This window comes from Leucopleurus acutus (genome assembly GCF_964270905.1).
Source record: "Leucopleurus acutus genome assembly, chromosome: 15".
NCBI lineage: Eukaryota > Metazoa > Chordata > Mammalia > Artiodactyla > Delphinidae > Leucopleurus > Leucopleurus acutus.
Genome location: NC_139157.1, coordinates 26,483,672 through 26,555,760, shown reverse-complemented (window position 1 = coordinate 26,555,760; position 72,089 = coordinate 26,483,672). Strand labels below are relative to the sequence as shown.

At 40.7% G+C, this 72,089-nt stretch overlaps 1 protein-coding gene across 1 annotated transcript; it reads right to left on the bottom strand.

Annotated features, from left to right (window-relative positions):
* Window positions 1-15,999: 15,999 nt before the first annotated feature.
* IL20RA (interleukin 20 receptor subunit alpha) lies at window positions 16,000-51,586 on the bottom strand. Its single transcript, XM_082855272.1, has 7 exons — window positions 51,357-51,586; window positions 32,047-32,182; window positions 26,373-26,551; window positions 24,552-24,727; window positions 23,843-23,987; window positions 20,324-20,463; window positions 16,000-17,434 (listed from the first exon to the last, which is right to left on the bottom strand). The coding sequence occupies exons 1-7, from the start codon at window positions 51,466-51,468 to the stop codon at window positions 16,643-16,645; spliced, it is 1,680 nt and encodes a 559-aa protein (XP_082711398.1). The 5' UTR covers window positions 51,469-51,586; the 3' UTR covers window positions 16,000-16,642.
* Between the last annotated feature and the right edge of the window lie 20,503 nt (window positions 51,587-72,089).

Sequence of the window (72,089 nt, the reverse complement as noted above, 5' to 3'; positions counted from 1 at the left end):
TGGAAGGCGATTCCAAAGGCTGAGGACTGGGCTTGTGCTCTTAAGTGAGGCAATTAAAATGCATACGTGGGGACTTCCTTGGTGGTCCAGTGGGTAAGACTCTGTGCTCCCAATGCAGGGCGCCCGGGTTCAATCCCTGGTCGAGGAACTAGATCCCACATACATGCCACAACTAAGACCTGGTGCGGGCAAAATAAATAAGTAAATAAATAATTAAAAAGAAACAATAAAATGCACATGGGGAGGATAACTGGCTTCAATTCCAAGCTCAACTTCTTTTCTAAGGGTGTGCGCTATCTTCACTCCTAAATGTAACCAACCTCAGTTTAAAAAGGAAAAGCAGAAACCACTGCTCTGTGCTAACAAGTATTTCAGGGCTGTGTTGCTCAGTTCTCCATCTACAAAGAACCCATTAAGAATAGGATTAGGTGGAAATTTTCAACAGAATAATGCAATGTCCGTGAATTTTTAGTTGAGGATCCTCAATTCATTCCAACATGGATTTTTGACATACTGTCTCACTTAACATTAAACTGTATTTGAAAAAGTTAAACAGCAAAGATATAAACAAAAATAGCAACATAAATATTTTCCAATGAGGTAAATTTTAATAACATTTTTGGGTTAGATTCATACCTATAATTTTTTAAATGTACTAAAATCAAGAGTCTTGCTATACATTTCCAGAAGCAAACTTGGAAGAGTCCTGTTGAACTAAAAGTACAAATTAAAATCATTGATTACTGACAACTACCATATGCTATCACTTATATGTGGAATCTAAAATATGACACAAATGAACTTATTTACAAAACAGAAACAGGCTCACAGACAAAGAAAACAAAATTATGGTTACCAAAGGGGAAAGGAGATGCGGGAGGGATAGACTAGGAGTTTGGAATTAGCAGATACAAATTACTGTATATAAAATAGATAAACAACAAGGTCCTACTGTATAGCACAGGGAACTATATTCAATATCCTATAATAAACCATAATGGAAAAGAATATGAAAAAGAATATATATATATATAACTGAATCACTTTGCTATACACCAAAAACTAACACAGCATTATAAATCCACTCTGCTTCAATAAAATAATCACCAATTACCAAAAAGTTTAATATAGTCACACCTTAGTTACCTAGAATTCAGGCTTATTGACAACTCCTGCAATCTGGAACCCAGCAATGGAATAAAGTTCCCTGAGGTACTGAGACATCTCTCACAGAATCAGTGCACTGAAGCTCATTTGCGTTAATTGTAGATGCGGGACCCAGTCAGAGCCTGCTCACCCTTACTTTATACTCTCTCTAAATAATTTTGATTTTCTGGTTTGCCAGCCTACAGCAGATTAAAACCAAAAATCTATTAGGATAGTGGAAATAAGTGAATGGAAAGCAGAAATGCTGCTAAAACATATAAAGTGATTATTGACATTGGAGAGGAAACTGAAAGAAGGAACTGTAAAACCACAGTAGTTTGGAGACATTTAATGCACACATGCACCCATTTTGCATTCTCACATACATTTACTGAACATAAGCCGAGTGCCTCCTATTAGCCGATCACTGTGCTTGGTGTCCAGGAAACTCAGTGCCTACCCACAAGGGCTTATAATCCAGCATAAAGATTGACAAACAAAAATGCCATTATGATATAGTATGGCGAATGGTTAAGTGCTGGATGAGACTGAGCCCAGGTCCATGAGCCAGAATACATTTAAAGTGTTCCGGGTGAGACGTGAAGAAGCCCTAATTAAGACAGTGGAAATGAAGAAATGTGTGAGATATGAAAGATCAAGGAGGTAGAATTTCCACTTCAGGATGACTGATGAGTTGGGAGAGGTGAGGGAGAAGGAAAAGTCAAGGATGGCTCTGAGATTTCCGGCTGGCATGAAGAAACAGTGAGAGGCTCCAATGTCTCCAATAAGGGCATCACCTTATTACAGCTGACATTTTAAATGAAGACTTGGGAATCATGACATAAGGTCAGGGAAGTATGAAATCCATTTAGTAGTGATTTTCTGTATTGGGGAATAAAACACCTCATTGTAAATGAGTGGTATACAGAGAAGTCCTTGTAAGTTCCTTGAGGGCAGGACATACATGATTTATCCTGGTGTCCCCAGTGCCCAAATCTGGTAGGTGCTTAATAATAATTTATTTATTTGACTTATAGAAACCAATTAGAATCACTCTGACCTTTTCTAGTCATCTCCCTTTAGGGAGTAAGATAAAACGGAGGAAATTTGTAAATGTCTTTCGTGCTTGAGCAGATAGCTATTGGCTCCAGACATAGTCTTTCAAACAGAATTTTTCTTAAGGCAACTGAAAAGTCTGTGTTGTCATATTGGATCAGATCTTCTGAAGACCCTGGCAAGTAGCCTTTCCATCTCCTTAGATTTCCAGTGGCTTTTACAAAAGTAGCAGACACCAATTCGCTCTCTGATGCTGTAGGATCTGGAGGGACACTGGCAGTGCCACCTCAGGGCAGCGGGAGTGGCCCTGTGTACTCATAGGCACTCTGCGTGCTCACAGGTCCAGGGATACGTGTGCAGTAGGAGCCTGTCATTCCCTAAAGGCAAGGAGGCCTCATTCAGCCTTCCTGACCAAGTCCTCATGGGAATCTATTCAGAAAAGAAGCTTATCTCCAAGTGGCAACTTGTAAACAATTAATTAAGTCAAGATGCACTTAAAAGAAAAGCTCAGAATTAGGTCAGGGTTGGATGAAGGGAAAACACAGTCTAGATGCATTATGGAGCTTCTCTGAAAAGAACTGTTTTCGTGATTTTAATCACTGACATCTACTGGAGCAATGTAATTTTTCTTTTTTTTGAATGTTTAATTTTGGAAGTTAAGCCTGAGAAACAGAGGCATTTTATCATTTATCAGATAGCTATGAGTCATGATTGATACGTGTGAAAAAATGAGTTATAAAATCTCAGTTGGCTTTGAAGCAGGAACAGAAACAAGAGAAAATAAGAATCACAGTGCGTAAGGAAAACCAACTTCCAAAAACACTCCTGAGGATGTTCATCCTTGCCCATGAAATATAGCTTCTCTATCAGATTGCTAAATTTGTGAGATCAAATAGCAGATTTTGTCACTACAAAATCTCTAGTTGGATAAACACTATACTGCAAGGATACGGGTGTGTGAATTCAAACGACACTGGGCAGTGGGCCTTCTTGGTCTTTATGTCTTATTCTTTATGTCTCTCTGTTGGAGGAGCCATGCTTTTATTTCTTTTGAAACCCTCCCTCCCCGTCCCCCGCGAGCAGCTGGGATTTTCTGTAAACCTGAAAGTTGTTCAGTAAGTGTGGCTGGCTAGTTGCCAGGTAGAGGTGAACCGTTCCCACTTCAGCCACCTCTGGGTGGGGAAATCATTCTGGAAGCATTTAGCTGGGAAGGGGGCCGCCAAGGAAAGGGCACACAGCCTAGCTCCTGGGGGCAGAGAGAGGCTCATCACCTCTCCCTGGACTTGCTGTCCCCGACCAGGGGCTGTGGGATTGCGGGAGGGCTTGGTGAGCTCAACGTTCACCTGGGAGCAGGTGGGGCCTGTAGATAGGCAGGCAAAGGAGGCGCCTGGGAGCGGCAGGGTACGGGCAGGCAGCGCGGGGTGCAGGGACTAACCCTGTGCCGTTTCTGAATGCAAGTGGAGGGGGCGCGCTGAGAATGGGCTCTCCTGTCACGAACGGCTCCTCGTCCTTAGGGGAGGGTGATGAAGCCGACTCTCCTCTGGAACGACCGTTGGACCCGAAGGAGCCAGTCTGGGATGTTAAGGTCAGTGGCTTTGCCTGCTGCACTTCACGGAAGACGGTCGGTGCGCTCTGCCTTCCCGCGCTGAGCCAGCCACCTCCCTGGAAGCTGAGCCGCAGGAACGCTCCGCGGAAGGAAAGGCGGCAGGGGCTGCACCTGCTCGCAACTGCTTCCCACTCCGGCTTTCTCAGAGTCCTGACCCCGGCAGCAGCGTGGAACTCAAGTCAGCAGATGCTCAGGGATGTGAAGACGGCTTGGGCGGCTCCGCAGTTGAGGGCATATGTAGGAACCAGAGGCGGGAACCTTCTCTGTCAGAGACAGGCCGAGTTTATGCATTCATAGATGAATTCTGGGCTTGTCTGAAATTTTGCTGGGGGTCTCCAAATTTAATCCTTAGGCGCTGATTTCTGTACTTTCCCTGGAAATACAGCTATGACTCAGAGATATTTATGTTCACTAACTGCCTTATCAGATACGTAGGGTCTTTAATAATTCTTTTCTATCATACCTACCACCTAGCCTTGAATGCTGTTTAAAAGGCAGACTTATTGAGGGTTAGGGCCTTGCTCCTACAAATATATTTGCCTTTCAGATTCTAAACAAACCAAACATGGCTTCCTAAGAGAGCATCTGTTTATATCTAGCAGTATTGAAATATTCAGCTAATTCATCCCACTTACAACTACAAAGTTTACTTTGGTTCTTTTAAATAGTTAAAATTAAAGGTTCCCAAGGTTGTATGAGCTCCTTTTTCTGGGACTGCGTTGAAGAGCTATCATTATTCTTCGGGTGGTAGACTGCGCTGTTTGCTAATTTCCAGCCTGATAGACGTCTCAGGGGACGATTCACCGTCAGCGTGCCCATCAGGTTTTACTTCCTAATTTCAAATACATTTTTGAATGTTCCTGTCTGAGTTTATACACTGTGCCTGTGCTTATAACATTGTTGGAAGGATGTAGTTCATTTAATTCTCACTGTTCCATCCTAATTACTTTTTCTGTGAGTCTTTGGTCTTTAAAAATGCGATAGCTAGGGCTTCCCTGGTGGCGCAGTGGTTGAGAGTCCGCTTGCCGATGCAGGGAACACGGGTTCGTGCCCCGGTCCGGGAAGATCCCACATGCCGCGGAGCGGCTGGGCCCGTGAGCCATGGCCACTGAGCCTGCGCGTCCGGAGCCTGTGCTCCGCGACGGGAGAGGCCACAACAGTGAGAGGCCTGCGTAACGCAAAAAAAAAAAAAAAAAAAAAAAAAAAAAAAAAAATGCGATAGCTAGAGGCCTCTCTGTCCTTGAGGGTGGTGCGGGTAATAGCATGAATGTGCTCCTAATAGAATTTCCACACTTTTCTAAATGTCACAAGTGATGCATGACCATGATGAAAATGAGAAAACATGTAAGCAGGAAGAAAAACAATGCATTATTATATGCATATTTATAAAAAGTATTTATAAAAATGTATACTTGTAAAAATGTGATTCATTTAATCACTTTTTAATATTTTCCTGCTTAATATAATATGAACATGTTCCTTGATTCTAATGGTTGCCTAATTTTGCCTTGTATGGATGTAACAAAATTAATCTTTTGTTGTTGGAGACTCAAATTATTTAAAAATCTTTGCTATGGTCAATGCAGTGATGAACATAGTTATATTCCTGTGCATTTGCTTAAGTATTTTTGCAAGATGAATTTCCTGAACCCAGTTTCTTTTTGACAGTAGCTTTGCTCATGGCCTCAAGTGGCCTCCCCCTTCAGTGGGACTTGATTCTCCCAACACAGAAGCTTTTGCCTCTACTTGATTCTTCATATTAGTTTTTCTGATCTCGAGTCTTCATTTTAGTTGCTGTATCTCACTTTGGGATTTTTTTTTTTTTTTTTTTACTTTTTATTTTTGGCTGTGTTGGGTCTTCGTTTCTCTCTTTTTTAAAGTGAAGGTGACCACTATCTACCTGCACACAGTCGTCCAGATTCAGTCAACTGATGTTTGTCGACTGCATCACATCATATCAGTCTCCTGCATAAAACTTTCTGGTGGCTTCTCATTGTCATTAAAGTGTAACCCAAACGTCTCACAGCTGCCACATATGGTCTTCATATGATATCACTTACACGTGGAATCTAAAATATGGCACAAATGAACTTGTCTGCAAAATGAAAACAGACTCACAGACGTAGAGAACAGACTTGTAGCTGCCAAGGGGAACGGGGTGTGGGGGAGGGATGGGGTGGGAGTTTGGGATTAGCAGGTGCAAACTCATAGACAGAATGGATAAACAACAAGGTCCTACTGTGGAGTACAGGGAACTGTATTCAGTATCCCGTAATAAACTAAAATGGAGAAAATATGAAAAAGACTATATATATACGTATTACCGAATCACTTTGCTGTCAGCAGAAATTAACACAGCATTGTAAATCAACTACACTTAAAAAAAAAAAAAAAGCTCCTGGTTTTTACCTGCCCCCTGCCCTCATCTTCTTCCAGGTTCCTCCTGGCTCACTATGTACTACCTGCCTTCCTTCTGACCTTCCCTTCAAACTGCAAGTACATGTATATCCCAGAGACTTAGCACTTGCCCTTCCCTCAGCCAAGAACCCCTTTCTGGATTATATTTTTGGTTTGGTAATTAAAAACTCATTGTTAAACCCAAGGTCACCTATTCTACTATGTTTTCTTCTGAAAGTTTCATAGTTTTGCATTTTAAATTTAGGTCTGTGCTCCATTTTGAGTTAATTTTTGTGAGAGGTGCAAAGTCTTTGTCTAGGTTATTTTTTTTGCCTGTGGATGTCTAATTGTTCCAACACCATTTATTGAATACATTATCCTTTCTCAATTCAATTATTGAATTGCCTTTGTGGCTGGATTAAAGATCAGTAAACTACATTTGTGTGGGTATATTTCTGGGCACTAATTCACATAATTTTCAAGATTCATTTATTCATATTTTCCATCAGCAAATAATTACTGAGAAACTACTATATAATAGACACTTATTTAGGTGCTAGGAACATAGAGTGAAAAAAAAGGTCAAAATCCCTGCCTTCAATATTTTGGTCCACTTGGCCCTATGAAACATCTTTACTCATGAAACTGCTAAAATCAAAGCTTTGATCAATCCACTATCAGAGATCCTAACTTTGGATCTAAACTGAGATGTAGCCTCACTGAACGCAACTCACCGTACTTGAAAAGAGTTCGTGTTGATATATTCCAGTATTCTCATTGACTTGACCCAAATTGACCAATTCAGGTAAATATAATTTGAAACCTTAAAAAAAATCCCTGCCTTCATGGAGTTTACATTCTAGAAGTTAAGTAATATATTACATGTAAGAATATTTTTAGAGTTATTCACATTCCTTTCCCAACTAAGTACAGTGTGCCCTTAAATGCCCATGTCTTTGCTCACACTTTCCCATGCACTTGCTTGTTCATCACAAGTTTGAGCTGAGTGCTACGCACTGTTCAAGGTGCTGGGCTATGAAGAGACCCCCTTCCCTCCCATCTCTGTTCATTCGATTCTCACTTTCTCTAGCTGTTGGAAAAGAATGATAATATGATATTTAGACCTAGGCATACCTGAGACCTTGAGTACACTAAGAAACGAGATACTGGCTAAGTTGTATTTACCAGCTTACTCTGATGCTTCCAGCAAAGAAACCTCTACTTCAGTGCTAACTACCTTGGGCTTTTCTGTATAATTGGAAGGAGAACAGATAATATTTAATCAGGTTCAAGGGTGATATAGGCGATATTTTTAAATTGTAAACCACTCTTAACCTGTCATTTATTTGTACTTCTTTGATACATAGCTGTCTGGTCCTGGTCTCAGAGTCAGAAAGAGATTTATGGAAACAAGATGGGTTCTGAGCCTTATTTGTGTGAAGTGTTCCCTTTTCTGACAACCCAAAACCTTCATTAAGGAAAAAAAAATGATAAAAGAGACTTGCTTAGGCAGGATAGCAATGACAAGGAGAAATAATTTTTAAAAAGACACTGGTTTTTAGACTCACACTGTTTTTTTGTAAGGGAGAGAGCTCGGAAGAGTCTGTCTAGTGCCAAATGCTTCAGGTGGGAATTTTTCTTTTTCTTTTTTTTAAAATATAACACTTCACTCCTTATTTATTTATTTATTATTATTTTTTTTGCGGTACGCGGGCCTCTCACTGTTGTGGCCTCTCCCGTTGCAGAGCACAGGCTCCAGACGCGCAGGCCCAGCGGCCATGGCTCACGGGCCCAGCCGCTCCATGGCATGTGGGATCTTCCCGGACCAGGGCACGAACCCGTGTCCCCTGCATCGGCAGGCGGACTCTCAACAACTGCGCCACCAGGGAAGCCCCTTATTTTGTTATTTTTATTAAAAAAATATTTTTTTGGCCGCACAGTGCGGCCTGCAGTATCCTAGTTCCCCAACCAAGGATCAAACCCAGCCCCGCGGCAGTGAAAGTGCGAAGTCCTAATCACTGGACTGACAGGGAAGTCCCCCAGGTAAGAATTTCTAAGCTCTTGTACATCACATTCAGGGAAAGGCACTACTTGGCTCACCTTAGCTGTCCACAAAGAGCAGGTCTACGGCAATTTACGAAAAATAGGATGAGTGACTAGCTAGTGAACTGCCTGGAAGAAAAAGGAGAAAAAGGGGGGAAATAAAGAAGATCCCAAATATTGTTTTTTCATAGTAGACATTTAGAGGCAGAAGAGAACTTAAAGACCACCTATGTCAACCCCCAGCCCCATGGAGGAATCCTCTCTGCAAAAGCGTCAGCAGAAACCAGCCCATGCTTGAACCTTTCCTGTGACAGGGAACTCAGTTCCTCATATGGTTATGAATTAAGAGCTGCCACTTAATTATAGAAAGCCCTTCCTTCCTTGGAACTGAACTCTGCCTTCTAGCAACTCCCAAATATGTGTCCTAATTTCTTTCTCTGGAGCAATAAACACGTGGCCAATGTCCTCACTCACAGAAAAGTCCTTTGCATGTGGCACCTGTTTGGACTTCACCAAACCCTGGATTCCCTCCACACTTCCCCTTATGTCCTGGCTCCTGGACTCTCTTTGAGACGCTTTTTGGTTGTTCAAGCCTTTGTTAAAAGGTGATGCTCAGAATGAACATACACTCTAGGTTTTTGAAACTGGGGTTAAGATCATGTGGGTGGCTAAGAAGAAATATTAGCACACCTTAATTATACTTCTGTTTATACTTCATTTGGGGGAAAGTTAAATGTTTAAAGTTCATCATTATGCCTGGATTAAAGGCGTTTCCACTTGAACGTGTTTAAATTTGTAATTTTGCAAATTTTTCATTTTGGAAGCTGCTGGCAACAAGCTGGCTGGAAATATGGGACTTAGGAAAAGCAAACACATTCTATTTGCCAATGGTCACTAAGCATGTGTAACCAAGGCAAGCTTATTACAGAAAGGAACAGTTAGCTGGAGTGTAAAGGCAGGGCATTTGAAAGTCGTAATCCTTCTTCTCTGCATACTAAAATCAGCAGAGATCAACTGTTAGCTGCTTCATAAGGAAGGGATTTATTTACACTATGTAATTTTTGTCAGTGGGACTGCCTGCCTGCCTGCCTGCGATCTTTTTTTTTTTTGCGGTACGCGGGCCTCTCACTGCTGTGGCCTCTCCCATTGCGGAGCACAGGCTACGGACGCGCAGACTCAGCGGCCATGGCTCACGGGCCCAGCCGCTCCGCGGCATGTGGGATCTTCCCGGACCGGGGCACGAACCCACATCCCCTGCATCGGCAGGCGGACTCTCAACCACTGCGCCACCGGGAAAGCCCGCCTGAGATCTTTTTAACTCATTATTACCTGTGAGTAGGAGAAGGTGCTTGCATTTCAGAAGTTTGTGTGAATCACGTGTCCTCCTCACTTCCTGCCAGGGCTCAGGTATTCACTCTTTGAATAATGGCAGTTCTCAGCCGAGCCAAGGCACGCCCTTCACCACGGAAACCCAATGAATCAATTAGTCAATAGTTCTTTTCTGTTCAGAATTTTAGGCATAATCAAATCTTGGGAAACTAAGAAGATCGGTAAACAGAATATCGTCATAAAATACTTGTTTCCGACTTGCAAGGGAAAATGTTTAAGAGCGATCATCATTCCAAATAGCTTTACCAATGGTACAAAGCTGACACTGGTTATGGAACCTATGAGAATGACACAAAATTTAGGGGCTTTGGGGTACGATTATTGTTTTCCTTAATTAAATATATACACATTAGAGGATATATTAATACATATGTGCAGTTTAAAGAAGAATAATCAAAGGAATACACTGCTTCTACCATGTTTAAGGAGACTGTTACTAGTTCCGCTGAAGTTCCCGTGAGCTCTGTGCACTCCCATCCCCTTCAGTCCACGGGGGGAATCCATGATCTTAAACTTTGTGTTAATCACTTCCTTGCCTTTCTTTATAGTTTTACCATGTATATATGACTAGTGTTTAATTTTGTATTTCTCGAGATGTTATGTAAATGGATTTATCCTCTGTATATTCTCTAGAAATCACTATTTTTGCTCAACATGCCTGTGAGATTCACGTTGCCATGTGGACGTGTAGTTCCTTCCTGTCCATGGCTTTCTTCCGCTGATAGATAAATACACTCATTTTGTGTCAGGCACTCTTCTAAGAACTTTCAATGTATTGATTCCTTTAAACCTCCCACAACCCTAGGAGGTAGGGACAATTATTTTCCTTATTTCATAGATGAGGGAAGTTGGTCCCAAAAGGTTAAATAAATTGCCTAAGGTAATGTGGATGAAAAATGTCGCCTGCCGTATCCTGACGGTGCACGCTGAGGTGTTTCAGGATGGAGAAAAGCAGGACATTAGCCATAGATAGTTAAGGTGCATATCAAAGGAATGATTTCAATGAGCCCAGACTCTTGGATCTTCCCAGACATGGAAAAGCACTAAATTCATTAACTTGATATGTCTGGTTTTCTTTAATTAGCAGTAGTCTTTTGATGTTCTGATTGATGGTGTTTTTTTTTTTAATTTTTATTTTATATTGGAGCATAGTTGATTAACAATGTTGTGTGAGTTTCAGGTGTACAACAGTGATTCAGTTACACATATACATATATCTATTCTTTTTCAAATTCTTTTCCCATTTAGGTTATTACAGAACATTGAGCAGTGTTCAATAGATCAGGATAGATCGGGAGTTGGGGATTGACATGTACACATTGCTATATTTAAACTAGATAACCAATAAAGAATTACTGTATAGCACAGGGAACTGCTCAATATTCTATGACTGATGTTTTTTTGCAAAAACTCTTATATAGCCTGGCTCTTCTCTTACCTCTTCGGAACAGTCTATCAGAGTTATGTGAGAGGCTGCCTCCTGGTCTTCAGTCCTCAGAAGGTCTGCCGAATAAAATATAATTCTCACCCTTTAGGTTGTGCAGTTTTTTTCAGTAGACAGTCCATACATCCCTTTGTTAGTCAAATGCTGCTAAATTCTTTTAAAAGCACAAAATTGACAAATTTAATGAAGATCCAATATCCCATGCCTCCTTTTGGGGGGGGCTGGGATTAAAATTCCCACTGATTTTTTTTCCCCTCTCACATCAAATGTTCTGAAGCGTCTGCATTTCAGATTGGAGAAGAATGCACTCGAGGAGAAGGAAGAATATGTAAACTATCTTAACTCTATGAGACCTCTAAAAGCAGTGGCTAATTCATACGTCCCACAAAAGTCAGTTCCAGGGACAGGCAAACGGCAGATGGTAGCTATCCCCAGCAGCGTTCATTGTCTCAGTGGCCTGGGCGTGAAAACACAAACACCAGACGATGGACATATGGCTTAATACCACTTAATACCAAATACCACTTAATCTAGAGAACGACGGATTGAGATGTCAAAAAGAAATCTGTTGAGGAAGTAAGGGAGAGAATACCTCGTCTGTTTCCAAATTTAGCAAAGTGCTAGAGACGGGGTTTTAGGGAAACCCATGAAGAAGCAGCCTTGCCTGAGGACAGAAGGAGACTCCTTCAACCGGCACCAACACAACGTAACCCCTCCCGGAAGGGAGCCTTGGATGAAGCAATGCTTTCAGAGCCTTAACCTGCCATCTTTACTGGCATTCAGAAATGAAAACCACCTGGAAGATTTGTTGCAGTCTAAAACTAGTAAAGTACAAAAGAAATCTTGTGGCTGCCACAGGCAAAGGAATCTGGAGGAAAATCAGTGATAAACATGAATGTTTATCCAGGATTTACAGTGAAAGCCAAGATTGCCTTCAAGGATCTGTCACTGAAGATCCTGAAGACCTTTAGAGGAAAGGTGGAAGGTGGTCAAAACTAAGCACAGGGGAGTCCAACACCCTCAAAGGGAAGATACACGACCATCTAAGAGTCATCCAGCCACTCTGCAGAGGCAGTGAGTTCCAGGAAATAACATTTTGGAGAGGTTCAGTTTTCTTTAAAGGATTCATATCACTTTGCTCTTAATAATGCCAACTTTTGGTTGCTGTTCGACTAAAAAATTTTACAGCATTAAGTTTAGAAAAAATAATTCATCACCTGTCATTTCAGTTGTTCTAGTTTGAATAAGATTGGTGCTTCATAAAGTTAATCTAAGTATAGTTAAGACAGTTATATATTTTCGAGTGAGTGAAAAGAGCAAGTTATAAAAGTTCAGTAGGATCCCTCTTTTGAGGAAAAATAGATACATACATGTATTGAAAGTGTCTGGAAAATTCTACACCAGGCTTTATCAATGTGGGCACTATTGACATTTTTGGCCAGATAACTCTTTGCTGTGGGGGGCTACCCTGGGCATCGTAGGATGTGGAAGAGTATTCTTGGCCTCTCCCCACTAGATGCCAGCAGCACCCTCTCCCTAGAGTTGTGACAACCAAAAATGTCTCCAGATATCGCCAGGTGTCCCATCGGGGACAAAATCACCCCCAGCTGAGAATCATTTCCCTACCCTAAGATGTGTACAGTGGTTAAATCTGGGTGGAGTATTACAGGTAATTTTAATTTTCCCCCCTTTATCTCTAGTTAGTTTGTAATGAGTATGTGTACATTTTTTTATGTGTACATTTATCTTCTACAGAAAAAAATAAAATCTAGTCTTAAAATACCCACAACCATTGCACTATTTATTTATTTATTAGATTTTAAAATATTCTAAGTTTATTGGCTGAACTGCAACTAGCCAATAGGCTGCTTGAAACTAAGCAGTAATATATCTTGCTGGTAATTTGTCTGTAGTCACACTCTTCTTTTTTACATTTAAAAAATGTTTATTTATTTATGTTTTAATTTAATTTTTATTTCATATTGGGGTATAGTTGATTTAGAATGTTGTGTTAGCTTCAGGTGTACAGCAAAGTAATTCAGTTATACATATACATATGACTTCTTTTTCAGATTCTTACCCCATATAGGTTATTATAGAATATTGAGTACAGTCCCCTGTGCTATATAGTAGGTCCTTGTTGATTATCTGTTTTATATATAGTAGTATGTATCTGTTAATCCCCCAAACTTCTAATTTATTGCATTATTTATTAAAAAATTATAGGCACATGTTCTTGAGCAAAGTCTTTGAAAAACCGTGGATAGAAGATTTATGGAAGATATAATGTGGGAACCACAAAGGAAATAGAAAAAGTTCTTTCCAAGGTAATTTAGCAAAACTTCATCTCAAGATGTGGGATGGCAGTGTGTGGGCCAGAAAGAATTTGATTTATGACCCAGGTGCACTGATCCATACTGGTGTAGCCCTCTATTTGATGTTCTCATTAGATTTACCATGCTGTGCTGACTTGCACTCTGGGCTGTACAAATAGTTTTCCCTGCACTGATTTCCTTTGAGGTGAACTCAGCCTGGGGGCACCCGATCTTCCCCATGTTGTAGGCTGAGGGGACAAATGTCCCTCTTCTACTTCATTCCCATGTGCAGGATGTGGCACTAGGTTTCATTCACTTTGTAGCAGGGGGTATTTTTATTCACCCAGTTGTTTAGAATTTATGGGGTATGGACATAGAGCCACTAGCAGACATTTTCATGTGGAAAAATCACCTAATGTGGAAGAGGTATGTAAAATCCTAAAACTGATGAACAGCTAGTGGAAGGATGAAGGTGCTGGTCAAAGATTCTGAAACCTCAACTTCCCAGCTCCACTGGGACCTCAGGCCTAGGGATGGAATCTAATGAGGCCCCAGAGGATGACTTCTCGGAGCTGCTGAGGCTCTGGCCACAGAGGTGACAGGAAGCACGATGATTGTTGCTCATAAAGGTAGACTGCATCGAAGACTGTGTCACTTTCCCCCACAAGACATACCTACTGTACACTCACATTTGAATATATATATATATATATATCTATCTGCATGCATTATGTATGTTGCAAAGTACTAAAGAAACAAAATTTTACAAAGGCTCAATACTTCTGATATGCTTAGAATGATAAGAGATGTGAAAGCAACTCAGAATTAGATTCCCTTTTACAAAACCACAGATGGGTTTCAATCTGAAGGCATAAAGTAGGAAGCAAATTACTCTTGTACTTTTCGGTAAGAGAAGCAAAGAGAGGCAAACTCTGCCTTTGAATCAAAATAGTCATATGTCTAAATGGCTTCTTTTCCTGGTGTTAAGCACAACGATAACACCTAACACTCGCTATGTGCCAGGCACCGTTCTAAATGCCTTCTACGTTCTAACGCTTTTTCATCCTCAAAGTAACCCTAAGGTTGTTGTTATCCTCCCTACAACGAGGACATCGTAGGACATAGTAGATGCTCAGTAAGTATTTTGTGAATGAAATGAATAAGCCAAACAATCATCAATCATTTTATTTTCTTTTTGCTCTTAATAGCAACTCATTCTTTCCCACTCCTGAATTTCCTTTATAGTAATAATAAATTTGTTCTTCAAAACTGGCTGTTTTGAGGCAAATGGTGAAGGAGATGGGAATAGTTAGTGGAAATTAGCTAGGGTAGTATTGTTTTATGATATACGTTCGTTCCCACAGTAAATTATGTCAAAATTTTAATACACTCTCTCTTACATATTTATTTAATAATAAATTTGTTCTTCAAAATTAGCAGAATTAATTTTACAAAGATTGAGAAGAACAGAACACTCCGGTTAATAGAATTATGCTCTAAATTAAATCACTAGATCAGAAGCTGTTTGGATTTGTGGACAATCTGAAAAGACCATGACTTCAGAATCCATCTCTCTTACCAGGGTTGTCTGTCTGTGCCAAGAATATAAATAAGAAAATACGGATGATATCTGTTTTTCTGAAAGACCATCAATGGATCATGAGCTCATGATTAAAGCAAACATATGCTAAGGGAAATCATACGAAATTGCTGTCTCTGCAGGTCAAAAACTGTCAAATATCAACAATTTTATATGGCTCAACTTAACAGATTCTGTTATATTTTAATACAATGTGACTATCGAATTTAATTTTCTAAGCAAATGATGAAGGAGATGGGAATGGTTACTGGAATTTAACTAGGGTGATATTGTTTTATGATATACTTTCATTCCCACAGTAAATTATGTCAAATACACTCTCCCTTACATATAAACTCAACTTATTTCTTTTGTATGTCTTTATTTATTGATTTTAAGATTATGTAGATATGGGATATTCATTCACACATATTCCAAGGAATCTCTAAGGCACTGCTCATTCAAATAGAATATTTAATATTATAATAGTAACAGTGATTCAGCTACTAAACATGTTCTAGTTTATAGATTATCTAAATATCTTTTGAAAAACACATTTCCAGAAATAAATGTACTGTTCTATTATAAAATGTGGCTTTTTTTTTTCAGGTTAATTCCCTACTAAAAAGCCTCTGCTAGTTATTGAGAGGACATTTTAAAATTTATTTATTTATTTTTGGCTGCCTTGGGTCTTTGTTGCTGCGTGCGGGCTTTCTCTAGCTGCAGCGAGTGGGGGCTACTCTTGGTTGTGGTGCGCAGGCCTCTCATTGTGGTGGCTTCTCTTGTTGCGGAGCATAGGCTCTAGGCGCACAAGCTTCAGTAGTTGTGGCTCGCAGGCTCTAGAGCGCAGGCTCAGTAGTTGTGGTGCAGGGGCTTAGTTGCTCCGTGGCATGTGGGATCTTCCCGGACCAGGGCTCGAACCTGTGTCCCCTGAATTGGCAGGCGGATTCCCAACCACTATGCCACCAGGGAAGGCGAGAGGACATTTTCTGACTATAAACTAATAACAACAATTTATGTTTACACTCGAGAACTTCTCCTAAAGTATTAATATGGCCACTTAAAGTAGCCCAAAGCATATGACATCAAGATCTGTGCCTGATTTATTCACTCTGAACATGGATTATTATGATTGAACAGTGGGTTAGGTCTTTAAATGTGACCACTTCCCACCCACTTACTGGTATTTGCATGTTTTAAGTATCTCATCATTCTGGCAATAAACCAAATTCTAAAAAAGTAGCACTTATACAATGAATGGTCTTCATGAAGTATTTTTTACAGTGCTATACGCTTGGTAAGGGCCCAGAAAATAATTGTACAAGTGCTTGTTAGAAAAATCATAAATAAAGAGGCCACAGTACACCCACCTGAATAAATTCTGCATCCAAGTTGGCCAACATTTTTGAATACTTACTGGGTCCAAAGAGGGTCAGCCACTGCACTCTGGGCGCCCACCGTCAGTGCGGGAGACCCACACGCACAACCCAGCACCCACAGGAGGCGGAATGAAACAAGCACTATGAAAATAGAAGGAATAAGTAATTCTCACTGACACAGAAATCCGAGTAAACTTCTGTCTCCGGTACTTTATTATTCGGTCACTCATCTGTTTGCACTCACGTGTTTTTTTAACAGTAGAGGTCTGGCAAAGGGACGTTTGAGTGTTAGTCTTCCATTTGTACATATAATCCCCATTCCTCCATAAACTGCATGAGATAGGCTTCATGTTCCTCCAGTGTCTTGTCTGGAGCCCGATCCTGGTAGAGTCTAGATAAGAGGCCCTCCTCCTCGAGTCCCTCAGACTCAGGATGCTTACATCTCTCTGAGTCACGTTCAAAGCTGGATAATGAAGGTATACACAGCCTGCCAGTCCGAGGGTCCCAATCGACCAGTGTGGTTGACGGTTCTGCCTCTGGCCCCTCCTCTGTGTCCACATGCCCCTGCGGCAGGTGGTCCAAGTCTCTGAGCTGAGGGGTATATGAATATGGTAGTGTTTGTGGACCCAAGTCTGCTAAAGTTGCCTGTTGCTCAGATAACTTTCCTTGTAGGGACACTTCCTCCTGCAAATTGAACTCCTGATCTCCAGGCCCCACAGAAATGTCACTAGTTCTTACATCACATTCATATTCGATGACTGTTTTATCTGTGGGCATTGTCCTGCTGGGTGGCTCTTGCTGGCTTAAGGAAGTCCCTTGGGTGCTTTTCTCAGGGTCATACACAATGTCCACCACATGTGAAGCATATCCCAGGTGTTTCACCTCCACGTCCTCCTGATGGGGCTCCTGGTCCTTGCTGGGCTCATTCAGGTCTGAGGCATCATTGCTTTTTTCCATTACACTTATATCCTTATGAGAAGTTTTAGAATCCTCCAAAATATTGAGGGTGATAAAGTTAATCACAACGTTTTCAGCAGGTACAAAGACTCTTTTGTCAAATTCATTTCCATAAATCAAAATCTATAAAGAGAGAAGAGAATGGTTTTCATCTTTTCACTTTAGAGAGACATTAAAAACAGCTGTTAGATCACTAATCATTAGAGAAATGCAAATCAAAACTACAATGAGGTATCACCTCACACCAGGCAGAATGGCCATCAACAAAAAATCTACAAACAATAAATGCTGGAGAGGGTGTGGAGAAAAGGGAACCCTATGCACTGTTGGTGAGAATGTAAATTGATACAACCACTATGGAGACCAGTGTGGAGGTTCCTTAAAAACTAAAAATAGAACTACCATATGACCCAGCAATCCCACTACTGGGCATATACCCAGAGAAAACCATAATTCAAAAAGAGTCATGTACCACAATGTTCATTGCAGCTCTATTTACAATAGCCAGGACATGGAAGCAACCTAAATGTCTGTCGACAGATGAATGGATAAAGAAGATGTGGCACATATATACAATGGAATATCACTCAGTCATAAAAAGAAACGAAATTGAGTTATTTGTAGTGAGGTGGATGGACCTAGAGTCTGTCATACAGAGTGAAGTAAGTCAGAAAGAGAAAAACAAATACCGTATGCTAACACACATATATGGAATCTAAAAAAAAAAATGGTTCTGAAGAACCTAGGGGCAGGACAGGAATAAAGATGCAGACGTAGAGAATGGACTTGAGGACATGGGGAGGGGGAAGGGTAAGCTGGGACAACTAGAGAGTGGCATGAACATATATACACTACCAAATGTAAAATCGATAGCTAGTGGGAAGCAGCCACATAGCACAGGGAGATCAGCTTGGTGCTTTGTGACCACCTAGAGGGGTGGGATGGGGAGGGTGGGTGGGAGACGCAAGAGGGAGGGGATATGGGGATATATGTATATGTATAGCTGATTCGCTTTGTTATAAAGCAGAAACCGACACACCATTGTAGGGCAATTGTGCTGCAATAAAGATATTATAAAAACAAACAAACAAATAAAACCAGCTGTTAGTTAGAATTTATACCGTCCCCAGATAGTTGTAAAGGCCTATTCTTACCAACTCATGGAAGTGAAAGTTATGTTTGGAATACGCGGGAAAACTCCCTCACCTTGAGGCAAGAGACCCAAGATGCAGGAAGTGCATATGGCAGTGAAGAGTGGTTCCCTGGGCGGTCCCGATCCAGTCCAAGGATCGGGTGTGACCGCCTCTTCCTCTAACCGGCTGAGGGAATTCAGGGGGCTTATTTAATTTCTTGAGCCTCCTTTTTTAATTCTGTAAAATCAGAATTTCTGCTGTGTCAGGAGTGGTGAAGACTGAGAGGTTTTGAAATTGCTTTATTAATTACAGTGTACTATGCGTTTATCCATAAGCCATCCTCTGGGCTACCAGCTCTTTTTTGCATATACGCTGGACAGGAAATGTGGAAGGGCATGAAAACTAGGTGTAAAAAGAGAAATAAGCACATGAATAGAGATGGTTTTACTTACTTCCCCCATACACCAAACTAATCATGCTATAATAGGGCCCCAAATGGAAATTCACCTGCCAATTTATAGCAGAGAGAGAAACTCTAAATCATGTCAGGAAAACTTGTTTAAGATTAAAGTTTTGCTGGCAATACATGGAAGGTGCCTGTTTAGATTGTCAGTGATGAGTTATGTTACAATCCTCATTATCCACCCTATGATGTGATTTCATTTAACTACAAAATAGGAACTTCAGCATCTTTCTTTTACAAAAATGTGGGTTTCAGAAAGTCACAGGCTGTCAGTTCTCCTGTGCTTTTTCCTCCTAAAAAAGGTCTCCCTACGTCATTGAAAAGCTAACTCTGAAACCTAAATGAAGGCAGAATAATAGAAACATTTAAAAACAGAACTAACAGGAATGCATGTATGTATCGTGTACACGTGAACACGTATTTTGATAATTCCCAAAGAAATAGTTTTTGATTGTTAAAATATGCTCAGCCTTGGGAAACCTCCAGTACATGGTCCAGAAGCATAAGGTTTGTTCCTTCTTTTACTTTCTTGCTTCTCCTTGCTGTGAATGATTAAGCCCTGGCCGCTTTCCCCCTAAACGTGTTTCCATTCCGTGTCTGTCTCCAGCCCTATATCCCCCTCTCCTCTTTTAGACTCTCATCTTCTCTCTCCTGGACAACTCCCACAGTCTCCTAGCTGGGTTTGTTTGTTTGTTTGTTTGTTTCTAGTCTTCCTCCCCCTGAAGTTGTCTTTAACACCATCCAGTTGTATCTAAAACTCAATCTTGACCATAATGATCCCAGCTCAAAACCCTACAGAGTTTTGCAAACACAATGAAGTCCAAGGTCCTTAGAATAGCTCCCCAATTCTCCCATTATCTGGCCTTACCCCCTCACCCTCCAGTCTCTTCTTTCATAGCTTCTCATCAGGAACCTCATGGTTTTGCAATATTATATGTTTTCCCAAACATCCTCCTACCTTTGCCCCTGCTGTTTCTTCCGCTTGAGGTAGATGCCCTAACTCTTACTGAACTTTCACGACCAAGCCCAGGCATGAAACTTTTGGGTGCCAGCACCCTTCCTGTACCCGCAAGAGTCCCTAGAACCGACTTTCATCTTAGTCTTCACATATCCTTTAAAACTTCTAGTCCCCAACTAGACTTAAGCCTTCGGAGGGGCATGGGTCATGACAATTTATCTGTGTACCTCAAGACCTAGTCTGATCTGTTCCATAAATATAAAATCTTTGTCAAAAGTTAAGGAATCTTTCTCTTTGGTTATGGTACTGAGTTAGTCTAGTACAGAAAGTGTTTTTAATTCATCAACTCTTTAACTTGAAACTCACTCTGCCCATAAAAGGAACGGTATCTGTTCTAGAACCTCCTTTTCTATCTTCCTGAGTGTGTTATAAAGCCTCCTACCACTCTAGGCACTCACCAGATTTGCTGGGTGTTTCTCTTTGCTGACGTAGGTATATCTGTACATGGAGTAGCACATCACAGAAAAAATAAACACAGTAACAGATATGGGCAGAACATAGCAGAAGATGACTTTAACCTTCAGTGTTGATGTTTGATCTGTAAAAAGAAAAGTAGGGTGGGGTAGACAGCTGTGATTTGGTGTGGTGGGAAAACACTGGTAACGTCAAGAAGCTTTGGAGAGATCAGTTACTTTTAGGAATTCAGTTTTCTCATTTATAAATTGAGAAGCTTGAGCTAAATGTTAGAAGGGATCTCAGAATTCTTACTCTCTCTGACAATAGATGGGCTTAAGGAATCATCTGGACTTGTCTCCAACCTTTACAGCAAGGATGCCTTAACAACCCAAGTCAGCAGATATTCCAGCATTTTATATCTGGCTATGAGATTCATGCCGGTTCTTCTATTTGCAGAAAAGTGTGCCTGATACTCAAGTAACTCACAGCGCTTCAAACCAAACAACAAAACCTTCTTGTGAAGATCCCATTAAGCTGCCCCACGTTTCCATGCCCCTCATTTGACTCAATCTTTTCCACCTATTCAGGACCTTGCCACGAATGTATGGCGTCATCTTCTGTGTGACAAACAGAATCTTCCTTACACAGCTGGCCAGGCTTTCTGGTAGGTCTGGAGCTTGGGGATGTGTGGAGAGGCAGCTGAGCTGGTGTGTGCTGAGAATGGCAGTAACTCCCTCCCTGGTCCTGCTGTGCCGTAGGTTCATGATGAGTTTAAAAGTCCATAGAGAAATGAAAAGATCTGGTGAGTAGTTTTAAGAAAAGTAGCCCTGGATCACCATGGATCAGACTATATGCTTGATAGACAGGACTCATTGTGGCTAATTTATATTTGTTAAGCTCCTGTGGAGCACTTGTAAATCGTGAAGGTTAAATTTATGTGTCCATCTGGCTAGGCCACAGTACCCAGTTATTTGGTCCAACATTATTCTAGATGTTTCTGTGAAAGCATTTTTTAGATGAGGTTAGCATTTACATTAGTAGACATGAGTAAAGCAGATTACCCTCTATAATGGTGAGCCTCATCCAATCAGTTGAAGGCTTTGATAGAAAAAAGACTGATCATGTCCCAGAAGAGTGAATTCTGCCAGCTGATCACCTTCAGATAAGAACTGCACCATAAATTCTTCCTTAAGTCTCCAGCCTTGCAGACTTTTAACTTACCAATCTCCAAAATCACGTGAGCCAGGTCCTTAAAATAAGTCTTTATCTCCATCTTGATGTGTGTTTGTGTGTGTGTGTACATTTATACATAAAGATTATGTATATTGTGTTCTATGGAGAACCCTGACTACTACAGCATTTAGCACAAATGACAGAAGTTCTAGGGCATTCCTTACATACTAATACAATCAGCAGGAGTGTCGTGGGAGTATTTTAACCCATTGCAGACGTTGGGTACTCTTGATGCCTAGTCCTGGGAGAGAGCAGCTAAGTTACTGTCTGGTCAACTGTCTAGTTAAAGAGTGGAAACAGAAGCATCATGGACTTCTGGTCAACAACAGCCTGTGGGAAAAGCCCAGGTATGGGGGTCCAACTGCAGGCTCTTCCATCCCAAAGAGCACATCTGTCAACAGGTTCCACATAGAAAGATGCCAATAATGCAGATGTTGCAGATGGCTGAGCATCACCTGCCCCTACTTCAGGCTACAACTCAGTCCAGTCCTTTTTTTTTTTTAATTTTTATTGGAGTATAGTTGATTTACAATGTTGCGTTAGTTTCAGGTGTACACCGAAGTGATCAGTTATACATATATCCACTCTTTTTTAGATTCTTTTCACATATAGGTCATTATAGAGTACTGAGTAGAGTTCCCTGTGCTATACAGTAGGTCCTTATTAGTTATCTCTTTTACATATAGTAGTGTGTATATGTCAATTCCAATCAATCCAGTCCTCTTAATACAATCCCTGGCCTCTGGACCAAACTCATCCTGATAAACAGAGCCATGACAACAATGACTGAAGGCCCTTAGTATACACCAGCACATGTTTGCAACAACCAACTAATAAACTGTATCTGTATTTTAGGAATTGGGGGATTGTGGAGAGCAGAAATATTTCAAAGAATAGTCCCCAAAGAGGTAATAGTGAGTTTTTGAAAAAGTAGACCCTCATAATGGTGTCTTGGAAAGGTATCTGGGGTGCTCTAACAGCTGGGATATCAAGAAAGGTCAGAACATGAAATGGTACGTTGTTATTACCGTTCCAGGACTAGTGAGAAGGTCAGCTCCTTCTGCTTACTGGGAAGTATTTCATTTAATCTGTACTTTAGTTGCTTTAGCTCTGCCAATGGCTTAAATGATTTCCACTGGGAATTCATTTCTACCATTTGCCCACTGATCAAGCTGTTAGTAAACAGAGCACTTTTCCAAATACAAAAATGATTTCCTCAATCTGCTTTGCTTTGCCTTTTGCTTGCCTTGCATTTTAATTTTATTGATATTTGACATATGGTAGAGAACCCTTCATTTTAAAGGGAAAGGTATGATAATGGTGGAGATTCAAAAATAAAGCTTTTCACTTCTGATATGTATTCACAAAATTCCCTTTTTAATCCTTAGGACAGTTTCATCTCAAAATGTGGGAGGCTTGAGGGGAGAGGAAAACAGGGGTTCTGTCAGCATTCCTGTCCCATAGCTGGTGACGGAACCAAGTCTTGGGGAAAATGATTGTGACGTTTGGAAGGCCAGCACATTTGGAAGAGAGAAACAGGAATGGATGAAGAGCCATTCAATGAAGGTAAACTTTAGGATTTATTTTCAATTTTTAGGTTTTGAGTTCAGGGTCTTACCACCCTCAGGGGAGAACAATTAAACAAACGCCAAGCTCCTATATTTCTAGTCTCCTAACAGAAAGGAGAATCTTCAACCACACTTCCTTGGCAGCCAAGTTCAGAAAACACGAGGAGACAAATAAAAGGAAAGAGAGAGAAGCAACTATAAGAGTGAGGGACTAGTAACTGATTTGCTGATCCCAGGCCCTTGCACAGCCTTGCACAGTGAGTGATATCTGAACACAACCTGCAGCGCCTATAATTTGTATTCCCGAGGGGGAGCAAAAGACTCTGTCGTAAAGTGTTTTTAGGATACTGCTTTGTTCCTAGGAATAAACTCATGTGATGTTCTTAAAGACCACAGAACTTCTACTGATCAGAGTGATTATAGTTTTAAAGAAGAAAAACCGTGTGTGTAAAAATTCCTATAATTCTTCTTTCCCAAGGTAGAGTCTTGTTGGACTGGTGCTAAGCGTGCCCCAGGAGGTGAAAACGCTCCCTACTGTGAGCCAAGTTCAATGGTAGAGTCCCGGGCTGCTCAGTGCATTTCTGGTGGTGGTTGTTTCTGCCTGCACTTCAGCCTGTTTCTGGTAGACACGGATTTTCAAAACCTTGTCTACACCACCATCCTTCCTTCTAGTTTTAGCAGATTTCCTACCTCAGACCAGCTGAGATTCTCAAAGCTTACCTTTCAAAGTACTGACACACTGCTTCTCAGACGGCTGAACAAGGCGAGGAGGGCCTGGGACGAAGGACTCCACGAGGACGCAGTACAGAGTGTCCGGCTCCAGCCAGCCGAATACCAGCGTTCGGTTTGTCACACACTGGGACCACTAGGATAGGGGATTGCGAAGAGCAGTTAGAGCCAGAGATTTCCAGCACCACCCCAGACAAGTAACTTTAGAAGGAAACAGAAGACTGAGGTACCAGTAAGTCCTTTACTATCACTAAGAGCTTTTTTTTTTTTTAAACATCCTTTTCCTTCATCTTGGCAGTCCCAGTTAGGGACTGGGCAAATTGTGGGAACAATTCTAAATAATGACATCAGGAGGGATTTCTTCTTCCACTTTGTCCTGGGTTCTTGCTGATATGTTTTTCTTTCTTGGAGAGTGACTGACAGATGTTAAGCAAGTAAAAACTCTCCATCAAAGTGAGGTGGACAATTGCTCTACACACCGACAGCAACATCATAGCAGAGGCTTTCTGTAAAGGAAATCTGAAGGCAGTTTTGAAAATTTCTACACATCAGCTTCAACTGTATCTTGTATGGCAACACTTTTGAATGTCACACCTTCCCAGATTCACATGCCGAGAATTTAAGCATCAGGGCTGTGTGTTCCAGCATTAGCTGCAAAAAGTGACACAAGTGATAGGTCCCCATTCCATTTCAGGCTTACCGTTCTATTTGATTTAGTATTATGTATGGACACATTATACTTCAGATTAGAGTATATTTGTTCCAGGGAAATAGAGCTTTCTTCTGGGTTTTTCTTCCACTTCTTTGGAGCCGTCAGAACAATAGATATGGATTTCTCATCAGTAGTCAAAGCAACCTCTGGTGGGCCAATTTGTGCTTAAAGGGGAGGGGAGAGGGAATGATCATGTTCAGATGTAGAAATCACCTCGGATGAAACAATATAATCCTACTGGGATCAAAGCTCTAACGCCCACCCTGTTATCTGAGATGCCTCAGAATGCTCTAGGTGGGCCCAAATGATACCGAATCTTGAAACAATCATGTCACACACTGATAGAACGTTAAAGCAGCAAATTTACTTAGTCACATGTAGTTCCTAGTCACATGGCTAAACAGTACTAGATGACGGTAAATATAAATAAAAGTGTTTGCATGGGCTTCCCTGGTGGCGCAGTGGTTGAGAGTCCGCCTGCCGAGGCAGGGGACACGGGTTCGTGCCCCGGTCCGGGAAGATCCCACATGCCGCGGAGCGGCTGGGCCCGTGAGCCATGGCCGCTGAGCCTGCGCATCCGGAGCCTGTGCTCCACAACGGGAGAGGCCACAGCAGTGAGAGGCCCGCGTACCGCAAAAAAAAAAAAAGGGTGTGCAACACTCCTGGGACCTGAAACGTTGGTGATAAATAACATTAAGAGGATTTGATGTGTTTGTAAAAATCAGAAATGGAGAAATGAAGTGCTGCTAAAGACCTCTGGGGAAGTAAACTTTGGAGAATGATCTAGAACAGAGATTAGCAAACTTTTACCATAAAGGTACTGACGTAAGTATTTTAGGCTTTGCAGGCCATGTGATCCCTGTCGCAACTATTATTTATATAAATGTAAAAACCATTCTTAGCTCTTGTCTTGTACAAAAACAGAAAGGGGAGGGGGTGCTGCATTTAGTCCGAGGCCATAGTTTGCTGACTTCTGATCCAGAAAGGCAGCAAGGGAAAGGCTCCAGCTCCAGAACTCAGGGAGCGCTTGTAAATTTCATCACGGCAGCTCTGAGTGGGTCCTCTATGGCCGAATCAGTCACAGATCAGGGATGGAAAATTTTCAAAGGAAATACTAGGAAGATGTTGCCTTAATTCTGAGTTACATCTAGAAATTATGTAATAACTCTACCAAGTTTGTAACAAGAAGAGACTTAGTTTGGTGATCAGAACAATCTTCAATCAACCTGCGGGCATATGTCAAATAGTTTATAAACCCACAACATGAAAATAAATCTGTCAGTTGTTCCTCAAATTATATAATCTCAACTAAACAATAAAACAAAATCAAAATTTGATAATATTGGCATCTAGGGCTTCCCTGGTGGCGCAGTGGTTGAGAGTCCGCCTGCCGATGAAGGGGACACAGGTTTGTGCCCCGGTCCGGGAAGATCCCACATGCCGCGGAGCGGCTGGGCCCGTGAGCCATGGCCGCTGAGCCTGCGCGTCCGGAGCCTGTGCTCTGCACAGGAGAGGCCACAACAGTGAGAGGCCCACGTACCGCAAAAAAAGAAAAATAAAAATTATTGGCATCTAGCGTCAATTCTGGATCCAGGAGCAATCTTAGAGACACTTGGCCAAAACTTTCATTCTAAAGATGAGACTCTGAGATGCAGCAAGGTGAAGTACCTTGGGCTGGTCACTTCACCTGATCGACAGAGTGCAGAGCACTGGCCTCGACAAGGCTGTCTATGAGGCAGAGACTGTTACATTAGGGGGTCAGATGAACTTGATATTGATACATGTTTAACAAACAACTGTGTTACTTACTTTCTAAAAGAGGATAGAATCGTCCAGTTTCTGCCCATTTAGAACAATTCGTTCCCCAGATGGCCTTAGCTTTGGCATAATATTGACGTTCGTAGTCAGAAGTTTCAGCAGAGAGATCACAGTAGGTCCTACTGATATTTCTGCATTCGGATTTATTCAGCCATTTCTTTTGCCCATATCTGCTGAGAAGGAAACTGTGAATTAACAATGAGGTGCTCTCTATGCTTTACAGTAGGGAAAAAAAAAAACAGTCATTATATAAAACTGAATGGAACTTAAGACCTTCTCTTCAGAACAACAAAAGGGCTTGTCATTGAGATAAAAAAGAATCTACTTTTGCTGCTGGCAAATTTTTTCATTAGCTGTCAGGAACATGAGTCAGAGTTTCTATAATCACCTTTCTTTTCTGTGAATTATAATGTGGACAGTACATTTTGAAAGCATGTATTTTATTATTAGGCTTGGCCTACAGTAAACACTTTACAGATTGTGTGATCAATTCTTCTATGTAAATTTTTAGCCCACATGCATACCAAGGTCAGTTTGATGCGTCTTTTTTTTTTTGGATGGATTGTTTTAAGAAAAATTAGTCATTTTTTTCTTGGAAATTCTTCTTGACATTCTCATAAAATTTAAAAATATACTTGCCCTCAAGGGTTCTGGGGAAAATTCACTAGGTTGGAGTGCATTCCGAAATCAGCATTTTCAATGATCATAGTGATGATGACGATATTAACCAGGTTGTTCACATCTGTTTTTCCTCTCCTTTATTAAAAACATAGCACCCATAGAAAATAAGAGGTGGGAAATATTTCAGCATTTCTCAGGTGGAAGAGACTGAGGTATTGAGAGTTTAAGTGACATGGGAAGAGCCAAGTGAAAGAGACAGGGTTGCATGAAAGGCTACTGAAAGGATTAAAGCAGGTGTGTCGGGCTTTTAGACAGCTAACTCTGGTGGTAGCGTAGAGAATGTAATGGGTCAAGGGTGGCTGACTGGGGAGCAGTTGAGAGGATGCTAGAGTGGTCCAGGTGGAAGAGGTAGGTGGCTTGCACAAGGATGGTGGCAGTGGAATGAATGACAGGACAAAAGGAAAAAACATTAGGAGACAAGACTTGGTGATTGACTGCATGAGAGAGATGAGGGAAAAGAAGGTGTTAAAGATGATGTCTCTTTCTGTCCGGGCTAGTTGGGTGGAATGGTGGTAACATTTACCAAGATCAGGAATGCGGAAGAAGAGTGGGTTTGGGAAATGGGGAGAGGAGGGGGGAGGGAAAGATAATGAGTTTAGTTTTTGACATGTTGAGCTTAAGATACGTAAAAGGTATCCAAATGCGGATGCTCAGAAGGCGCTGGAGCTCAGGAGAAAGGGGTGAGTGGGAGGTAGGGATTTTGAAATCTATGGCATAAAGCTGTTCATGGAAGGCACAGGCATGAATGAAATTACCCATGGAGACAAAGCAAAGCCTAGGATAAAATTTCAGGAGCAGCAAGATTTAAAGGTGAGATACAGGGACTGCCCTGGTGGCGCAGTGGTTGAGAGTCCGCCTGCCAATGCAGGGGACATGGGTTCAATCCCTGGTCCTGGAAGATCCCACATGCCACGGAGCAATTAAGCCCGTGCGTCACAACTACCGAGCCTGCGCTCTAGAGCCCGCAAGCCACAACTACTGTGTCCGTGTACCACAACTACTGAAGCCCACGTTCCCAGAGCCCATGCTCCGCAACAAGAGAAGCCCGCGCACCACAACGAACAGTAGCCCCCACTCACCGCAACTAGAGAAGAGCCCGCGTGCAGCAACGAAGACCCAATGCAGCCAAAAATAATAAATAAATAAAATAAATAAATTTATTAAAAAAATAAAGATGAGATACAAAGTACACTTAGAAATAGCAGCTAAAGAGGGAGAAGGAAAAACAGACATCACAAAAGTCAAGGGAAGACTGGGTGTTGAGAAGGAGGAAATGTCAACTTTATCAAGTGTTGCCAAAGCTTAAGGGTATCTTCTCTTTTCAAAATATGGCAGCAGAGTCCTGAAAGTAAATGTCTCCTGTTTCATAAGTACCATAGCTACCAGAAAACATTAGAAATATAGTTAGATCTTGTTGACCAATTTCTCCATTCAAGTAATCACCATGCTGAGGGGCTTTCAAACTTTTTATTGACTGTGAGCCATAGAAAGAAATACATTTCACAGTGTGACCCAGTTCACACATATATCCAACATACTAAAACATAGGTCTTGGAAGATAATACCTAAACTTCACAACATGCCAGGCACTTAGTTATTTTCCATTCTAATCCACTCCACACCATTCTAATCCTTCCCGTTAAAAAAAAGATGCTAGGGCTTCCCTGGTGGCGCAGTGGTTGGGAGTCCGCCTGCCGATGCAGGGGACACGGGTTCGTGCCCCGGTCCGGGAAGATCCCACATGCCGCGGAGCGGCTGGACCCGTGAGCCATGGCTGCTGAGCCTGCGCGTCCGGAGACTGTGCTCCGCAACGGGAGAGGCCACAACAGTGAGAGGCCCGTGTACCGCCAAAAAAAAAAAAAAAGATGCTACTATGTCCCTCAAAATTGACTTCACGGCCCACCAACAGGTCTTGACTTGTGGTTTGAAAAATATTGCCATCCCCTATTTGACCTTTTCTCCTCAAATTTCCTGACTTTGCCAAGGGCAAGGCAGCTTCCCATGACAGATGTCAATGAAGGAGAAACGCTCTTTACTGAATTCTGGACAAAGTGCTTTGTAAGTCTGACAAGCTGATAGACATGAATCATTCAATAAATACTACAATAATGATGTTCATGCATGTCAAAAAGTCATGCGGGGCCCTCAGTGGTCTCTGATTTCTGGTAACGGCAGGAAATATTTATCAAGTGCCTATTATGCACTTGGACTGCTGCTTAGGATTTGAAAGCTTTATCTCATTTAATTATCATAATAACCTTAGGAGGTAGGTACCGTTATTTTCATCCCATTTTACAGATGAGGAAATTGAGGCTCAGTGATATTAAGGGAGCTACTCAAGGCAGTCTGACTAGTATAACAGGCATATCTGGGATTTGAACCACTTTTCTCTGATGCTAAAGCTTGTGCTTTTAATGCTACACTCTATTTTCAGCATTAAATTCTTTGGGTAGATACAATTTAAACTTTTGTTAAAATTTCATGTTTTGCTTAGAAACAAACTTCACTCAAAAGTAAAAAAGTATAATATGTAACCTGCCCAAGGCTACCCATTTAGGTTCACAGTCTGGCTATGACCCCAGGACTGTTTGTCTTTGGAACTGAGCCTGGAGCCCTGTCAGTGACACAAACTGCCCTGTATTCCTGCCCACTGTCCACATTCACAGGCATGTAAGAACTCCACCATGGCAAGTTTCTTTTCAAATATTCTTTTTTGAAATTTATGTAATCTAAATTATCTACTCTCACAGATCAGTGATTACTCTCTCTCTCTTTTTAAAGCCTTTTCTGAATCACATAAACACATAAAGAATAGAACAAGCTCCTTGCTCCACCTAATGAAAAAGGAGACAAGGACACACTCATGAGCGAGTGATGCCTCTTCCCTAAAACACTGGTTCCTGAGAAATTCTTCGGCAATGAGAATGAAGTTCTAGATAAATGAGGTCATTGCGAGTAGCAGCCAAAGTCTTTCACTGCCTTTAGTGGTCAGAATTTTCTTTTCTTTTCGTTTTTTTTAACATCTTTATTGGAGTATAATTGCTTTACAATGGTGTGTTAGTTTCTGCAGTATAACAAAGTGAATCAGCTATACATTTACACATATCCCCATATCGCCTCAGAATTTTCTTTTCAAAGACAAAAATGATGTTATTCGTTTTTGTAAATATGGTACAGTTTTTAAACTCAGGCAATCAGAAAAGTATAACCGAGAGAGAAATAAATTACCCTGAAGCCCATTACCCTGAAACATTTGGTACACATGATCCTGCACATCTCATTATGCTTATATGTACCCAGAGGAATGATTCAATAGCTGAATATATAGACAAAAGCTAGGTTATGCCATACTTATGATTTTAATAAAAGTAGTAAATTTAACTTGATTCAAACTTTGAAGAAAAAGAAATTAAAATGAAATGAATCACTGCAGTTCAAATGTTTCATCACCACATGAGACATTAGTTCTTAAAAAGATCTTTTAAATTAAGAAAATTGTATATGAAAGATATTGAGAGTTTACTTATTAAAATGATGACATATTTTCATTTTGGATCACATATAATGGCTTCATGCTACAGAAGTCAGTACATATACAGTTTTTCCCCACCTTCTGATTTGTTATATTATTGATAAGGTTCAAACATTTACAAGAAAGTTCTGTAACCATATTTCCCATCACTAGTCTTAGTTCTACATTTAGATAGTTTCAATACCTGCTCCCTTTTTGCCAAAATCTTGTCATTTCTAAGTTCGTTTAGGCTCATCTTTATCCCTCTGTCAGTTGGATATCATCTTTAGTTAGTGTTCCCTCCCCACCACAGCCTGCAAGAAGGTCTCAGGGGAGTGACAGCCCAAGTTCAACCTGCTTGAAAATACAGAAAATATATTTGCTGAACTTGGTAAGAGTCTTAGGTCACACTTATTTTTCCCTCAGAAGATACATCACTGTCATGAACTGAGTGTTGCCAGATAGAAATCATTGCTTTTGCTGTGACGGTCATAAATCATTTCATTTTCTTCAAAGTTAAACAACTTTACCAAGATATGTCTTCCTATTATCTTTATTAAATTTTCCTAGACAGAGCATGCATTTACGATATGCAATTCCAGGTAGTCATTATTACCTGTTCAATTATTACTACCTGTTAGCTATAATAGGTTTTTCATCTCTATATAACATTTTTATGTTCCATCTTCTTCCTAAGTTCTGCCACCGTGCTTTTTAAAAAAGTTATTCTTCTTGTCTTAGAACCTCTTCTTTGACTGTTATCCCTTCTTTGAGGTTTACCATTAGAGAACATGTTGTTTATGGATTCAAACTATGAACCATTATTTGTCTGAATTTTTCTTTAATTTCCATGAGAAAGCTTTCAGGAATGTTTGACTTGTGTTCGTTTTGTCTTTCTCCCTTTCAGTAATTAGGGATAGGTGTGCTGGATTCTTTGGGACAATTACTCTTTGAATGGAGCCAGCTCTTTATTAAATATTAGGTGAGTGGGTATAGGAGTGAGGATCTAACACACACCCACTTACCACTTTGCATTTCTTCTTGATTGCAATGAGCGTTGAGCGAGAGGTGAAAAGTGAAAATGTCCATTCACTATTATCTTTAATAAAAACTGTGAGTTGTACAGAATTCTGCCCTCAGTTTCACTTAAAAATATCCTATGATTCTAATAAGTATAGATGTTTCAGAGGTGATGGATTTCCTTGTTTGCTCAGCCACAGAATAACGTTTTGACAGACTTCTTTTCTCCATTTAAATACCTTCTTCTTGCCTAAGTACTCAATACTCTGTTTCCATGAAGAAACTGTTGTCTAATTTAATCTAACAAAACACAATGAGACAATTTAACATGAAATATCTAAAACCTTTCTTTTTCCTCACTCATTTAATACAATAGATGGTTTATCTTTGCACAATTAATAGGAGTCTGAGTCTGTGCTTATAAATTAGCCAAAACGAAAAGAACCAACTTACATGAAATACTGCACAGAATAAGTAACTTCCACTCCTTGTAGGCCCTGTGGTGGGTTCCACTGTAGGATATTCTTCATGTTTATAGATAAGAAGGTTATATTTGTAGGTTTAGGCAGACCACCAGAGACACAGGAAACTGAAAAAGGAGTAGAGAGGAATTGAGGTCTTAATAGAGAGAAAGGAAGACCTAACATGTGGTAGCTGGTCTCCAGATATGGCCCCCAATGAGCCACACCTTCCAGTACTCATGCTCTGTGTATTTCCTTCCAAACTGAACATGGGCTGACCTCATGGCCCTCTTTAACCAACAAAATTGATACTGGGACTGAGCCTTAACAAGGCCTACGAGCTTCCACTTTTGTCCTTTTGAAAGCCCTGAGCTGCCATGTAAAAAGTGGGCTACTATGCTGGAGAAACCATGTCAAGAGGCCATATGAAGAGGGAGAGGTTCGGCTGTCCCAGTGTCCCAGCTGAGCCCAGTCTGCCAACCAAGGGGCCAGAATGAAGCCACTGTGGACATTCCAGCCCCATGTGCCATAGACTGAAGCTTCATGAGAGGCTCTGAAAGAGACCAGCTGAAGAACCATCCAGCTGAGCCCTAGATAAATCCTCAGAATTATGAGAAATTATAAAATGATTCTTTTAAACCACTAAATGTTGGGGCAGCTTGTTATGTACCAGAAGATAACTGAAACAATCCCTTTATTAGATATAGAAATAAAATTTAGGATAGATGTCACTGAAAGGCCAGAGACTGGAGCTGGGGTTAGCTTTACTAAAGTATATAATAAAGAAATAGTTATAATAAGAACTAATGAAAGAAGACAATTTATTTAATTAAACACTGATATGCAGGCTTCCCTGGTGGCGCAGCGGTTGGGAGTCTGCTTGCCGATGCAGGGGACACGGGTTCGTGCCCCAGTCTGGGAAGATCCCACATGCCACAGAGAGGCTAGGCCCGTGAGCCATGGCCGCTGAGCCTACACATCTGAAGCCTGTGCTCCGCAACGGGAGAGGCCACAACAGTGAGAGGCCCACGTGCTGCAAAAAAGAAAAACAAACAAAACAAAACAAAACAAAAAAGCACTGATGTGTTCACCTAACTGTGTTCTAAGAAAGACTGTATCCTAGAGGATTAATTTATAGAAATCCTCTGTAAAGGAATGATAAAAAATGGAGAAACTACCAAAAAATTAGAAAAGAAAAGTGAAGAATAGTTTCTTATAAAAGAAAACAAAGACAATCCTTTAAATACAATAAATGAAAAAATTCTGTGGTGATATGAAAGAATCAAAATATTAATTTAAACTACTGGAGAGATCCCAAAGTCCTGAGTAATAAATAATCAGATATTATGAAGAACTTATCATAAATATGCATATTCTAGTCAATGAATTTGGAAAATATCAAATTTTGATATTTCAAATCAAACAGGAAATAAAACTGAGCTAAGTCACTGAAGGCTGGTCCAATTTTGGCTAACGTTCAATAACTCTTGTATAAATCAACTGAGACTAATGTCAGAGAAAGGAATTAGCTTTATGATTATGGTAATCCTTGGCTAAGATTAGCTTTATACAATGTATTGTAATCCCACAAGCCAAATGAAAAGAAAGAAAAAATTCTTTCCTTTGGATTTAAACTTTACGACGTAACATGACCCTGATTCTGAGCCAAAGTAAGCTCTTTAACACGTGGCAGGGTGACCGAACTATAAGCGGCTGAGTTTGCGTTCGGGCATGTGTGCAAGCATGTGCTACATTTGTAACGACTCCTACTTTTAACCTTGCTCATTTTTTTTAATACCTCAGTTTTATTTTATTTTATTTAATAAATTTATTTATTTATTTATTGGCTGCGTTGGGTCTTTGTTGCCGCGCACGGGCTTTTCTCTCTAGTTGCGGCAAGCGGGGGCTACTCCTCGTTGCGGTGCGCGGGCTTCTCATTGCGGTGGCTTCTCTTGTTGAGGAGCACGGGCTCTAGGCACACGGGCTTCAGTAGTGGTGGGACGCGGGCTCAGTAGTTCTGGCTCGTGGGCTCTAGAGCGCAGGCTCTGTAGTTGGGGCACATGGGCTTAGCTGCTCTGCGGCATGTGGGATCTTCCGGACCAGGGATCAAACCCATGTCCCCTGCATTGGCAGGCGGATTCTTAACCACTGCGCCAGCAGGGAAGTCCTCAGTTTTATTTCAGAGAGGGAAGTTAAACACTCAAAGAGAAGCTCTGTCAACTGGTCACTGTGTGGGTGTGTGTGTAGGAGCAGTAGAAAGGACCTCTAAAGGATGCCACCTGCCATCAAAGTGTCTGTCTTTGATTTCTATTCTTCGAACTCCTTGGAACCACTGCATATCAACTGGTATTGGCTTTTTCTGGAGCTTATATATAATGAATAATTATTAATGATTTAATACTGCTCTGTGCTATCACTAGGTTCTAACTTTTAATCATATTTTTAAGACAAAACAGAGAACTTGGGGAAGCAGCACCATGAAGTATAGTATTCTCCAACCCTTCAAAAGTGGGGAACAGGGCTTCCCTGGTGGTACAGTGGTCGAGAGTCCGCCTGCCGATGCAGGGGACACGGGTTCGTGCCCCGGTCCGGGAAGATCCCACATGCCGCAGAGCGGCTGGGCCTGTGAGCCATGGCTGCTAAGCCTGCGTGTCCGGAGCCTGTGCTCCGCAACGGGAGAGGCCACAACAGTGAGAGGCCCGCGTACCGCAAAAAAAAAAACAAAACAAAACGAAAACAAGTGGGGAACACTGTCAACATAAACAATTCCTAGGATCTTTCCAGATCTAAAATGCTGTGGTTCTATATTTTTAGATGACACTAACATGTAAAGAGTGGTTAGCATCTTGTAAAAACTAAATTGAAATAGACTGTGTATTATAATATCGCGACGGAAGACATTACCAAAACATGGCTCCACAGAACTAACTGAGAAGGAACCAGAATAGTCTGATTTGTGGCAATTTGTGTTCGGAGAATAAAAAAACACAAGTTATCTTAGATATTATAATCCAGGCATATTTTCTCAATGTTTATCTATACAAAGGTTTATCTTCTACATTGGTTTCTGTGTGACTTTTAATATAAGTAAACAACAGAATTCTCAAAATGCCTAAAACATACCCCCAAATTTTTAAAGAAATAACTTGGAATAAAGTAAACGGACTGCTCATTTTAATTTTTTTTTTTTTTTTGCGGTACGCGGGCCTCTCACTGTTGTGGCCTCTCCCGTTGCAGAGCACAGGCTCCGGACGGTGAAGTAATCCATTTGAAATACAAATAGGCCCGTGGCTTCCACTGCATAAAAGCCTTAGCCTTTTATGAGAGGAAGGAAGAAAGATGGGGGCAAGAACAGCACTGGAGAGACCTGTGAGACTGCAGTTGCAGCAGCCCCAGTGAGGAAGGCTGAGCTTGCACCGAGATGCTGGCTGTGGATATGGAGGGTCAGGTGGGCGCAGCTGGGAGCTCTCTTTTCAAAGTAGAAACAGTATCCCCTGATGAAGCAGAGCTATAAGAGTCACATCAGGAAGAGAGTTGCTGTGTTGTGAAAGCTAAATCAACAGATGAGGATTTATCAAGAAATATTTGCCCTTTTGATGATGCAAAAGAGTGATAAAAAATAGAATTAGCACTTTGTTTTTGAGGAGGAGAAACAGTATTTTAAAAAGAACAACTTATAACTAGTATTTCCTTGTGGTGTTTTCATCTTCACAAAGTTGTAGGCACTGTTTGTTTCCAGTTTGGAAAACATAAAGAAAACACTCCTGAATAAATGTTCCAGTTGAGATAAGTCATTTTCCTAACCTGCCAGTATCGATGAGATAATTTAACCAACACCAAAGAGGAAATATGTCACACCCACATTGATATCAGGAGTCATGTGCCAATTCGTGGGAAACAAAAGCATTTTTGTTCGCATAGATTGATGGCCTGGAAGTACAGCTCTGATCCTCTGAAAGTCCGTCCATTTAATATCCCAAACCACGAAGCTGTTGGATTAGCACACATAATTTTATTTCTGGGAGTGCTATACCATTACAACTTCGGTTTGGTACACAAAGTTCTCCATGGTCTGGTCTGGCCTCTCCTTTTGTGATTCTGCCGAATGCACTATGCTCATTAGTCACACCAGATCCCCCACAGAACCCTAACTAGCTCTGCGTTTTTTATGCCTTTACAATTCTGGTACCCTCCTCCTATAGTATCTTTGGGAACTAAAAGACGCCTTATTTTTCCATGTGTACCTCCATTTAGAGTACTGGCTTGCACTATGTTAATGACGTGATTACGTTGTGATGTTGTGGAGGGTGTGCATGGTCTCCCCTAAAGGGAGTGGGCATTCCTGACGACAGTCACTGGGTGGGAGGCTGGTCTTTCAGGAGAAAATGAAACACAGAAGATCTCAGAAAGGGACAAGAACTCCAGGCTCCCTTTGAGCTTCCCTGACCGGGGTATGGACATTGGTCAATGGAGGGAGACTTGAGGGGGGCCCCCTTGGATAATGGGTATTTAAGATGGCTTCTGCAAACTAGTGGTTCCCAGTGGGGAGGTGGGGAAGGGCAGTAGAGGGGTAGCGGATTAAGAGGCACAGACTATTACGTATAAGATAAGCTACAGGGATATATTGTACAACACAAAGAATATAGCCAATATTTTATAACTATAAATGGAGTATAACCTTCAAAAATTGTGACTCATTATATGGTACACCTATAACTTATGTAATATTGTATATCAACTCTACTTCAATTTAAAAAAGGAAAAAAATTAACCAATGAACAACAACCAAAAAGATGGCTTCTGTCCTAACAAAGCTGTGAGGGGACAGCAAGAAGGGGTCCACTTAATGAACTCCTAAGGAATGATGGGTTAGCTATAGCCTGTAAGTCATGTCATTTAGACCTGTGTTCCCTTTCAGTGTTTATTTTCCTCTCATTATATCTTGGCCTTTGGGAAAGTCTTCTAGCCCAGCTTCATCTATGTTATAACCCCAAAAAGAAAAAGTCCTCTATCTCCTCTTGGGTCCTTCTAGTAGAAAGAGAATAAATAAATGGAATTTGAAATGGGTAAATCTTTGACAACTTCATTAGTGGAGTTTTATAAAACGTGGCTGCTACATTAGTTCCAAGAATTACCTTATAGTTACCTTTCTGTAGGTGGAATGAAATGGTATGTGACATTTTCTTAATGGCCTCAAAGATAATACTAAGGTCATCATCTTAAGTATGTTGCAGTTTTAATTATATGCCTGACAGTAAAAGGTATTTCCATTTCATTATACTGTGGGAAAAGTCTATGCATAAATTAGTGCCTGATGAACACTGGTAAAAAGTGGTGAGGTTTTCGGAGTGAACTCACAAAGGGTAATCAGGCTCGTGGTTACCCAAACCTCTCTCTTCTGGGGCTGAGGCTTTCTGAGTTTCCCATTATGGACAGTATGCTCATTCACTCCTGTGGAAAACCATCAGACTACAAGAGGCTGAACCGTCAAATGTGTCCACTATTGGGGACTTCCCTTTGGGGCCATTCAAGTCTCTCAAGCTCTGATTAACAAGGGAACCTCAGCATTGAGGAAGCCCTGCCCACCTTTGCCCAGAGAAAGTCTCCAGCCCTCCAGCCCCATCTGTCTTTCTGAAGCTAAGCAATGAAGGCATCACTAGGCTCTGAGCTGTTTGACCCTGGGCACCACGGCTTATAAGATTCTTTGTATCCCCAGTGCCTCTCAAATAAATATATATATATATATATATATATATTTTTTTTTTTTGCTGTACGCGGGCCTCTCACTGTTGTGGCCTCTCCCGTTGCGGAGCACAGGCTCCGGACGCGCAGGCTCAGCGGCCATGGCTCACAGGCCCAGCCGCTCCGCGGCATGTGGGATCTTCCCGGACCGGGACACGAACCCGTGTCCCCTGCATCGGCAGGCGGACTCTCAACCACTGCGCCACCAGGGAAGCCCTCAAATAAATACTTTTGAACTGAACTAACCAGGGACCACTGGGCTCACATAAATTGTAGAGAAAGGGCAAGACCCGGATTCACATGAGCATCTGGATGAGGGTGACACAGTCTGAACAACCAAACCCTGATAGCTTGAAATCACCCCGGGAAACTTACACTATACACAGGGGATTAGCACAGTCAGAAGATACTCAACAGATGCTTTTTAATGAAGGAAGAGCAGCTCATGGCAAGTGGTTGCTACATCTTACAAGTGCCTTTCAAAATAGGAAAATACCTACTATGCTTGTAAGACCAAAAAAAGAAAAAAAAAATCACCTCCTGAATGAGTTTTCTGTTGTGGGAAATGGGGTTAAAAACAATCGATGTACAAGAAGCACCAGAGGGTGATTAATCAGTTTCAGGAAGCAAAAGTTGGATATATCTCATCCCAGCCTCCACCAAAGGAGAGCCAAACAGTGTCACTACCTTCAAACAGATTAAATATTGTTGTAACTTCATCGTGCTGAAAGGAAAGGCATACTTTCTTTTGTCTTAAGTTATCAATTGTCTCTCCTGAAAAATATTAACTCCTTTCCTCTTTTCCCCCTTGACATATATTACATATATCAAGTGCCCTTAGAAAGTGAGTCATCTAAACAACACTTGAAAAGTTATTCAGGAACTATTTACCTGAGAAAATATACTTAACTGTCTTCTGTAAAGGAGCGAGTACGGTTTGAAGTTAACGTTAGTTCCTCTGAACTCGATTATCTTCCTCTACCGATCCCGCTACAATTTCTCTAATTATTTCTTTGCCCACTTGCTGCTGTACTTGCATACTGCCTCTGTTTTCTCTTAATAGTATACTGAACGTTATATAGGGCACTGCCACCCGCCCTATCTCATTGGCTTCTAATAACTGTTTACGTGAGTAGGTCAGGCAGAAGTTTTAAGAACAAGAGTTCTAGAGCCACACTGGGACCTACTCCCTGTTCTACAGCGTACCTAAGCTGTGTGCCCTGAAGTAAGTCATTTAGCCTCTGTACTCGATTTCCTCATTTGTAAAATAAAACAATCATATCATCTGCCTCATAGGCTTGTTGGAATGATTAAATAAGGTTCCCAAAATAGCGCCTGGTACAAAGAGCGAGCTCAATAATCATTAGTTCAGTATCGTCCTCCATGGTTACTATTCTCCCTTTATAGCTGATTAGATAGAGGGCCAGAGAGGCGGACTGATTTGCCTGTGGTTATCAGCCATCTGGAAGCTGTTTGAGCCCAAGTGCTCTGAGGACAACAGGGTTCTCTACTAGGACACTCACTTACTGCCTTTAGGGAACGCTTCGAGGAGCAGTGCTGTGGGAAGAAGATTGCATGGTCATTGGAAAGTGTGCATGTTACAGATGACTGCTTCTAAGGAGATAGATAAGAATTTCAATGAGGAGTTCAATTCTTAAAAATGCAAATGCTTCATATGCTGCTTTTCCCTATCTTTTCTCAGTGTGAATAAAAATATGTACACACACACACACACAAGGAATTCAAGGAGGAAAACCCTAGTATTTCTCCTTCACTGAAGTTTTTTCTGGTGGAAAGGTACTTCGTCATATCATTCATTCAACCTCATTACTGGGCACCTACTAGAAAAAGAAACTGATAGTTACTAGGGTGCAGTGGCAGACAGAAACACACAGAAGGCCCTGCTCTCACAGAGCAGATATTTTCTGAATCTGGGACACAATCCATCAATACATGCTTTCCCTGCCAGGTATATGAACTTTCATATGGATGAGCGATATATAAGTCATACATAAAAAGCATGTTATTTCTTTATAGCCACACCTCAATAAGTCAATCTATGTGCTTAAACATGTTTTGGAATATTGCTGTTGGTGCTTGAGAGCAAGTAGGACTTTAAGGTTGAGACTACTTCTTAAAATAAATATACTGGCATCTACCCATCAAAAAGAGTGTGCATTGTCCTAGCAGTTCCCTTGGGAGGGTTTATAATTATTCCCTGGTACTGCTCAGCTCTGGCATCTGGGGCATGCTTCCTTTCAGCTACAACTGTCTTCAGCGGTTGCTTGCAGACATGCAAAAAATTCCATCTCTTTTTTTTTTTTTTTTTTTTTTTTTTTTTGCGGTACACGGGCCTCTCACTGTTGTGGCCTCTCCCGTTGCGGAGCACAGGCTCATGACGTGCAGGCTCAGCGGCCATGGCTCACGGGCCCAGCCACTCCGCGGCATGTGGGATCCTCCCGGACCGGGGCAAGAACCCGTGTCCCCTGCATCGGCAGGCGGACTCTCAACCACTGCGCCACCAGGGAAGCCCCTCATTTTTTTTTTTATAGTCACACCTTGTTTTTGCCCAACATAGCATTTCTTAGCTTGATTACCCAAGTTGGTCGGAAGTGGCTTTGAATGCTTTTGAAAATTAAACCACACCTCCACGATGAAGGTTTGCCACTTAATGGCAAACCGTAATCTGACCGATGCATACAGGTTCTATTGAGAACTCTGAAAAAAGGAGTTTAGGAAATACATTGTGAGATTTTTGTGCACAGCCTCCTGAAATGTCTATTTTGAAGCTGCCATTATTAATTTGAATATGTTGGTCTCGTTGTTAGAAAAGCAGTCCCACTTCCTTATGTCATCTCTTGTATGTATGTCTTCCCTTCCCTTTCCCTTTCAGACTTGCTTTTTGAGGCCAGGGACTTGATTTTTCTCCACATTTTGTGATCTCCAAAGTGTTTATCCAAATTGAATATCATAGTAACTGTGGAAAAATAGATTCAAATGTGGGTTGGAGTCTCTACAACTTGATAACTTTGCCTCAGAAAGGAAAAGATAAAAGAAATAACAGAGTCAAAGACAAACCATTTGAAACCACTAAGGTACTGGAAAGAATAGCTGTTGGGAACTCCCAGTTCCATCACTAGGTGTTTACTAAGTATCAACATACGTCGTCCACTTTATTTTTCAAATAATTTTCATAAATCATAGTACTTCTTTTTATCCTCACATAAGGAATGTGATGCTTCCACTAACATCTCCATCACTTGAAATTTTCAGAGAGAAAATCAAGATAAAAATGTGAGAAAAAAATTCATAGAAAAAGTAAGAGAGACAAAAATAATGACTTAGTGGAGATTTGGAAGTAATTAGTAGTATTTACTTCTCTTGGCCGTTGACTGGGATTTTGAGGCAAACGAGGTTGAGAGTGTGATCTCAGACTTTCCAGTCAAACAAGATGAAGACAGAGGTGTACAGCAGCCCTCAAGAACACTGTCAGAAAGGTGCAATCTTTTTCAATAGGTTAACTCTCCTCCACAGTGACAAGTCAATGCTTTGATGTTTTTGATGGTGACGGGGGGGGGGGGGGGGGGGGGGGGGGGGGGGGGAGGGGGGGGCTCAGATCACACCTCTTCAGGGTTGAATTAAGCCTCAATGAAGTTGTGTAACTAAATGTGATAAAATGGACAGGGGATCCACGTGCTGCGCGGGGCTCGCTGAAGATCAGCTCTCTGAGGTGGTTATCCTACCACAAAGATATTAAAACACACTGGTCAGGATAAAAGCAGAGCAACGGTGAAGAGGCCACCCACGAAGCGCCAAAGGCTCTGACGACACTGGAACCTCTCAGAGAATGGATCAATGAAGACATTCCCTTTGCTCTTGCTGTTAAAGCTAACAGAGCCTTCAAAGGACTGTGTTGATTCAGGAAGTGAGAAAGTGCGCCTCGGGCACCAGCCCTCTAGAAAACCACAGCTGTAACAAGGGAGCCTTTTGATACCTGTTTGTGGTTGGATTCAGTGTTGCACAGAGCCGCAGACCACAGTGACCTGTTGAAGCTGTCAGTGACCTTGAGGTCTGTCCTACAGCTGCAAAGCTCCTTACTCCCACCCACCTGGCAATAAATACCATTGTCAGAAAAAAAATCACCTGTTTCATAGGATTCTGCTATTTGTTGTTGGGTTTTGTTGGTTGATTTGTAGTTTTACAAGAAAGAAAGGTAGGTGGGAAAAAGGAATGTTAACTACGTGGTAGTTTATAGATAGAATATGCTTAGAGAAGGATTTAACTTTATTTTCTTGCTAGCATTTTAAATGCAAAATATAACAAGTATATTGGCAATTCTCATAAGTCTCACTTTCCCTTTTCATAGGAAGCCCTGCCTGACTCCTAGATTAGATCCGTTGCCTTGCTCTGTGCTTCTAAAGAAGCTTGGTTTCCTCAGTTCTGGCGTTTATACTTTGATGTAATCACCCGAAGTTAAAAGCTCCACGAAGAAAGAGGCCCTGTTTTCTTGTTCACCTCAATACCGAGAACAGTTCCTGAGATGTATGAATGAAAGATATTGAATAAATGAAAGAAAGAATGAATAAATGAAAAGTGCTCAAAAGAAGGTTATTTAAAAATCACATTGTGTCAAGTTGTATTTTAACTTATGAAAACTCAAAATGAATGTGTGGGGTGTGAAGGTTATTCTTTTTCATGAACTCTGACCATCTCAAATACCTCATTCCCCTAAATTATTTGCTCCTAAGGCACATGTGATATTCTATTTTGCACCTAAAAACTATCAGCAAATTTAAAAAATAACAACGTAAAGCATTCGGTAGGATAATTCAGAGGACCTTTTACTTCGTTTATACTTTCATCTAAAATGGCGGAGGAGGGCTGACTTGGAGTCACGTGGACAGTTAGCCTTAAGTACGAAAATGGTCCATGCCGGAGCAAGGGTGAAGATTTTGCAATGAACGTGCCACGCAGAGCAACAGAGATGGAGGTCTGACGAGAGTGAACCCCTCTGCTGAAGAAATTTAAACTCCACCATCTTTATTACATACCCATTGACGTTTCTCTCCTTTTTAAAAAACAGGTATAATGAACATATAATGTATTAGTTTAAGGTGTACAACATAATGATTCCATGTTTGTACGTATTGCAAAATGGTGGCTATCTTTTATGTTCATGTTATGGAAAGTACAGGAGACGACTCATCTCTGCCCTTTACATTCTCAGGAGAGCCTTTCAGACGTGAGACTTCTGCAAAGGTTTCCTTTTGGCAGTGGACAAAGACTAATAAACACGTTGAGGAGGAAAACTGCATGGGGTTGAAAAGGTAGCTTTGGGGCTTCCCTGGTGGCGCAGTGGTTGAGAGTCTGCCTGCCGATGCAGGGGACACAGGTTCGTGCCCCGGTCCGGGAAGATCCCACATGCCGCGAAGCGGCTGGGCCCATGAGCCATGGCCGCTGAGCCTGTGCGTCCGGAGCCTGTGCTCCGCAGCGGGAGAGAGGCCACTACAGCTAGAGGCCCGCGTACCGGAAAAAAAAAAAAAAAAGAAAAGAAAAGGTAGCTTTTCTCCACTTTAGAAGCCAAGCTCAAGTCCTGCTCACTGCCCTACAAGCCGTTGAGGGTGTGGTAGGTGTTATAAATTCAACCGTGGCCCCGCAAAGAAATATGTTGAAATCCTAGTCTCCAGTACCTCATAAAGTAACCTTAATTAGATATAATGCCTTTATAGAGGTAATCAAGTTAAAAAGAGGTCATTAGGGTGGGCTTCAATCCAACATGACTCGTATCCTTATATAAACGGAAAATTTGGACGCAAAGAGAGACGTGCACAGAGGGAAGATTATGTGAAGAGACAGAGAACAGTGTGTGAAGGCAGAGGATTGGAATGATGCTCAACAGGCCGAGGAATGCCAAGGATTGCCAGCAACCACCAGATGCCAGGAGAGAGGCGTGGAACAGATGCTCCCCTACAGCCTTCAGAAGGAAGCAACCCTGCCAACATCTTGATTTCAGACTTCTAGCTTCCAGAACTGTGAGCTAATACATTTATGTTATTTTAAGCTACCCAGTTTGTGGTACTTTGTTATGGCAGCCTCAGGAAAGTAACATACTAGGTGTCTGTTCCTTGTATCTTTCCTCGAAAATGAACACAATGTTTATTTAACAGAAGCATGAATGCTTTAAGGGCTGCCAAGTAACCTGGAAGTAAGGATGAAGGGATTGAAGTAGGAGAAAAAAAAAATGTCTGCGAAGTTGAAAAAGGGGAAATTCAAATGGCAGAAGTAATGTAAACAAATGCTTCAACTAAGAGGATACACTTGCCAAAATCTCATATCACCAAAATACAAATGTTAATGGTATGGAATGGAAAATTTCAGGGGGCTGGATTAAAGGCATACATGTTGAGACTCAAGAAGTATAAGGAAAACTCCCTGACAAATCTGTACAGGACAAGGTTTGCCCATTCTCTGTGCCGGGGGGTGGAGCTGGAGTTCGATGATGCGGTGCATAAAGTGATTGGAGAAGCTGAGTGGAAGCCATTTTGGCGTCTCAACGTGCACTGTGGTGACCACCACACTTGAAAAACAGATCTGATTTTGAATAGATAATATTTGTAATCAATAAAAATTTCCTTTCCAGAAGAGTCTCCTTAATTGCATTAAAGTCCACCGTGACGGACATCATGTGCTCTAGATAAAACATCATACCGGGCTTCCCTGGTGGCACCGTGGATGAGAGTCCGCCTGCCAATGGAGGGGACACGGGTTCATGCCCCGGTCCGGGAGGATCCCACATGAGCCATGGCCGCTGAGCCTGCGCGTCCGGAGCCTGTGCTCCGCAACGGGTGAGAGGCCACTACAGCTAGAGGCCCGCGTACCGCAAAAAAAAAAAAAAAAATCATACCATACTTCCAGTCTCTGTATTCTGAGAAGTAAAGAGAAAGAAAATTGCCTCCACAAACTGAAATTGTATTAATATGAAATGCTGAGTTTAAATGAGGGGTCAAGGTCTGTGTCTTATAGGAAAAGACAGCAAAGGTAAAAAGGGAGGGTAACTTTTAGGCATCAGGAACCCTTTGTTCACCAGGAAACTGATGCTGAATCACTTAAGGACCAACATGCCAGGGGCAGTGATTACAATCTGGCAGACCAGCCATGTCATCATGATCTACAGTGAGTATACCTGAGAACTTACAGACAATCTGGAACACACACATCCAGAAAAGACCAGGAGAGAGAGACGCCTGGCATGACACAACTGGGGAGGTGCTTAGCTGAGACGAATGAAGACAGAGGAAATGTGATGGTTGCAGTCAATGAGCTGGGCAGCTTGTCCTGCATGACTGCATCAGCTTAGAGTGAGGACCAACAATGTGACAAGATGAGAGATCAAGACCTCAGCTCGTTCATGGGAAGAACATTCTAGTAGCTGGAAGTCTACGACAGGACATCCTGTCTTGGGTGTCAGGTATCAAGTTTCTTGTGATGAGAGGTGCTCCAACAGCAGAGAGGTAATGACTCTGAAGTTATGTTGCAGGGAACATTCACAAGGGAAGCGGTTGGACGGGATTTTAAGGCCCTTTCAAGCCTAGTTTTCTATATCAAAAGGAATTCTGAAAATAAAGCAGAGGAAGTATTTAATTGTATTGTCTTCAGCCAGCATTCTTTTTTAAAAAAGTTCTCTTGTTCTCCAATTTTATATGGAATTGACACATCTTGAGACAGATTATAGAGATTTAATTCATTTTTCTAGTATCACCTTTTGAGTCAAATAATCATAAATGTGGAGCAAGAAAAAGTAAAAATGCTGTCAGAACATCACAATCATAGCATAAAGGTAATGTTATAAATAAGATGAATAAAATGATTTCACTTCTTAAAATATATACTACCTTAAGCTGCAGTTAATACTTAGCAGTCTTTTCTTTTATCATCATGGAAGTAAACATGTCAAAGATACCTGGTAAAATTGTACATGAAGAAAAAGATGCAAGTAGAGAGTCAGTTTAAAAGTATCATGCAGGGTTTCCCTGGTGGCGCAGTGGTTGAGAGTCCGCCTGCCGATGCAGGGGACACGGGTTCGTGCCCCGGTCCGGGAAGATCCCACATGCCACGGAGCAGCTGGGCCCGTGAGCCATGGCCGCTGAGCCTGCGCGTCCGGAGCCTGTGCTCTGCAACGGGAGAGGCCACAACAGTGAGAGGCCCGTGTACAGCAAAAAAAAAAAAAAAAAAAAAAAAATCATGCATATAATGAAAGATGCTTTTTAACCAAAAAGGCAAATTTACTGAGTGACATTTGTGAAAAGCACTACGCCAAGCACTTAAAAACAGTTAATGTTTTATGCTCATAATGTTTTATGAGATGCTTATACTAAAGTATTAGTTTTATAGCATTAATATTAAAATTAAAAATATATGTTACTGCTTATTGTCTTTGTCTAAAGTTTAGGCTTAAATGCAAAATCTGCATCCTACCTATGGCTCTGAGTCAGAGCTGTATGGAATGGTGCACTCAGGGAACTGACGCCCCTCCTCAGCCCTACCGCCTTGGTCATACACCATGCCACCTCCTGTGGGTAACAGATCTCCTTTATTGTTCTCTAGGGAGCAAATTCTGCCTTTCCTGGGTTTGTTCTATAGGAAGCTGGATAAATAGCTACAGGCAGTAGGAGCACGTCTTCTGAAAGGGGAGGCTGGTGATACCTATAGCCACACGCTTAGATCTCAGGTATATGATGCTGTCCAGACATGCTGAGGATGGGCTTCGAGCTGATCAATGAGGAGCTATATAATAGCCAATAAATGATAAATGTACATGCAAATGTACAAGAAATCCCTCATGTCTGCTCCAAAGGGAATGGGAGAGAAGCTGGAAAAGAGGACAAGCTTGTTTGATGGAAAGAACATTTGAGAAGACAAATCCTGCTTTAGCTGCAATAGAGCACCCAGATGTAGACCAAGTTCTTGACTTTTAGCATACAGTATGTTTAAAACCAGGTGCTTTCCTGCGAAGTTGAAGCAAGATTTGGAAACGATTTAGCCTTGATATGAATTTGGCCGGTATAGTCAGGGCTTACCTTTGAGGATTACAGATTTGTGAAGCAGAAAAGACATATCCTGTTAAGTGAAAAAATGCTAAGTGGAAAAGAGAACCTGTAGTATGCTAGGTTTCATGTGAGAAAGAAGGGGAATATGAGAAAATACACACATATCTGTTCACTGGTGCAAAAGAAATACAGGAAGGATAAACCAGTAACTAAGGAGACTGGTTACCTACGGGGGTGACATGGAATGAGAATAGGAACCAGATTGTAAGGATGATGAGGGGGCAACCCCTCTCCAGGTGTACCATTTGGTACATCTCTCTCTGACTCTTAAACTACAGTAATGTCTCACATACCCTTCAAATACTCCCAAATCAAGAAACAAAACCAACAAGCATGTGGGAAACCCCAACTGAAATACAAACAGTAACAAATGAACCTAACCTTATTACAAATAGACAATAAAGTAAAGAAGGTGAAAGAAAACCGGTCTAATCTAAGTAACTTTGGTCAACAGTATCTTGACTGGGTATTATAAAGCTAAAGACAAAAGAACTGTATATAGATGCTATAATCTAGTTAGTAAATGTCCTTCTCATAGAAGCATGGGTTAATACTTCTGAAACGCTAAACTAGAAATGAAGAAATAAGTAAATCTATTATAGATAATGATATCAGGTTTCTCACTGTTGGAGAAAGAAGCTACAAATAAAGACAATGAACTCTGTGCTCTTGGAATCAGAGGTATCAGTGTAAGCTTATTGTCTTTCGTATACATAGACACATACATATAGATACAGAAATACAGATGTGTGTGGATGCCTGGGTTAGTATACATATTTATAACTTCCAGCTCTGTCTTCTGAGAGAGCCTAGAAACAACATTCCAGTAGCAATGAGTATGCCTGGCAACTAGATTTTGGTTTCTAGATCCTATTCTCCAGTAGAAGGAGCTAGAGCTCCTTGGGGAAGTAGCTGATTCAGCCCTGGGGAAGGGAAAATACAAGATGAACCTGAAACATTTTATGTTGCTAGAAAGCAATGAAATGCTTAAAAAGAATGGGGCTTGTTGAAAGGACATGGGAGCCAAACTAAAAGAGCTTTTAATGGCCAAAGCTGGAACAATTTGAGCAGCAAAATTAATAATAATAGTATTGGATTATAGCTCAAAGAATAAAGTAAAGTAATATATCAATATGAGTCCATATTGATATATTTAAGCAATTGAAAAAATAAATAAATGGGGGAGAAGTAAATGCTCTTCTTTGCATTAGAATTCCAATTTAATAAATAGAGAAGGAAAAAATGAAATTAAAAAAATCACCATTAGGCATCATAGTCGTTGCATTCAGTATCCACTGATGAATACTAAAATTAGTGGGTGTAAGTTTGAGGAGAAACAGGATATTTGCATGATCTCAAAGTATCTTCCCACAATGTATTTATTAATCAGAAAGTGAAAATAGTAACTATACAGTGAAAACCCCTGCAGACACCACCTAAACCAAATGATCAAGGTTAACATCGCCAGGAAGAAGACACATTGACATCATAAACCCTTTGATATGATGCGCTGGGAAAGACAACATAATCTCTGTGGTATTATTGCCCAAAAGGGATAACCTCACTCTAATCAAGAGGAAACTTCAAATGAACCCACATTGAGGGGCAGCCTGAGGAGGAGGTGATAAGAACTCTTCAAAAATGTCAAAGACATGAAAGCAGAGAGGCTGAGGAACTGTCATAGATTGGAAGAGAGGAAGGAGACACAGCAACTAAGTGTAATAAGGACCCTGGATTGATCCTGGAACAGAAAAGGGGAATTAGTGGAAAAAAGGGTGAAATTGGAACAAAGTCTATAGTTTAGTGAATAGTGTCAATACTATACCAATGTTAATTTCCTCATTCTGAACACTGTACCACAGTTACGTAACATGTTAAAATTAAGAGAAACCGGGTGAGGGGTTTATGAGAGCTCTATTATTTCTATAGCTTTTCTGTAAGTCTCGGAATAGTTCAAAATTAAAAGCTAAAAAGAATAAAATAATGAAGAAAATTTAGTTAGTTCACTGGGATAATTTGTGTGTGTTTGAAAAATATCCTGAAATAATTTCTCAGTGTAATAAAATACCTGATGCTGTTGTGTTCATATCAAAGAAGACACACTTCAACAAATACCCTCATTCTGTTAATTATAGTATATTAGTTCTAATAAGCAGAGATGCTGTAATAGACTGCATTCAAAAGCTCCCAACCTAGAGTTTGGCTCATTTGTTCATAGGCATAATAAACAATATTTTTTCCCTCTCTGGGGATTTTGGGAAGCTCTCCTTGAAGGACGCACATTGGAGGTGAGATGCCAAGTCTGAATAGGAGTTAGCCGGGGACAGAGTGGACAGGAACATTCCAGCACAAGGAACTGCAAGTATGAAGTCCTGAGAGGGAAAACGGTTTGGTTTGCTCTAGGAACTGGAAAAAGGCCAGGATAGCAGGAATTCAGTGATGTAAGGCTGGAGACACAGGCAGGAGTGAGCCGTATAAGACCACGTAGGAGAATTCAGATGGAAGCCTCTGAAGGGCTTGAGGAGAGGAGATACATGACCTTGGAAAGTCATCTCCTTCCACTCTCTTACTGGCTTTAAATGCTTGTTTATATTATACTGACCACGGTTCTTTATCTTCACTGAGGAATAAGACATGGAATTGGGCCAACAGGGCAGAGTTTGATAAACCACAGTGATAAACTTCCTAGTGAAACTTCTGTCCCTGGAGACATAAGAGAGTGAAGGTACAGATGTGTATCCCTCCTGCCTTGAGGGAGTGGCACAGACATTCTGGATTCCTTTAAAAGTTTACCTGAAATGAACTACGAAGAATTTTCCTAAAATGTTGATGCCCCATTGAATTTTTTTTCTTTCTCTTTGGATGTTTGGTATTGTACAGCCTGATCCAATCGCAGAGTTGTGTGACTTCGAACTTTTGTGCTAAAGGTTCGAAAAATTAAAGAATTCGCCTACTGGAGAATGGTAATGTCATATAACTATTAGAAGGTTCACACTGCTCAGCAGATATGGTGGCGGATCAATCAAGATAGAATAGCTCTCTCTTAAGAGCCAGGTATGTAACCACATACCATGTAACCACATATGCCTTCTCACCTGGTTTTCCCAGCAGTCCTCAGGGTGCCTGGAGGCCCAGAAGAGGACAGGAACTCTTTAAGAAGAGCTAAGAAAGTACTTGAGTCTTGTGGATCCGAAAAGAGTTTCTTCTGTTTTGTTTTTTCCCCAATTTTGCTTTGAAGCCAAGAATATTATTACCTTCTAATGTCAGCCTCCCAACCCAATTAAGGAGCAAGCTTTATTTCTTTGATTAGAAATAGAAACAACTAAATTCATATCTGTTAGTTGAGGTTCAGTATCTGGATAGGTCAGGAGCAGATCTTCCCATTCAGCTTACCTAAGAATATTTATCATAAGACAAAAGAACTACAATTTCTGGTAACTTTAGGATTTAGAAGAGAAACTTTTTGTGTATAATGTCTATTGTCCAAAAATCTCTCCAAGATCTATATGCACACAATTCTTACCTTTGTAACTATATCGAACTTTTTCTTTGACTACTAAGGACACCGCAGTTTCATGAACAACTTTCTTCCTGCATTCACTGTCATTGTTCAGCTCTGGGTTAAAAACATGGAAGCCTGGATCAGATCTGTACAAAGCACAGTATTCTGGGAAGTTGTGTTGCTTTAACTTTTTTTTTTTTTTAAAAAGGAGGGTCCTAGATATCTTGCTTTTAAAAAATTTCTTTCTCTCATACACCAGAAATGCAGAAGGAAAAAAAAAAAAAGAAATCAGGTTAATGAATCATTCTGGTTTACTGGATTCCAGATGGTAGAGAGTTAAAACTTAAAACCAAAAAGCCTTGAGTTACCTATATCATGGATCAGTTCAAAGTTTTGTTACTTGCAAAAAAATCAAAGAGCACATATATGTACAAGATCAAAACTGCAAAGGAAAAAAATGACGTGCCCAGAAAGATCTTACTTTAGAAACGCTGCACTTTCCAGCTCCGGTTCCCTCAAAGCCCACTCTTTCAGGAAGTTTGATTTTTAAAGCGCAGACATCGCCTCCTTCCCTGGGGTGCTCTGTTGAAAGGCTACAGGTCTGTGCGGCCACGGCTTGGGTGGCGGGAACCTGCGACGTGCCGGCGAGTGCAATGCGAAAGGTCACTGTCACCGACCGTAAGTTACCAGCTGTGGGGACCGCTCGGAGCGACCACCGTCAACCTTCCTCTACCTCGCCCGCAACGAAAAGTGTGAAACGCGGAGCGCGCCAACTTGACCCTGAAGCCGGCCCACGCGAGGCAGCGGCGAGTTTCTCCCTGGGACTCCAGGGCTCCCGGCGCTGACCCGCGCTCCTCCCGCTCTGCGCGCTTGAAAGCGAAACCCGGGGGCTGGAGGGCCTAAACCAGCCGGAACTGGGCGGTCGTCGCGGCCCCGGCGCTACCCTCCTACCTGCCCGTCCCGTCGGCGCGGCCACCAGCAGCAGCAGCAGCGGCAGGGCCGGGAGGCCGGGTGCCGGGGCCCCTATGGCAGCCGTCTTCGCTGGGGGTCGGGGGGCGCACATGGGCGGCGGGGCCGGGTCACATCTCCGCGGGCGGCCGGTAGTGTCCGACGCCCCCTCGGGCCGCGGGCGGTGGGAGCGCGGCCTCCCCTCGGCGCCCCGGGCCCCAGCTCCCACTGCGCGCCGCGCTCGGGTCGGCGGGGCGGCCGGGGAGGCGGAGTCGCGTCCCGCCGCAGCCCGGGCCGGACGCCAGGGAGAGGGGAGGGCCCGCGACTTCTAGTCCCAGCTCCTCAGGCTCGCAGCTCTGACAATCTGAGACTCTCCACCGCCGCGACCAACGAGATGACTACTGCAGGGAAAACCTCCCTCCAGTAAGGGGAGCGTGAGCCACGCACACTGAAGAGTGATTCTGGTCTTCGGGCCTGATGGTTCTGTAAAACTTTTGAAATGTCCGAGTTCAGTGCCAGAGGAAGAATGGATATTTATTTCTCCACACACTGTCACTCTGCCATCCATTGTATTTGATTCCATTGATTCCATTTAATCCTCGTCATCTGCAATTAGGCATTGTCCCATTTTACAGATGAGGAAAGGGACACTCAGAAAGTTGGGGCGTCGGCCTGAACTCCCACAAGCCTGTGAGCAGTGACGCCCGGATTTCCACACAGGCTTGATTCTAGGTCCCATGCTCTTCATAATGGGAGGGCGGGGCTGAAATTAAGAAATGTGCTGAAGAGTCACAGATATAGAAAACAAATTTATGATTCGCAAAGGGGGAAGGGAGTAGGGGAAGGGTAAATTAGGAGTTTGGGATTAGCAGATACAAACTACTGTATATAAAATAGATAAACAACAAGGTCCTACTGTACAGCACAGGGAACTATATTCAATATCTTGTAATAACCTATATTATATCTCTCTGTATCTATCTGTCTATCTGAATCACTTTGTTGTACACCAGAAACTAACACAACAATGTAAATCAACTCTGACTTCAGTTAAAAAAAAATGTATTGAGGGCTTCCCTGGTGGCGCAGTGGTTGAGAGTCCGCCTGCCGATGCAGGGGACACAGGTTCGTGCCCCGGTCCGGGGGGATCCCACATGCCGCGGAGCGGCTGGACCCGTGAGCCATGGCCGCTGAGCCTGCGCGTCCGGAGCCTGTGCTCCGCAACGGGAGAGGCCACAACAGTGAGAGGCCCGCACATGGAAGCAACCTAAGTGTCCATCAACAGATGAATGGATAAAGAAGATGTGGCACATATATACAATGGAATATTACTCAGCCATAAAAAGAAATGAAATTGAGTTATTTGTAATTAGGTGGATGGACCTAGAGTCTGTCATACAGACTGAAGTAAGTCTGAAAGAGAAAAACATGTACTGTATGCTAACACATATATATGGAATCTAAAAAAAAAAAAAGTTCTGAAGAACCTAGGGGCAGGATAGGAATAAAGATGCAGATGTAGAGAGTGGACTTGAGGACGCGGGGAGGAGGAAGGGTAGGCTGGGACGAAGTGAGAGAGTGACATGGACATATATATACTACCAAATGTAAAACAGTTAGCTAGTGGGAAGCAGCTGCATAGCACAGGGAGAGCAGCTCGGTGCTTTGTGACCACCTAGAAGGGTGGGATAAGGAGGGAGGATGGGAGGCAGACGCAAGAGGGAGGAGATATGGGGATATATGTACATGTATAGCTGATTCACTTTTTTATAAAGCAGAAACTAACACAAAATTGTAAAACAATTATACTCCAATAAAGATGTTAAATAAAATAAAATAAAACCATATGTGGTAAAGGACTGTTTCCCTCCCCCCAGCAAAAAAAAAAAGAAAAAAGAAAAGAAAATGAAGCCAATACATTTGAGGGGTGAACTGTAAAATAACACATATATTAAGATATATACTTATTAATTTATGAAAATGCAGCATGGGTGTGATTTCCTTAGCGTAAGTTACTCTGTAAGGGAGAAGAGATGTCCATTCTTGGATACTCAGCTGTAGACAGGGCAGGCTCAGAATGTACTAAGGTGATTGCTCCAGAAGTAAACCTGAAGATTAGAGGACAGGTGGCAGTTAGAGGGAGAGAGCTGGCAAGATAAAGCTCTCTGAAAAGTATTGGGGGTGGGGACAAATTCGAGAAAAGGAGAGTTCTGGGAAAATAATAAGCATCTGGTACTTAGAGGATTTCTATGAGCCTTTTAGTCCACTCTGCCATTCTCTGTGGCTGTTTGGGGCCACTAGCAATTTTTGTCATGCTGTCTGCTTAAATCAAATTATATCCAATATTTAAAATCCTATGACATCCTATCTCATCAAATCTTCCTCCAACTCTTCAGTTTTTGTTTTGAAAAGTGGTTCATGCATTTTAAAAAATTTTGTAATTGTGAAGCCTAATATGTATACAGAAAAATGCACAAAGGTAGTTGTTCCAACTCAATGAGTTATCACGGAGTGAAAGCATTCGTAAGCACCACTCAAGTCAAGAAATAGGACAATTCTAACCTGACAGAGTCACCTCTCCTAGTCTTTCTCTTCTCCCCCAAACCACTCAGGGTGTATTCTATTGTATTTGGCTTGTCTCACTCAATATTAGGCTATTAGGTTATCCATGTTGTTGCCTGTAGCTGTTGTGCCGTGCTGTGAAGTTATTCATTGCATGACTATGCCACAATTTATGCATTCTATTTTTGATGACATTTAAATTGTTTCTGGTTTGAAGCTATTAAAAGTGCTGCTTTGAACATTCTTGTACGTGTCTCTTGCTTATGTGCACATATTCCTGCCAGATACACACCCAGAAGTGTAATTGCTGGATCATAAGACATACCTAATTTCAACCTCAGTAACTTAAATAATGCCAAACCTGATTTCTGAAGTACTTGTAACAATCTACACCCCTATCAGCTGTAATGAGAGTTCTTTTTCCACATTCTTGCTAATATTTGGTATTTTCAGGCTTTATAATTGTAGCCATTTTAGAAGATATGTAGAATTATCTCATTGTGGTTTTCATTTGCATTTTTCTGATGATTAATGATGTTAAGAACTTTTTCGTAAGTTATTAGCCATTTGGATAATGGATAATTTATCAGCCTTTTGGATAATACATAATTAGCTCTTGTATCATGGATCTGCTCAAGTTCTTGCCTATTTTTTTCTATACGATCGTGTCTTTTAACTTTATTTTTAATTGGTTTGAAGGAATTTGTTACATCTTCTGAATATGAGGCCTTTCCCAGTTATATATGTTGCAAATATTTTCCTTCTTGTTGTGGCTTGTCTTTCCAGTCTCTTCAGACAGTAATAAAAGAAGTTCTTAAATGTAATCAAGTCTAATTTACCAATTATTTCTTTTATGGTCATTGCTTTTTTGTGTTCTGTTTAAAAAATGTTATCCTAGCCTAAGGTCATGAAGATATTCTTCTAAGTTATCTCCTGAAAGCTTTATTGTTTTAGTTTTCACATTTCAAATTATGATCCATCTGGAATTGATTTCATATATGATGTAAAGTAAGGGTTCAAGTTTTATTTTTTATGTGAGTCCAACTGACCCAGCACTATTTACTGAAAAGTTATCCTTTCCTTACAGCTCTTCATAAACTGTCTTTCATGAAGGGGTCTGTTTATAACCATCCTCTGTTCTGTTGATCTATTTGTCTATTCCTACGCTAATACCACACTATTTTAATCATCTTTTTGCTGGCAAACAAGTCCTTCTACTTTGTTCTTATTCGAGTACCTTGGCTATTTTTTTCCCTTTGCATTTCCATATAAATTTTAGAATCACTTGCAAATTCCCACAAAACAACTTGGCTGAGACTTTTTTAAAAAATGCTTTTTATTGTCATACATAAAATAAGGTGCATAAAGTCCACTAATCTTAAATCTTTCATGTATACACAACCATGTTACCAACTACAGAACAAAATATAGAATATTTCCAGGACTCTGCAAAATTTCCACATGCTCCAATCAATATCCCTCCAACACAGGCAATCACTATTGTGGCTTCCATTACCATTTGATTACTTTGTAATCTTCTTGCCCTTCCTACTAATGGAACCAGATAGCATGTATCCTTTTGCATCTGGCTTCTTTTGTTCCACATAATGTCTTTGAGGCTCATTTATATTATAACACGTATTAGTAGTTTTTCTTTTTTATTGGATGTTCCATGATAAATTTTTTATTTTATTTATTTATTTTTTTGAGGTACGCGGGCCTCTCACTGTTGTGGCCTCTCCCGTTGCGGAGCACAGGCTCCGGACGCGCAGGCTCAGCGGCCATGGCTCACGGGCCCAGCCGCTCCACGGCATGTGGGATCTTCCCGGACGGGGACACGAATCCGTGTCCCCTGCATCGGCAGGCGGACTCTCAACCACCGCGCCACCAGGGAAGCCCTAGTTTTTATTTATGTACTTCTGTACAGAAAATTTGCAAAGGTAGTACAGAGAATTTCAGCATACTCCTCATCCCATTACATTACCATGGTAAATTTTCAAAACTAAGAAAGCTACATTGGCATGTTACCTTTGAGTAAACTCCAGACTTTATTTGGATTTCTCTGTTTTTTCCATTTTTGTTCCAGGACCCAATCCGGGGTACCACATTGCTTGCGACAGCCATGGCTCAGTCTCCTCTGGTCTGTGATAGTTTCTCAATATTTCCATGTGTTCATGAACTAGACTGTCTTAAGGAATATTGGCCAGGGATCCTGTAGATTGAAAAAATATCTATGAATAATTTAAAAATACCAATATGAGTCTAGCAAGTTTTCTAGACATAAATTCAATATCCAAAAAGCAATTGCACATCTGTACACCAACATTAAACAGGTAGAAAATTAAATAAAATATTGTTTATAATAGTATGAAAGATACCTAGTATGTGAGAAACCTTTATAAGAAAATGTATGAAATTCCAGTCAATGACATTGAAGAATAATTTTTTTTTAGGTGGGGAGATATGAATTGTAGTTATGGATTGAGGACTCAATATCTGTTAAAATTAGGTCATATATTCAATGACCACAGATTCAAATCTAATCGAAATTTTAACAGACCTTTGTAAAACTTAACAAGGGGATTATAAAATTTGTGTGGAATTGCAAAGGTCCAGAAATAAAGACATTTTTTTAAAGTTCAGATGGAAGGACTTTCCCTTCCACATATCAAACCTTATTGTAAAGTTACAGCAAGGAAAGGTGGTAAACTAAAAGATCAATGAAACAGTATACAGGCATACCTCAAAGATTTTGCAGGTTTGGTTCTAGACAATCACAATAAAGTGATTATCACAATAAAGCTAGTCCGCGAATTCTTTTTGTCTCCCAGTGCATATAAAGGTTATGTTTACACTATACTATAGTCTATTTAGTGTGCAACAGCATTATGTCTAAAAAAAACTATGTACATACCTTAAATAATACTTTATTGCTGAAAACTGCTAACCATCATCTGAGCCTTCAGCGAGTCATAATATTTTTGCTGGTGGAGGGTGTGGTCTCAATCTTGATGGCTGTTGGCTGATCAGATGGCTGCTGAAGGCTGGGATGGCTGTGACAGTGTCTTAAAATAAGACTACAGTGAAGTTTGCTGCATCGATTGACTCTTCCTTTCAAGAATGATTTCTCTGTAGCATACAATGCTATATGATAAAGTTTTACCCACAGTAGAACAGCGGTCAGTGGAGCAGTCAGAACACACGCAACATTTATCGATTAAGTCTTATATGGGTGCAGCTCTTGGCACCCCAAAACAATTAGAGTAATAACATCACACATCACTGATCACGGATCACCATAACAAATATAATAATGAAGAAGCAGTTTGATATTGCTAGGATTACCAAAATTTGACACAGAGACAAGAAGTGAGCAGCTACTGTTGGAAAAGTGGCACCAATAGACTTGCTCGAAGCAGGGTTGCCACAAGCCTTCAATGTTTAAAAAATGCACTGTTTTCAAAGCACAATAAAGTGAAGTTTAATAAAACGAGGTATACCTGTATAAAGTCCAGCATTTATAGACATTTGTTGGCGACGTTTTACAGATATTTTAGAAGAGTGGAAAAAGAGTGGGATTTCAGTGAATGGTTCTGGGAACATAGGGTATTTATCTTATTTTATACCACATGAAAAACAACTTGAGGTGCATTGAAGAGCTGTTTTAGATTAAATGATGTCCTTTCCCCCTGAAATTTATATGATGAGGTCCCGACCCCCAGTTCTTCAGAAAGAGACCAGATTTGGAAATAGGGTTGTTGCAGATGTAATTAGTTAAGATGAGGTCATATTGGAGTAGGATGGACCTCTAATTAAATATGACTGGTGTCCCTATAAAAAGGAGAAATTTGGATGCAAACGTGTATGCAGGGAGAATTCCATGTGAACAGAAAGGCAGAGACTGGGTCATGCATCTACAAGCCAAGCAACACCAAAGATTGCAGGTAGACCATCAGAAGCTATGGAAGAAGCATGGACCAGATTCCCCCTCACAGGTGTCAGAAGGAGCAAACTTTGCCGACATGTTGATTTCAGACTTCCAGCCTCCAAAACTGTGAGACATTTAAGCCACTTTTCTTAAGGCAGTCTTAGCAAACCAATCCAAAAACTAAACGTAAAGGTAAAACCAGAAAGATTTTGGGTGTGACCCTTGGGTAAGAAAGCATTTCTTAAGTATAAAAAGCATTAACCATAAATAAAAAGATTGGAAACTTTGACTACATTAAAATTAAGAATTTCTGCTCATCAGAAGACACTGAAAGAGACACTTAAGAGACAAGTTGCAAACTGAAAGACTGTATGTGCATCATATATAACATGTATTATGCAGAACATTATATTATGTATACATATATTTTGGATATATGTGTGTATATATATATATATATACACACACACATATTTTTTTCTGGATATTAAGCAACTTTAATTTCAAAGAACTTTTTTTCTATTGAAGTATAGTTGATTTACAATGTTTTGTTAGTTTCTAGTGTACAGCAAAGTGATTCATGTATAAGTATGAATTTTATATATATAATATATTCTTTTTCTTATTCTTTTCCATTATGGTTTAATTACAAGGCAGTGAATATAGCTCCCTGTGCTTGCTATACAGTAGGATCTTGTTGTTTATTTATTTTATATATAATAATTTGTATCTACTAATCCCAATCTCTTAATTTATCCCTCCCCCATCCTCTTTCCCCTTTGGTAATTATAGTTTGTTTTCTATGTTTGTGAGTCTGTTTTCATTTTGTAAATAAGTTTGTTTGTATCATAATTTAGATTCTACGTATATCTGATGTCATATGATATTTGTCTCAAAGAACATTTTTATCTAAGGGATTTGTAATGTGTTTTTGGTCATCTTTTCTATTTTGAGAACTACTATGGAAAATGGAAACAGTACTCCTAACAGAAACTGGCTTCTGGAAGGGTTTATAAAAAGCCATAGTAGTTACTTCAGCCACTACCGTAAAGCATGGTGGTAATACAGAAGATGAAAATCCTTGCAAATGCTGAATGACCTTGGCATTCATGATCATCAAAAAAGTTATCGGGCTTCCCTGGTGGCGCAGTGGTTGAGAGCCCGCCTGCCGATGCAGGGGACACGGGTTCATGCCCCAGTCCGGGAAGATCCCACGTGCCGCAGAGCGGCTGGGCCCGTGAGCCACGGCCACTGAGCCTGCGCATCCGGAGCCTGTGCTCCGCAACGGGAGAGGCCACAAACAGTGAGAGGCCTGCGTAACGCAAAAAAAAAAAAAAAAGTTCTCAATGCAACAACTGTTGGTATAATAATTCAGTTGGTAGTTGCACCTGCCAGGCATGCTAATTAGCCAGCATATGTGAAAAGAAACTAACGATTCCTCTTTTCTGGTATGGAAAGACAAAAGCACAACATTAATAATCCTCTTCGGTCGAAATCCAGAGTAGTCTGGCTTTACTTGGTTGTAGCATAGTACCCTCTGCTGGGTAATTTAAGGAATTTAAGTCTGAAAACTTTTGAAAATGCTAGGTTAGCACAGAGGTCATTTCAGAATTTTTATTTGAAAAGAGCCTAGAATAGCCAAGATAAATCTTGGAGAAGAACAAAACTGAGCAACTTACACAAAGACATCAAGACTTACTATAACGCTACACATTGATAAATTAGAATTCGTTAAAAGTAACAACTGCTGTTTATCAAAAAACACCATTAAGAGAATGAAAGAATAAGAACAGAGCAGAAGATATTTGCAATACATATGCATGACAAAAGAATGCAGAAAATATGAATAACTCCCACAAATTGATGAGAAAAAGACAGACAACCCACTACAAAAATGGGCAAAAGTTTTAACAGGTACTTCACAAAAGAAGATATCAAAATAAACAATAGGCTTCTCAACAGCATAGGTTATCAGGGAAATGCAAATTAAAACTACAATGAGATACGAATACACTCCTACTATGATGGCTAAAATGCCAAGTGTGGGTAAGGAGTTGGAGCAACTAGAACTCTCATGTATTTCTAGGGGGAGAGTTAAACGGTAAAGATACTTTGAATAACTCCATGGACAGACTCATGGACAGGTGACCTGTGCAGATGCTCAGGGCCCATAACTTAGAAGGGCTGTATGCATGGTTTGATGCCTTGCTGTCGACATTTTGAAATTCTTGCTGATTTTTTTTTTTTTTTTTTGGTACGCAGGCCTCTCACTGCTGTGGCCTCTCCCGTTGCGGAGCACAGGCTCTGGACGCGCAGGCTCAGCGGCCATGGCTCACGGGCCCAGCCGCTCCACGGCATGTGGGATCTTCCCGGACCGGGGCACGAACCCGTGTCCCCTGCATCGGCAGGCGGACTCTCAACCACTGCGCCACCAGGAAAGCCCCAAATTCTTGCTGATTTTAAACTTTTTTTTGTAAGTGAAGACTTGCAAGACTGCGGAGCATACACCTGAGCAGGAAAGGAAGCGCAGTTTGTGTGTCTGTGCTGTTCCTTTGTACCCCAGTCATGGATAGCATTCACTATACCCATGGGCACAGTATTTTAGTGGAATCCCAATGCCTGGGAGTTCAATGAAACTCAAAGGAATGTAAGGTAAGTGGGGGACACTGACAGCCCTGAGAAGCCCCATTTCTGCTTGAACCAGAACTTGCATTGAACAGAAAGAACCCAATGATGTTTTAAGAAACACACAAAAACCCAAAGAATTCTATCATAGCCTTTCTTACTCATGTTACTTCCCTGCATTAACCAAACGCATATGCTAACAATGATAACGTGGAAGGAAAGGAAAGATAGGGCCACCTACAGTTTTCTTTTTTTGATCCTACTTTCTCACCAGTAAGCTGAGGGTAGAAAGTGTTGACATAATGGGCATGTACAAAGAGAAGACACAAAAATATTTAACTTAGTTCCATGCAGCATTTTCACTGTTCTCTTAAGAATGAAATACATATGCATATACAAACTATGAAAAATGAATTGTGTAATTTCAGTGATCCTGCATACAGGTTAAATGCTTTAATATTTGCATAGAAAACAGCCATTGCACAATATTCATTCATATTCATTCATTAAAAAGGTGAAATTTATGCTAAAATTTAAACATTTAAGTTTTTTTACTTACAGGACATTAAATAGAAAATAAAAGAACACCATGACAAGTTGAGAGAGACTTGGGGAAAAGGAAAAAGTTTTATATTTTAGTATCTTTAATAGCATGTTTCCCCACTTTTTGAATAAGGGGCTTTTCATTTTCATTTTGCATTGGGCTTGCAAATTAGGTAGTTGGCCCAGTTTCTGAATCAGTGACTTTAATCCTGGATAGAAACTCAACAAAAATGAATGCTTATTTTCACCCAAAGACACGTACAGAAACGTTAATAATAAATTTATTCATACTAACCCCACCCAAACAAGAAATTATCCCAAAGTTTGTCAATAGTAGAACATATAAACTGTAGCATATTCATATAATGGAATATTAGACAACAATGAAAGCAGATAGATTACAGCTACATGCAGCCACATGAATGAATCTCACAGGTGGAATGTTGAACGAAAGAACCCAGGTGCAAAAAGAGTACGTACTATGTGATTTCATGTATAAGAAGTTCAAACAACTGGCTAAATATATAGTGACAGAAATCAAAATACTGGTTATCTTTTGGAGGTTAGAAGGAGGGGGACAAAAGAGACACTTCTGAGGAGCTGGGAATGTTTTATACCTTGATCTCAGTGGAGGTTAAACTTACACATACGTCAAAACTCATATGTAAAAATTAAACAAGCTGCACCCTTAAAGGTATGTGTAAATTATATCTCAAAAAGGGGAAACAAAAAGAAAAAAGTTATCTTTCCCGAAGTAGCTTTATCAAATACCATAATGAATGTAAAACCCTTTCTCCACTCTGTGTGTGTGTGTGTGTGTGTGTGTGTGTGTGTGTGTGTGTAACACCCTAGCTACCCCTGGGAGCACTGGGAGGTCTGGGCATGTTGTGTATGGGGACAGAATGAAACATCTGACTATCCACGTTCCTGACTCACTGCCTTTACTCTGAAACAAATTGATTATAAATAGTGGCATTTTGTGGCAAATTGATTATAAATAGTGACATTTTGTGGCAAATTGATTATGAATAGTGGCATTTTGTGGCATATGACACTATTTTACTTTGGGTCTGAATTCCTAATTCAAAGATTGGCTGTAATTAACTCTTGCACTCTCCCGTATAAAATATGAGAGCTGAGTTTAGGCTTATAGGTTCTTTTCATCTTTAAAAATAGATTTAAACTGCTTTCATATATAATTATTTTTATTTCAACACTGACATCATATTTCATTTTCTCTAGCAGCTGGATTTTGCACAGCAGTTCTTCTTATTATTGGCCTTTCTCTGTGTTTGGAAGGCTCTCCTCTGATATATGCATGATCTGACCCTTCAATTCAGGTTTCTGTTCAAATGTCCTCAGAGAGACCTTGTACGGTCACCATCCAAGATAGCAGCAATTCTCTTGTCAAAATCTATGCCCTTGTTTCATTTTTCTTTTTAGCATTTACCATGACCGGACATTATGGGATGTCTCTATGTGTGTGTGTGTACATTACTGTCTTCCCCAGGAGGGTAAGAATTCCTCTTGTACTCACTGCTTGGCACCTAGTAGGTGCACAGTAAACATTTGTTGAATGAATGACAAAGCTTACTTTCAACACCAGGAAAAAATGTAATTTTGGAATTTTACGTTTTCTCAGTTGTTGATCATTAACATTTATTCAATTTTATGATACAATTTAAGACATTGCAGCTGTAGGGAGAGATGAGTGCTTATCCTGAAAGTAAAAAAAAAACCAGGAGAAGATGTAGAAGGATAAATATTATTGGTAGAACCTGGTTGATCTGAAATCAGTATCTTCCTGGCGTCTCACAGGGTTCACAGGCTTGGAAGGCCAAAAGCGGAAGTCAGCACCTGGAGTAAAGAGTGAGTCCCCGTCCCTCCCAATCAGTGTGCACCACACATCAGAAATGCAGCCGGCCGGCCACTGGATGTCACTGTTTCCCATGCTACCGGGTCTGGGTGTCCGGCTGGTCTCTACGCATGAATATGCAATGTCCTAGTTTACAACCCTGACAGAGGGCACAGACTCAACTTGTAAAGGCCTCCTCAATATGGGATCACTTACTTCTCTTAACATAAAATTTATTTTCGGTTCTGAGCAGCACAGAAAGGTTTAGAAGAGATATGTGATCTCAAGTGCCGCTCTCAGCTATAGTCTCAGCCTGAAAACAGTGCTCAGGGGAAGCAACACAGCTGCCAGAAGGAACCCAGCTGCCGTTTATCTTTTAGTCAAGAGTCAAGACTCTTCTACAGACCCAGGCTTGGACACGAGGACTGGAAATCATTTGGGTTTCATAGCTGGTTCAGATTACATTCAAAGATAACACTAAAATTCTTCCATTAAAAAAAGAAACAGGAAATGAAAAACAAGGCTTAGTGACCAGTTTATATCAAAACATGACAGTTGCTCCCTCTTCGAAAGACTAGTGCAAGGTTCCAGTTTGACTTAGAAGTACATCTTCAGCCAGTTCCATTAAGATTTTTAACCCACAGGCATGACCTGCTTGCTTTCCATACTTTACACAGCCATATAAGTAGAATAAAGTAGGCAAGTTGCTACGGGCTCCTTACCCATTGCTTCCCTCCTGCCCCCTTTGAGTCTATGCTCGCCCACTTTTATTCATATCAAGGTAGGAATATAGGAACTTGTTACACTTCCATTAGGAATGTTTCCTCTTAAACTCATTTATTCAACTATTAAACAAATATTTATTGAGTACCACCTTCTAAGTACTAGGCACTATTTTAGGAGCTGGGGACACAACAGTGACACAACAGATAAAATTCCTGTTACAGAGGAGCCCACATTCTAGTGTTCAGAGATTAAAATCTTAAGCTAAAGGGAGATCACACAATTGTTTCTATAGATGTCAACCAAGTAAGTGGAGGTGCATCTGTTCTTCTCATCACTGAGAAGGTGGTTTGATAGCTCACTGAGTAAAAAAGGTTCTACTGATTGCCACCACATCCCTGTATAGGCCACTCCAACGGCCTCTGAGAGCCTGCTTTCTTCATATCCGTTTTTGCTCTCTCCAATCTGTTCACATAGCCAAAGAGATTTTTTTAAAAGCAAATCTTATAGTAAGAGAGAAAATCAAATCTGACTCCATGTTGGCTCTGTTTATTTAACTTATCCTATTGCTTTTGCTACAAGTTGATCACTAAAGGGATGTTGCCTAGAGCTTAAAGTAGACATAATGGCCCATCTCCAGGAGCCCTGCCTCCCATGCCTGAGCATTAAGCTAAAATATCTTTGTTTAGATCACAGAAAACATGCTGACCAAGCCCACCTGTGAATGGCTCCAGGAAAGAAGAAATTAACACATCCCCTCCAGAGTCTGGCAAGAAACAGGAAATATTTGCAACACCTTAACACCTTCTTTTTTTTTTTTTTTTTTTTTTTTACTATACCTCCTCACCTCCTCCTCTTTGTTCTATAAAAGAAACTAGCATCCAAACCCAGGCAAGATGGTTCTTTGGGACACTAGTCCACCATCTTCTCAGTCTGCTGGCTTTCCAAATAAAGTCGCTGTTCCTTGCCCCAACATGTTGTCTCTCAATTTATTGGCTTCTGTCGTGCATATGAACTTGGATTCAGTAATATTATCTTTTAGCTTTCTTGCTTCAAATCCTTCAATGATTTATCACTGCTCTTAAGACGACAACAAGGTCTTTACCACGGCTGAAACTTATCCCCTGCCTATTCCTCCAGGCTCACCAGGCGCCATTCTTCCCCTTGTTGCATTTCCACTCTCCAGAGATTCATTTCCCAGTTCTTCTCATTGCCAAGCACTTTTGTGCATCAGAGCTTCTGTAGATGCTGTTTCTTTTGGCTGGAAGTCTCTTTGGTAACCATCCCTCATTCCCTGTCTCTCACACACACACACACACACACACACACACACACACACACACACTCACCCTTAAGTGTGGCTTGAACTCCAATCACTTCTGCAGTGAAGTCAGTCCCACCGGATTAATCAGGTTTTCCCTATTCCATAGTCCTGATAACGATGCTGTCCATGGTACCTCTCAGATGCCTGAGCCTGTGCACTGCCCCGCATGTTATCCCATTCAGTTCACCACCACTGGACATTTTGACAATTGACTGCTACAATGTGCCAGGTTATCAGTTCTCCATGTACGACTCTTTGTAGGGTCCTCATTACCAGCCGGCCAGCAGGCCACCTATCTCCCAAATCCCAAGTTAGAGTCTTATTCTTAGGACCATTTCTGTAACCAACTGTCTTTGGTTGGGTCCCCCAGGAACAGCTCCAAAATGGAGATTTATGGGTAGTGGTTAATTGGTTAGAACTCCAAGGATTAATAAGGCTAAGGAAGCAAGGGAAGCAGTGTTGGTGGAGTGAGGTTAAACTTTGGTGTAGTAGCTGCAATAGGGGTTTCAGCCAATCTCATGAGGGGCTCTGGATCTGGGAGGGGTTATCCTAATTGAGGGAAGAGGCTGCTGGGCCTCGTAACCTTGCATCCATCAGTCACTGGGTTCCAACTGCTCCAGGAGAGGAGAGCACAACCTTGTATAAGGCAGCTCCGTTTAGCCAAGGGCAGTTCCCTGGGAGGGACTCAGCTGTGACAACCAACACTTCTGGCAGCTGGAAAAGAAACGCCTCAGTCTGAAGTGGGGATGCGAGTGGTGTGGAATAGCATCCCTTACGGCAACCCAGCCAGGTTTTCATACGGTGTGGTTCAAGAAATTATCGATGCATTATTTTCTCTCTATTAAAACATGAACCTGCTACCCTGACCCTACTTTGCTACTTGCTCTGCTCTCAGATTTAATCTTTGTTGACTCATTATCTCTGCCTTTTATTCTTCCAAACCTAAAACACACGTTCCCTTGGCAGAAAAAATCCTGACTAGAAGGTTTACTATTTATCAGGCACTGTGCTGGGTATGCCCTTTTTCAAACACTAACCTTTATTTCTGTTCTCTTCCAAAATTTGTTGAACACTGAATTCTACCTCTTTGTTTTACCTTTTTATTTCTGAGATGTTCATAAAATTGTTCTGAAGCTCTCTTTCTAAATGAAGACTTATAGTGATCGTGTGTGTGCTAATTGCAGTAATAAAATGAAAACTAGACAAAAACTGAAAAAAGTTATTTCCACAGTAGTATTTAACTATATTATGAGTTATTTTATTGTTTTTTAAGTTGCTAAAATGGATTCATCCTTATTATTTAACATTAACTTCGAAAGGCAAGAGCTTTTAATAACTGTCTTATAAATTTATACATGCATATGTTATCTGTAAATTTCTGCAAACAGTAATTGCAAACAAGAATGGATTTTTAAAAGAATCATTTCACAGCTCTCCACAAGCCCCCTAAATCCTATATTGTGTGCTTTATAATTTTTTTTTTTTTTGTGCTACGCGGGCCTCTCACTGTCGGGGCCTCTCCCGTTGCGGAGCACAGGCTCCAGATGCGCAGGCTCAGCGGCCATAGCTCACGGGCCCGGCCGCTCCGCGGCATGTGGGATCTTCCCGGACCGGGGCACGAACCCGTGTCCCCTGCATCAGCAAGCGGACTCTCAACCACTGTGCCACCAAGGAAGCCCTATAATTCTTAATGAGATATTTATTTCTAGTCTCTTGAAGCCCCAACTATATAGTAAAAAATGAAATAAATGTCACTTAGATTGCCATGATATTCTTTTATCTGTTTGACCTAATGATCTCTAAAAATCTTAGATTATTATATTTTCGTCTTAGAATCTTCTCACTGTTTTGACCTTTTTCCTCATATGGTTTTAGCTATCCCAATATTCATTCTAGAGAGATTAGCACAATACTAGAATAAAACAGACTGTATTCTAGAATGAGTTTTAGTTTTCTCATATGTGAAACAGAATTAATGTTAGTATATTTTGCTGTGAGAGGGATTAAGAAAATCTATGTAGAAGTGCACTGAAAGCAGTAAGATGTTTTAAAAATAAAAACATTTTTACTAAAAAGAGAAAAATATAGGAAGAAAGAAACATGAAAGACATTCATTGGCTGTGCACTGTGTTCCAGGTGCTTAATATAGGTTATTTCACAACTGTGCTGTGAGGTAGATATTGTTATCCCTGTTTTAAGGATGAAGACACTGAGGCAGAAAGAGGTTAAATAACCTCTTAATGCCACTGGCTTGAAAGTGTCTGAGTCATGATTCACACCTAGCCTTTTGGATATTCCAAGCTATGCCTTCTTTTCACTGCACCAAAGCTGACTCTCAATTAATTGTGTATAATCCATGGAGATTAGTTTACTACAGTCCACCCTCAGTATACATGGGGTGATTGGTTCAGGACCCTCGTGGATACCAAAATCACGATGCTCAAGTCCCTTATATAAAATGGTGTGGTATTTGAATATAACCCATGCACATCCTCTGTACACTTTAAGTCATCTCTAGATTACTTATAATACCTAATACAATGTACATGCTACATAAAGAGTTGCCAATGCATGGCAAATTCAAGTTTTGCTTTTTGGAAATTTCTGGAATTTTTTCCCAAATATTTTCCATCAGCAGTTGGTTGAATCCCTGGATTTGGAAATTGTGGATATGAAGAGCCAACGGTATTGTGCATTTTTCCATTTATTCTCCCTCCTATCTCTTTCCTAGTCATCTCTGGTAGTGTCCCCTGGAATCTTAGGGAGGCAATGGATTATAATTAAAACTTGTTTTTTTGGCAGTTCAGTTTATCTTGTTTCCCATGTTTGTTTTAGATGAAGAAATCTGAACTTGAAAATACGTGCTATCACTGTGAGTTGTGTGTATTTTTATATATCTAATTTTAATCCTTAAAAGGAAGAAATTGCTTTCAGGATGCATCTCACAGGTCACTTCCAGAAGGTCAGGAGGTGCAAATGAGCTGAGCTGTTGATTCAGCTGAGGTAATATTGATGAGCACATGCTTGCCTGTGGTTCTATAATGTGGTTCATCTCCGTAAAATTCCAAGCTTTATGGGTTTGAAAGCATTAACTCATGTTTTAGGAACATTCCACATAGATTATTATAATTCTTGGTGTGCTGCCTGACCATCTGCTTACCTACAGGAATTACAATCAGATAGAATGGCCCCATTCAAATCTAGCTCAGAAAAGAAATATGAGAATACCTGAGTCTTTTTCTGTTTTGTTGAAGCAGCACAATTTTTTAAACTCTGCCAATCACAATAATAAAAGTACATTAATTTGTGACTTTTCTTGCTTCAGGTTGATTAGAGTAAGAACATAGTTATCTTTCCTCCCTCCTGTGGTTCTGTGAGAATATATCAGTGATCTCATGCAGCATGCCTGCAAGTTAATCATACTTAAATTCTTGCTGCCTTGCATCCCGTCAGGACTTCTCCTCAATTTCAGTTTGCAGATTTAGCTAAATCACAGGAGAAAATATATGGCAGCTCTATTGGGTCGCCTAGTCATGGTTTGAATAAAAGAGAGGGAAAGTGTGAGGCAGAACGACTAGATTCCCTTTATTAAACCAGACACATTATAGATAAAGTATTATTTTCATATTATTGATGAGGAAACTGAGGCTCAAAAGTATTGGTGTACCTAGTTTAAGATCTCACAGCTAGAAATTTGGTGTGGGTAAGAGGGGAACTGGAATTCAAACCCAGACGGTCTGGCTCTGAGTCTATCCTCTGAACCATTAAGCATCATCTCCATAAATGGACCTCCAGTATGTCAAAGGCCAACTTCTCACCATCCTGTTTTGTTTTCACCTGCAGCCACCTTCAGCTAGGATGTCACTTGACAGGTAATTTATACTAAGCCCAGATACGTTGAAAATAAAGTCTTACAGTCAGAACAGCTATCATCAAAAAATCTACAAACAATAAATGCTGGAGAGGGTGTGGAGAAAATGGAACCCTCTTGCACTGTTGGTGAGAATGTAAATTGATACAGCCACTGTGGAGAACAGTATGGAGGTTCCTTAAACAACTAAAAAGAGAATTACCATATGACCCTGCAATCCCATTACTGGGCATATACCCAGAGAAAACCATAATTGAAAAAGACACATGCACCCCAATGTTCATTGCAGCACTATTTACAATAACCAGGTCATGGAAGCAAGCTAAATGCCCATCAACAGATAAATGGATAAAGAAGTTGTGGTACATATATACAATGGAATATTACTCAGCCATAAAAAGGAATGAAATTGAGTCATTTGTTGAGACATGGATGGATCTAGAGACTCTCACACAGAGTGAAGTAAGTCAGAAAGAGAAAAACAAATATTGTATATTAATGCATGTATGTGGAACCTAGAAAAATAGTACAGATGAACCATTTTGCATGGCAGAAATTGAGACACAGATGTAGAGAACAAACGTATGGACACCAAGGGGGGAAAGCCGCAGGGGTGTGGGGATGGTGGTGTGATGAATTGGGCAATTGTGATTGACATGTATACACTGATGTGTATAAAATTGATGACTAGTAAGAACCTGCTGTATAAAAAATAAAAATTAAAAAATAAACTAGGGATAGAAGGAAAGTTCTTCAACATAATAAAAGCCGTATACAAAAAACCCCATAGTGAACATCCTACTCAATAGTGAAAGGCTGAAAGCTTTCCCTCTAAGGTTAGGAAGAAGAAAAGAATGACCACTTTCACCACTTTTATTCAGCATAAGGTGGAAGTCCTAGACAGAGAAATTAGGCAATAAAAAGCAATAAGAGGTATCCTAATTGGAAAAGAAGAAGTAAAATGATCTCTGCTCACAGATGATATGATCTTATATGTAAAAAACCCTAAGGATGCCACAAAAAAATTGGTAGAACTAATAAATGAATTCCGCAAAGTAGCAAGCTACAAAGTCAACACACAAAAATCAGTTGCATTTCTCTACTATACTTCTCTACTAACAGAAGAGAAGTTCTGAAAAGGTAATTATGAAAACAATTCCACATACAATAACATCAAAAAGAATAAAATACTTAGGAATTAACTTAATGAAAGAAGTAAAGCATTTATACAATGTTAATTACAAACCATGACTGAAAAAAATTAAAGAAGACATAAATAAATGGAAACACATCCCATGTTCATGGGTTGGAAGAATTAATAATGTTAAAATGTCAATATTACCCAAAGTGATCTATGGATTCAATGCAATCCTTATCAAAATCCCAATGACATGGAGTTTTTTTGGCTGAAAACCCATCCTAAAACTTATATGGACTCTTGAAGGACCAAAAATAGGCAAAGCAATCTTGCAAAAGAAAGAACAAAGCTGGAGGACTTGAACTTCCCGATTTCAAAATTTACTACAAAGCTAAAGTAATCAAAACAGTGTGGTAGTGGCATAAATACAGACAAATAGGTCAATGGAATGGAATAGTGAGCCCAGAAATAAACCCTTACATATATAGTCAAATTGTTTTTGACAAGAAGTCAAAACCATTCAATGGGGAAAGGACAGTCTTTTCAACAAATGGTACTGAGAAAACTGGATATCCATATGCAAAATAATGCAACTGGACTCTTACCTAACACCACATACAAAAATTAACTAAAAATGGTTTAAAGGTCTAAATGAAAGACCTAAAACTATAACACTCTTAGAAGGAAACACAGGGCAAAATCTATGGCAATGATTTCTTTGATGTGAAACCAAAGGCACAGGCACCAAGTGAAACAGTAGACAAATTGGGCTTTGTGAAAGTTTTAATGTAAAATGGTACAGCCAGTATGGAAAATAGTATGGCAGTTCCTTAAAAAATTCAAAACAGAATTACCATGTGATCCAGCAATTCCACTTCTGGGTATACACCCAAAAGAATTGAAAGCAGGATCTCAAAGAATTCCTAGCAGCATTACTCACATTAGCTAAAACATGAAAGCAACCTAAGTGTCCATCAATGGATAAACAGAGCATCGTGTATACATACAATACAATATTATTCAGCCTTAAAAAGGAAGGAAATTCTGACATATGCTGCAACATGGATAAACCTTGAGGACATTATGCTAAGTGAAATAAACTAGTCACAAAAAGACAAATTCTGTGTAACTCGTATTAGATGAGGTACTTAGAGTAGTTAAAATGATAAAGAGAGAAAGTAGAATGGTGGTTACCAAGGTTTTGACAGAGAGGGAGGTGGAGAGTTATTTGTTTAATGGGTATAGAGTTTCAGTGTTACAAGATGGAGAGAGTTATGGAGATGGATGGAGATGGATGGTGGCACAACTCTACAAGTGTATTTAATACCAGCGATCTGTACATTTAAAGATGGTTAAGATGGTAAATTTTATGTTATGCATATTTTACTTCAATGAAAAAAAATGAAAAAAAAAACAGGTGTAAGTATAAATCGTGATATACACATACAGTGAAATTCTACTCAGTGACAAAAAGGAATGGATTACTGATACACAAAACTAAGTTGATGAATAATTAAGCTGAGTGAAAGAAAACAGGCAAAAATAGTGCATGCTATATGATTATATTTATATGAAATTTGATAAAATACAAGCTAATGTATAGTGAAAGAAAGCAGATCAATGATGCCTGGAGACAGAGAGGTGGATAGAAGTGATGGAGGGGGATGATACAAAAGGACATAATGAGACTTTTGTAGATGATGGACATGCTTTGTATCTGGACTGTGGTGATGGTGTCATGGGTATATACATTTGACATAACTTATCAAACTGTACACTGTCAATATGTGCAGTTTACTGTATGTCAGTTGTATGTCAATAAAGCTATTAACTTTACAAAACCTTGCTAACATTTTTGGGATACTTGTTTGCTGCTGTGGGTGTCTGACAGGCGGTAAGCACACCTAACTTAAAGGTCAAAGGTGGCATGGGCAGCCGTCACCATTGCCACTGTTGCTGCTGATGGCATTGCTCCTACGACGACCTGGGGATCCTGGGTGATAAGAAGTACAAATGAGAGACAGGGGACAGAGTTACAGCTTCTGCAGTGTGGGGATTCTGAGTCAGATCTCTTTTCCCACCTGGTCCTAGGTGCTGGCCACCCTGCCAAGGGCCTGGAGGAACTTCTGTCATCAATTCCCTCCTTCCTTCTCCCCATTTCTCTCCA

Excerpts from the sequence above, each read along its gene's own strand:
- IL20RA (XM_082855272.1), bottom strand. The coding sequence starts at position 51,468 with ATGTGCGCCCCCCGACCCCCAGCGAAGACGGCTGCCATAGGGGCCCCG. Across the intron at positions 32,183-51,356 it reads CGCGCCGACGGGACGGGCAG|TTTCCTGTGTCTCTGGTGGT; the intron begins GTAGGAGGGTAG and ends CTCCTTTTTCAG. Across the intron at positions 17,435-20,323 it reads AGAAACACCCAGCAAATCTG|ATTTTGATTTATGGAAATGA; the intron begins GTGAGTGCCTAG and ends CTCTCTTTATAG.